We start from the raw sequence: 61,626 nt of genomic DNA on the forward strand, positions 1-61,626 counted from the left end.
ATGGTAGCAGACTGTTAAAATACATCACTTGTCTTACATGACCTAGGTTTAAGCCTGGCCACCACCACATTGAAGGAAGCTTTGGTTCTCTGTCTGTCTGTCTGTCTGTCTATCTATCTATCTATCTATCTCACTCTCTATGTTCCCAGTATACCTTATTTTTTTCAACTCCAATGTTACCTATTGAGGAAATGCTGAGTTAATGGATTTTGTTGCCACAAGGATACGTCTCTGCATTTCTCCACTTTTCACTTTTTTTTTTTTTACCAGAGCCATCTAAATTTGTGATTCTCAAATGTCTTGCTCCTTCTCAAACTCCAGGTAGTAGAATTTCACTGCTCATACATAGCTAAGAGTCATACACATCTTCAGACTTGATTCACCCTCTGCAAATTCCCCAGTACTCCAGGGTACCAGGTGTTACCCTGTACCAACGAATGGCTGCCCATGCAACATGACAAGCTAAAAGTCATAGTTGGAAAAGAAAGAAAGAAAGAGGCCCCTGAAATTCCACTTTTCATTATCTTATTTATATCTTATTTACTTATTTATTTAGGCCACCAGAGACAGAGGGAAAAATACCATAGCTCTAATGCTTCCTTCAATGGGTGGGGCTGGCCTTGGATCTCAGGTGCACACTTGGCAAATCAAGTGCACTATCCTGGTGAGCTATTTTTCTTGCCCTCCAAATACTCTTCTGATGACATGGTTTTGGTTTTGCTAGAAGAAAATCAAAGGCAGTTGTGCCCCTCTGATGCCTGAGAACTTTTTTTTCTTCCTGCACAAATGTCACTATCTCTTTCAGATATGTGTAACTATTGGACTTTAAAATGTATAAATATACTGGAAGCAGCAAGAATGAATTCTGACGCTCTTTAGTAGCGGTGCTTCAGATTGAACCCAGGACTTATAGATCCTCAGACATGACTATCTCATTTTCTCTGTCTCTGTCTCTCTCTCTCTTGTTCTGTGTGTGTGTGTGTGTGTGTGTGTGTGTGTGATTTAATAGTGATTTACAGGAGTACAAGATAATAGTCTTGTAATTCCACACCACTTCCACCACCAAAGTTCTGTGCCCCCTCATACTCCCTTCCAGCGGTAGCCACCATAATTCTCCTAAGATCATAGATATGGGTTGACTATATATAGTACAACTACCTCATTCTTTAAGGATATTTGTCATTGGATGTTGGGTCCATTTGGATAATCCTGGATGATTCTTTATTTCAAGATTTCTAATTATATCTGAAGACGCTTTAAAATCTTAAAACTTACAAACTTGTATATTTTAAGGGTGCATTTTACATCCCTTCATGATGTGTGTTATCACACCACACCTACCACCAAAGTGCCAACATCTCTCCACTGAAGGCTAGTGGACCCCCCCTTATCCCTTATGATTCTCACCCCCTCCCACTTTGGTGACCTCAGTTTTCTGGTCAGAGGACTTCTCCCCCCCCCCCCCACACACACCTCTCCTTCTCCTTCTCCTTCTCCAATAAAGTCCTATTTTTTTTTGTGAAGGAGAGAGAGAAAGAAAGAGAGAGATAGAAAGAGACCAGAGTATTATTCCACTCTGGTTTATGGCCATGCCAGGGATCAAACCTGGCCCCTCAGGCATGTGAGTCCTATGCTCTAATGCACTGAGCTGTCTCCCCAACTGCATAAGGACTCCCCCCCCCCCCGCCCTAAATAAGGAGGTATGCATAGTTCCCAAGGATTAGTATGTACACTCATCTTTGGAGAAAGGGATCCATCATTCATCCCACTACAAGCTCCAAACTACAAACAACCTAAATGCCAACTGTAGAATGAAAAAATAAACTGTGAGGGGCCCGGAGGTACTGCAGCAGGTTAAACGCACATGGTGCGAAGCGAAGCACAAGGACTGGTGTAAGGATCCCGGTTTGAGCTCTGGCTCCCCACCTGCAGGGGAGTTGCTTCACAAGCCGTGAAGCAGGTCTGCAGGTGTCTGTCTTTCTCTCCCCCTCTCTGTCTTCCCCTCTTCTCTCCATTTCTCTCTGTCCTATCCAACAACAACATCAATAACAACTACAATAATAACCACAACAATGATAAAACAACAAGGGCAACAAAAGGGAAAAAAATAAACTGTGATATATTCATAGTGTGGAAGACCACAAAGATGAACCAATTATTGTTACCTGAATTCCACTGGCAAATCTCATAAACATAATACTGAGAGAAAGGATCCAGGGTCCAGGTAAATACTTGATGTGTGATTCATTTAGAAAATGACCAAGAATAATAAGACTCATCTGAGGGAATAGTAGTTACCTTTGGAAAGGAGGGAACCTACTCACTGGGAGGAATTCAAGGGAGGTTTTGTAGGTGCTGATGCTACGTCTACTCCAGTTTTGCATCTGGGTGTGAAACTGCACCAAACTGTGCTCTTCTCTGAATATAATTGTGAGAAAAGGGCCCACTGTCTGTGAAGTCCAAGCCATTATTTCCATGAGAGTCTGAGCAAGTTGACCCCGAGCACTCTCCCTGAAGGGCGGTCGGCAGGTCTCCCTGACCTCATGAACTTATGATGGCTGGTTTTTTTCAGACTGGGAACTTTCCTGTACAAGCTCCCTCATTCCCTTTGAACAAAGGCCATGAATCACTATGTATAGTCAACCTAAATCCACCATAAATATTCTGGCTTTGCTCAACTGCTCCCTTTCCCCTTGCCCTGAGGTGCTTGCAATTTACCCTTAGAGGAAAAAAGCCTACCCTCATCACCAGGAACCCCCCCAGGGTCCCCAGGGGCCGCCCCGGTCTCTGCAACCAGTGGCCAGGGAGACAGAGAGATCCAGGACGACCTGCATATAATAATTATAAAGTTCCTGTGTATAAAATGTGTATACATTTTTTTCTTCTCATCTTTCTTTTACTACAGCTATACCATAATGCTATATAAAGTTTATTTTTTTAAGATTTTCTTTTTTATATAAGTTTTATTTATTTATTAATGAGAGGGATAGAAGAAGAGAGAGAAAGAACCAGACGTCACTCTGGTACATGTGCTGCTAGGGATTGAATTTAGGACCTCATAGCTTGAGAGTCCAACATTTTATCCACTGTGCCACCTCCAGGACCACAAGATTTTCTTTAGTGATCTGGGAGGTGGCACAATAGATAAAGCACTGTACTCTCAAGAATGAGGTCCCAAGCTCAATCCCCAGCAGCACATGTACCAGAATGATGTTTGGTTCTTTCTCTCTTTCCTCCTATCTTTCCCATTAATAAGTAAATAAAATATTTTTAAAATAAATAAATAAATAAACACTATCATTTAAAAATATATATTTTCTTTATCTGTGAGAGAAAGAGAATTAGTGCATCACTCTGGTATATATGATACTTGGATTTGGACTTTGACCTCATGCTTGCAAGACCAATGCTCTCATCACTACAAAATCACTTCCCAAGCCACTAAAGTGTTTTTTATGTAGATTTTATTTATCTATTTATTTATTAATGAGAAAGATAAGATAGAGAGAAAGAACCAGACATCACTCTGGCAGATGTGCTGCCTGGAATTGAACTCAGGTCCTCATGCTTGAGAGTCTAATACCTTGGCCACTGCGCCACCTCCCGGACCACCACTAAAGTTTTTTTAAAGTATACATTTATTTCAACTTTTATATATTATATGTCATGTGTTTATTAAAATTCTGAATGAGTATGACAATGTTTTCTTCCTCTTTTTAAAATATTTATTACTTTTTGTTGCCCTTGGTGTTTTTTATTGTTGTAGTTATTGTTGTTATTGATGTCGTCATTGTTGCATAGGACAGAGAGAAGTGGAGAGAGGAGGGGAAGACAGAGAAGGGGAGAGAAAGACAGACACCTGCAGACCTGCTTCACCGCTTGTGAAGCGACTCCACTGCAGGTGGGGAGCTGGGGCCTAGAACCCGGATCCTTATGCCAGTCCTTGTGCTTCTCACCACGTGCGCTTAACCTGCTGCACCACCGCCCAACTCCCATGTTTTCTTCTTTAAAAAAAATTTTATTTATAAAAAGGAAACACTGACAAAAACCATAGGTTAAGAAAGCTACAACTTCACACAATTTCTACCACGAGAACTCTGTATCTCACCCCCTCCCTTGATAGCTTTCCTATTCTTTATCCCTCTGGGAGTATGGACCCAGGGTCATTATGGGGTGCAGAAGGTGGAACGTCTGGCTTCTGTTATTGCTTCCCCACTGAAGATGGGCATTGGCAGGTCAATCCATACTCTCAGCCTGCCTCTCTCTTTCCCTAGTGGAACAGGGATCTGGGGAGGCGGGGCTCCAGGACACACTGGTGGGGTCGTCTGCCCAGGGAAGTCCAGTTGGCATCATGTTAGCATCTGGAACATGGTGGCTGAAAAAAAGAGTTAACATGTAGAGCCAAACAACTTCGCTAATCATGAACCTAAAGGCTGGAATAGTGCAGATGAAAAGTTGGGGGTGGGTCCTCCGTTTTGTAGATAGCTAGTAGGTGTATTTTAGTTACATTCCGCCCATGACTATACTAGTTTTTTTGTTGTTGTTGTTGTTGTTTTTCCTGAGCCTGACATCTGATATGCAGGTAGATCCTAGTTATTGTCTAGGGAGATGTCATGGCTGGAAAAAGGACCAGAAAGCTGGATCAGGGAAGAGAGTAGCTGCCTAATATGGGAAAGGTGTATAAATATTGTTGACTGTAAACCCCATCGATTTTATGTGATCTGGGGCCCATATTCAGCTTAGGAACCTATGTGACCGCTGCATCGCTGTAGATCTGAGCTCACATTCTGTGGTCATGAGTAGGAACATTCCAAGCTGCCCCAATATTAGGACCCATCTTCTTCAGGTGTAGCATAGAGTATGTTGTCTAGCCTCCCTTTTGACAATGGAACATTCTCTACCGTTGTTGATCCAAGTTGAGGGCAAGGTCCTGTAGGGGCCCACAAAGGGGCCTATTGTGTTGTTCTTGATAGAGATGACCAGTAACAATGGAGAGAGGGATCTATTTGAGATCTAGTCCCGTATGACAATATTTTCTTTCTCATTATGGGTTTAAGTGATGTCAGTACTATCTTTCAGGGCTATTTTGAGAACATATGTTTAGTCCAATAGGTTTTGTAGAATTGAGAGGACTTAGTTGAAAGCACTTGAATTAGAGGACCCAATCATAATTTTTATATAATTTACTTCCCCAATCATTCTTCTTAATTTAATTAAATTTTTAAAATTTATTTACTTTTACCAGAGTACTGCTCATTTATGGCCTATAGTGGTACCAGGGATTGAACCTGAGACCTCAAGGCCTCAGGCATGAAAGCTTTTTCTATAGAAACTATTCTATCTCCCTGACTCAATGCTGAAAGTTTCCTTTTTTTTTTTTTTTTTTTTGAGAGAAATTAAAAGAGAAAGAAAGACACCTGCAGCATTGCTTCTCTACTTGTGAAACTTCCCACCCCTGTAGGTAGGGACCAGGGACTTGAACCTGGATTCTTAAGCATGATAACCTGTGCCTTACCAGATGTACCACTCACTATGCTTATAGTATTTATTTATTTATTTATTTATTTATTTATTTATTTTGTCTTTTTTTTTTAATATTTTTATTTCTTTTTATATTTACTTATTTATTTTCTCTTCTGTTGCCCTTGTTGTTTTTTTTTAATATTTATTTTATTTATTTATTCCCTTTTGTTGCCCTTGTTGTTTTATTGTTGTAGTTATTATTGTTGTTGTCGTCGTTGTTGGATAGGACAGAGAGAAATAGAAAGAGGAGGGGAAGACAGAGAGGAGGAGAGAAAGATAGACACCTGCAGACCTGCTTCACCGCCTGTGAAGCGACTCCCCTGCAGGTGGGGAGCCGGGGTTCGAACCGGGATCCTTATGCCGGTCCTTGTGCTTTGCGCCACCTGCGCTTAACCCGCTGCACTACAGCCCGACTCCCTTATTTTGTCTTTGAACATTATTTTATTAAAAGTACTTTTAGAGCAATATCAAAACTCCAGGTGCCAAGCAGCTGGATATATATCCAAACTCCAGGTGCCACAGCTGATTGTGCTGTGGGTACTGGCTGGGGTATGGCGGGCATATCTGGCTTTCTACCTTTCTAGTGCTGAAGGTTTTTTAAAATTTTTATTAGTGATTTAAATATGATTAACAGGATTGTAAGATAATAGGGGTCCAATTCCATACAGTTCCCACTACCAGAATTTCATGTCCCATCCCCTCCACTGGAAGCTTCCTTATTCTTTATCCTTCTGGGAGTATGGACAAAAATTCTTTATGGGGTGCAGAAGCTGGGAGGTCTGGCTTCTGTAATTGCCTCTTCACTGGACATAGACATTGGCAGGTTGAGCTACACCCCATCCTCTTTTTTAAAAATTATTTATTTATTGGGTAAAGACAGCCAGAAATCAAGAGGGTAGGAGGAGATAGAGAAGAAGAGAGACAGAGAGACACCTGCAGCACTGCTTCACTACTTGCAAAGCTTTCCCCTTGCAGGTGGGGACCAGGGACTCAAACCTGGGTCCTTGCCCACTGTAATATGTGCACTCAACCAGGTGCATCACCACCCAGCTCCCACCCACCCACACCCTCTTTCTTTCTTTCCCTAGTGGGATAGGCCTCTGGAGAGGTGAGATTTCAAGACACATTGGTAAGGTTGTCTGTCCTGGGAAGTCGGGATGGCATCATAGTAGAGTCTGCAACTTGGTGGCTGAAAGGTGGTAAGAATAAAGCATGATAAATTGTTTAATAAACAGGAACCCAAAGGTAGGAATAGAGTAGATAAAATTAGGGGTGTTTGTGTAGGAAGAAGCTAGGAAGTCTATTTCAGATATATCCCATAAGGCCCATGAGTTTAGTAAATTTTGCCTGAGCCTGATAGATAACATGCAGGTGGGCTAAAAATATTGTTTGGGAAGATGATGTCAGAGTTGAGAATAGGGCTAGAAAGCTGGATTAGGGCAGAGAGTAACTCCCAAAAACAAGGAAAGTATATACATACTATAACTGTTTACCTCACTGAGTGGATCTAGGGCTCAGATCTATTCATATTTAGCACAGGAGCCTGTGTAACCTTTGAGTCCCTGTCATTGTGGGCTGTCAGTCCATGGTCACAGCTAGGAACATTCTAGGCTGCCCTCATTTCAGGATCAGTCTTCCTTGATTGGCAGAGTAGGCTGAACCCAGCCTCCCTTCAGAGTGGGGCAGCCCCTACCGTTGCTGCTGTACAGTGGGGACAAGGTCCTGGAGAGGCCCACAAGAGGGTTTATGATGATGTTCCTGATGGAAGTGACCAGTGATGGTGAAGAGAGGGATCTATTAGAAGACTAGGCCCATCATATCTATGTGAGAATGCAAGGATTTCCTGACTAGAGCCCCAGAGGACCTGCTAGTGAGCAAAAAGGCCATCATTAAAGTGATCCAGTCTCTTGCCTATATCCTGCTGAAGGAATTAACATCATTTAGTTCTCTTCTACTTAACTTGAACCGCTTTCTTTTTTTAAAAAAAATTTTAAAATCTTTATTGGTTTTGAATAGAGACAGAGAGAAATTGTGAGGGGAGGGGGAATAGTGCAGAAGAGAGACAGAGAGACACCTGCAGCCCTGCTTCACCACTCGTGAAGCTTTTCCCCTGCAGGTGGGGACCAGGGACTTGAACCTGGATCCTTGTGCACTGTAATGTGTGCACTTAACCAGGTGCACCACCTCCTGGCCCCTGAACTGGTTTCTATTTGCAAGGAATTAGGAAAGTTAGAAAAGAGTGAGGCAGATTTTTCTTCTGCCTTTGAGATGTTTACAAGTGAATAATGCAAGTGATGAGTTGCAGTACAAGAAATAAACAGCCATGCTTGAAGACTATGGTTCAATTTCTGAGACCCCACCTGTAGGAGAGAAGTTTCACAAGCAGTGGAGCAATTCTGCAGGTATCTCTCCTTCTCTCTGTCTCTCACCATCTGTCATTAAAAAAAAAAAAAAGGCAGCTGGGGTCATTTAGGCACTAAGTCTTAATGCCTTGGGGACAAGAGAAGAAACAAACAAACAAAGAAAGAAAATGAAGAAGGGAGAGGAAAACGAGAAAGTGAGCAAGCAATTCTAGGAACCAGGCAGTGGTGTACCTGGGAGAGAAGACATGTTACAATGTACAAGGATCCAGGTTCAAGCCCTTGGTTTTGGGGTATGGGGGGCTGTGAATCAGTGCTTCGGATGTCTCTCTTCCTCTCTATTTCCCCTTTCCTTCTCGACTTTCTCTGACTATCCAATAAAAATAAATAAATATTTAAAAAAATGAGAGGGGGGAAAATGTGATTGGGAGAGGTAAAACACCAGGCTTTGTGCATAGTGGAGAGGTGAGGAGTATATTCTCTATAGCCTTTCCATGTGACATTAAGGGACTTTTTCTGAATGGACTTACAAATGAGGGAATTTTTTTTTTTTTGCATTATCTATAACCCAAGTTTAGTTAAGCAAAATGATGCTCTAAGGGAGTCGGACAGTAGCGCAGCAGGTTAAGCGCAGGTGGCATAAAGCGCAAGGACTGGCATAAGGATCCTGGTTCAAGCCTCCGGCTCCCCACCTGCAGGGAAGTCGCTTCACAAGTGGTGAATCAGGTCTGCAGGTGTCTGTTTTTCTCTCCCCCTGTCTTCCCTCATCTCTCTCCATTTCTCTCTGTCCTATCTAACAGCGATGACATCAGTAACAACAACAATAATAACTACAACAATAAAACAAGGCCAATAAAAGGGAATAAATAAATAAATAATGCTCTGGACAAGGCTGTAGGGGAAGTGGTTAGCTATTTGCCCAGTCTGGCGGTACTCCGTATTGTCATAGCAGTGGAAAGAGAGCCTGACCTTAGGGGCTGGCCTCTGGAGTTCGCTGATTCCACCAGGCAGGAAGCTGGTGTTCCTGGCTTTAACACCTGGAATGTAGTCTCCATCAACTCAATGGGCAGGAGGCCGAGGCAGCTGGATGTGGAGAAGCCAGTAGGCTGTTTACCAAGCGTCCCCTCTGCATGAGTCACTGTGGGAACGTTTACCACCACACCCTAGTATAAGGCAAAAGATAAAGACAAGCAGTTATTACTTTTTGTTCCTTTCCACCTTGGGGTAGCACATTAGCCCACTCGGAGTCCCCAGAGACGATTTAGTTTTCTTGCATTAGGTGGGTACTGGGACACGGTTGGAGGCGTGATTGTAGTTAGATAGACAGCAGAGAAGTATCTACCTCTGCACCCCCTTCTCCCGCGTCGTTTGCATGATTCTACCCATCCTCTCTGGGGGGGAATCCTTTCCAACTGCATCTCAACGCAAATCTACGCCCTGGTGGAGAGACCCAGGGCCTGGTGGAGAGACCCAGGGCCCAGACCTCTCTGCTCTGCTTTTTCCTCTTGGAGGACAAAGGGCTCAACTGTCCAGTCTAACCTGCCCGGCTCCTAGTCCACGTGTTCAGAGCTGACTGAAACTCTTCCTCTTTCAGTCAGAGCTAGAGGCGGGGCCGGGAGAGAGGAAAAGCACTCATCTGGCCGCACCCCAGCAGTGGGAGGTGTTTACAAACACTCTGGGAATTCAATGAACCTGGGAAGGCTGGGTGGCCAGAGACAGCCCTGCCTTCGAGAGCAGTGGGCCGGGCTGCCCAGCCGGATTCCTCCTGCTGCAGGTGGGGCCGACCCTCCCCAGTGCGCCTGCGTACCACACTGCCCGCCTTGCGGGTCCTTAAGCGGTCATTGGGCAGGTGGGCGAGTTTGAGGGTCTGGCAATGAGGAGGAGGGAGAGAACCATCTGTACGTCTCGAGGGTTGTAAACCAGAGTCCAAGTTCTCCCGTGCGCCTGCTTCTGGTTTCTCTCTTTGCTGACAAATGTCAGCTGCAACCCCCAAGGACCCCCCACTCCTGTCCGAGTTAACCCCTGCACAACCGAATCCAGTATCTAGATTTAGAAGAATTTTGATTTCTCACGGGGAGGTGAGGCAGCCTTGCCCCTTCGCCCCCAGCTTTAACCACAGAATCTATTTGCTTCTGACAGATACCCAAACATATGAGGTCACAAGTTGCTCATACTTCTTTCTAGCTTGTCATGCTCCCCCCTTCCTTCCATGCCTTCTAATTCTTTCCATGCATGGAAGGAATGTTTCTGTTATGATCAGCTTGTGATCTCAGTCCTCGCTCTGTTTATTGTGGGAGCGGCACTAACCCTGTGAATTGGTGTGTGTCTGTGGATGAGGGGAGGGGTGTGGGGGAACACAACCATGACTATAAAACTCTATTCCTAGATTTAGTTCCGACACCACATCTCTGGCTTTGTCCAGTGAGCTTTAATGGAGCAGTGATCAGGTAGAACAGTCAAAAGTATATGTCTTATTTGCTTCAGTTCCAACTTAGAAATAAATAATAAAGATGGGTAAGAGGTGGGGGAGAATTGAGTCTGATGAAGACAGTCCACAGGGGAACATGGAGGAAAGTGTCTGGTTGTAACCTGCCATGTTAATGGCTACTGGGTTATGTCTACTCACACCATCATTTCAACCTGAAGTGCAGTCAGATCACACCATTGCTCAAACTGCTTGTCCTGGTATAACACTGGGATGTAATCTCCTTAGCCTAATGCTCATGATTTTACATGTCTTATCACCACTATCTACCTCCACCCTCAATTATAACATCAGGCCCAAAAGTAATATTCATAGCCCCTAAACATCCAGTGAACTCTCTGGCTCCTTTGCTTAGGCTGTCCTGCATTCTCCAGAAATATCCTTTACTTATGTTTCTTTCTTTGCCTGTCAAATCTGATCAGCCCATTAGTACCCAATTCACTGTTACTTCCTTCATAAAAATTATCCCATTTAAAGATATCATGCTTTCTAAAGCATTTTATTTTTAAATTTTGTAATATTTTATTTATTTATTTAGAGACCAGAGCACTGCTCAGCTCTGACTTGTGCTGGTGTTGGGGACTGAACCTGGAATCTTGGAGCTTTGGACAGGAAAAGCCTTTTTTAGCATAACCATTATGTCTTCCCTGCCCCCAAAGCATTATATTATTATTGAACTTCCTTTACAGCTTTTGTTATGATGTGTCATGAGACTGGGTGTCATGGGAGGACCCTTTTGTAATGTCTAGCACAGGCTGGGCACAAGGTAAATTCTTAGTACATCCAGCCATGAGATTTGATGAGGTTAACAGACCCTCACGAAGAGGAAGTGGTGGGTGGGGGAAGATTGCATTATAGGTATGCAAAGAAACTTTCATGACTGAGGCTTTAAAGTCCTAAGTTCAACATCTAACACCACCATAAACCAGAGGTGAGCATTGCTCTTATGAAAGAGAGAAAGAAAGAAAGAAAGAAGAGTAAAGAAAGAAGGATTAAAGATAATTCACAAGGCTGTGCGCCTTGCTGTGTGAATGTGTGAATATCCCAGGTTATAGCCCCAGCACCATGTGAGGGGGGCAAGGATGATAAAATTGTGCATACCCAAGGTCTAGGTTTTGGGGGGGGGGAGGAAAAAAAGGAGAGAAATGCCACAAAATGACAGTTCTGTTATTAGGTCACTTAAATGTCTGCTGCCTTTATTTCTTTTCCCTTCTCATTCATGTCAGGCATTTATTACTATTATTAACTTTATTATAATTAATTTATTTGATAGAGACAGAGAAACTGAGATGGGAGGGTATGATATATAAGGGAGAGAGAAAGAGAAACATATGCAGCACTGCTTCACCATTAGGGAAGCTTCCTTCCTACAGGTGGGGATCGGGAGCTTGAGCCCGAATCCTTTGCTTGGTAACATGTGCACTCAACTGGATGTGCCACCACCCAGCCCCCAGTCAGATATTTACAACATGCTAGACAAACCTTACCCACACTGGAGCCAAAATGTCTGTCTTCTTATCTCCTACATGGTATATGCAATGCTTTGTAGTTATGACTGGAATAGCCCGCAAATCTTTTAGTTCTTCAGTTCCTATGCTGAACCCAGGTTTCGGCGAGGAGCTGTGGTAGAGACAAATTAAATAGGCTACCACTTGGTCCTTGCCCTGAAGAAGGATATTATCATAAAACAAACTTGAGCAAAACCGTGCAGTGTAGGACTTGGGTAGGGTAGCTGTGGGGCAACCAGAGGAATAAAGGTCTAGAGGTGGGAAGATGATCTGAGCCATGGTTTGTTCAGGAGATAGAGGAGAATAAATTAGGGAAGGACCATAATAGGAATGCCTTGAAATCTCTGTTAAATCTGAAGTTAATGCAGATTAATGTAGCCCAGTGCAGTGTGGGTTGAGGGTGGGCATCCTAGAAGCCAGATGGGAAACTCATAACAACCAAAGAGAAGATTTGGGTCTCGATGGAGAATCTGGGAGAAGTGAGGGATTCAGTAAAAAAACACCAAATGGGAATTAGGATACCTAGTCCTAGTCCTAACTGTTACAGGACCTAGAATGAGTCACTTTTCTGTTCTGGACATTTCCTTAACTGCTAAATTTGGGAACCATCAAAGTGATCTTTTCTACCCTTGAACTAAGGTATTTGGGAGTAAAGAGAAATTGGTCAATCTAGTGAATATGTAGAATAAGGAGGTAGCAGGGGGGCCTAGTGACTAAGGGCAGGTAGAGATTGAGGAGGATCTAGGAGACAAAAATGGGGAACTGGGGATGAGGTGGGGGCAGGCCTCTGTTCCTGAGGTCTGATTAGGCAATCCCACTTTCAGTTCTTTCTTACTTCCCCTTTTCTAACTCAGTCTCACTTTATTTGGTGAGGGCAGGGCAAAATAGGTCCTCTTACACTACACTATGCCCCCTCCCATATACTTTATCTTCCCTTTTTCAGGCCCTAAAAGAGTCCTTCTCTTTCCTCACACACCTGGTGCCACCCCAGAACCCAGTCCATCTTTCTCCAGAGCAATGCACTCAACGAGAATAAATAAATAATAAAACCAGTGACTTTGGGATTTTGTTCATTATTATGCAATTATCATTGCTTATTGAGAACTTGTTAAGGGCCAGGTATTTATTTTACCAGAGTACTGCTCAGCTCTGGTTTATGGTGGTGTGGAGGATTGAACCTGGGACTTTTGTAGCCTCAGGCATTAGAATCCTTTTGCATAACCATTATGCTATCTACCCCTGGCCAGGCCACATATTTTTAAAAAAGATTTGTTTATATATATTATGAGAGAGGAGGAAGAGAAAGATAGCATCATTCTGGTGTATGAGATGCCAGGGACTGAACTAAGTAGCTCATGCCTGAGAGTCCCAAACTTTATCCACTATGTCACCTCCTGGGCTTGCGGGGGTGGGCGGCGGGCACAATTTTTAAAATGGCAATTCCATGAAGTGATTGCTATCTCATTTTACTGATGAAGAAACTGAGAATAAAAGATGTTGATTCATTTGTGGACGATCACACGGCTCTGTCAGTTGGCGATATCAGACTCTCAAGCCAGAGCTGTAGCCAACTCCAGTTGAACTATGCGACCTTTGGCATTTGGGGTCCTATATACCTCAGCGACCACCTCTGCAACAGGAATTCTCCAAGTCCCCTTCCCTGGCGGCCCCGCCCCCTGTGCCCGGGGCCCAGCCCTGGCAGAGCCGCCCCGCCCTCGGCGCCCGGGAGCTTCTAGGGCCGCCGGAGCGCGAAGGTCCTGCGGGCGAGGCAGGTGGGTCGGGAGGCGCGGAGGGGGGCGTGGTAAGAGCCTGGAGGGGGGCGGGACCTGGCGGGGGCGTGGCCGGAAGCCTTAAAGTGATCGGGGGCAGAGGGGCGGGGCGCGCCGAGGTTGCGAGTCCCGGAGATCTTTTGCTCTCTGTTACTCTCGCTCTCCGCGGCGCGATCATCATGTCCCTGGCAGCTTCGGCGGGCCGGGGCCCGGGGACCTTGTGGTCCCCGACGCATGTGCAAGTCACAGTATTGCAGGCCCGGGGCCTGCGGGCCAAGGGCCCCGGAGGCACGAGCGACGCGTATGCGGTGATCCAGGTGGGCAAGGAGAAGTACGCCACGTCGGTGTCGGAGCGCAGCCTGGGCGCGCCGGTATGGCGGGAAGAGGCCACCTTCGAGCTGCCGCCGCTGCTGTCCGCTGGGGCTGCGCCCGCCGCCGCCGCCACCCTGCAGCTCACCGTGCTGCACCGCTCACTGCTCGGGCTCGACAAGTTCCTGGGCCGCGCCGAGGTGGATCTGCGGGAGCTGCATCGGGACCAGGGCCGCAGGAAGACCCAGTGAGTGCGGGCAGGCGCAGAGGAACAGTGCGAGGGGGCGGGGGGAAGGTAGAACGGGTGCCTGGGCACTGAGATCCTTTGAGAGTGAGCGCACAGGCCCCAGGGGTCACGCACAGACCTTAGGAGAGGGGCCCAGTGGTGGGGCACCTGGTTAAGTGCATATGCTACAATGCACCAGGGTTCAAGCCCTCGGTCCCCACCTGCAGGGGAAGCTTCATAAGTGGTGAAACAGGATTGCAGGAGTCTATTTCCTTTTTATCTTGCCCCTCCTCCCAATTTTTGTCTCTACCCAGATAGATAGATAGATAGATAAGTAAATAAATAAATAAATAAATATTTTTGAAAAGAGAGAGAGAGGCCTTAGGAGAGGGAACCCCTTCATTGCTAATAGTATGAGCACCTAGCTGCTTCAAGTTCTTTCAGCTGTCCAGCCCTAGCGCTCCAGGTTCCTAGGTTCTTCCTTAGCAGGGGAGGTAGCCGGGGCTATACTGAATAGATAGGACGTGGCTCCGGCTTGGTGCTTAGTGAGCACTTGATGATTGATTGATTGACATATTTACTTTGATAAATTGGAAACCCAAGTGCGCTGGCAGAATACCTCCTGTTTCTGTGTACTTACCTTCGATGTGCGCGTTTGCTTATGTTGAAAATCTTCTGGGTGCTTCATTGAGTTGAGACTAGCCGGGCCAGAGCTCAGAGAGGAGTAACTGGGCACTAAAACCCAGATCCTGGCTAAAACCAAGAGTGCTGGCTCACCCAGGAACCGAGGAGTCGGGAGGGGCATTACACAGGGGAGGCGGTGGTAGTGAGGTTGGGGAATGTAAACTGTGTGTTTATCAGAGACAGAGAGAATGCAAACCGTGTGTGTGTGTGTGTGTGTGTGTGTGTGTGTGTGTTTGGGGAATGTAAACTGTGTGTTTATCAGAGACAGAGAGAATGCAAACCGTGTGTGTGTGTGTGTGTGTGTGTGTGTGTGGTTGGGGGAATGTAAGCTGTGTGTTTATCAGAGACAGAGAGAATGCAAACCGTGTGTGTGTGTGTGTGTGTGTGTGTGTGTGTGTGTGTGTGTGTGTGTGGTTGGGGAATGTAAGCTGTGTGTTTATCAGAGACAGAGAGAATGAAAACCGTGTGTGTGTGTGTGTGTGTGTGTGTGTGTGTGTATGTGTGTGTGTAAAAGGGTGAAAGGCGGGAGAGGGAGAGGAGACACGCCTGCCCTCCATCCCCACTTCCCAATCGCCTGAGGCTTGGTGGGTCTGGAGAGTTTACCCCTCCCCCCTCCTTCCCAAAGAATGCCTGGACTGTTTGGTCTTAACTTTCAGACTGAAGAATATTAACCCTGTTTGCCCTGGCCTCTAAAATAGTTAAGAATTGCCCAGGAATGATCAGAGTTAGGGTCTGCCCATGGCCAAGCCCAACTGGGAAGCAGACATTGCTGCTTTTTGAAGTTTATGACCCCTAGTCACACAAATGTGACTCTAAAGGGCCTCAGGAATACTAGAAACTTGGAATTAAGGATGTTTTTTTTTTTGTGTGTGTGTGTATTTTTTATTATATTTTTTCCTTTTATTGCCCTTGTTTTAACCGTTGTTGTGGTTATTATTATTGCTTTTGTTGTTGGATAGGACAGAGAGAAATCGAGAGAGGAGGAGAAGACAGGGGGAGAGAAAGATAGACACCTGCAGACCTGCTTCACTGCTTGCAAATCGACCCCCCTGCAGGTGGGGAGTGAGGGGGCCTCCAATCAGGATCCTTATGTTTCACACCATGTGTCCTTGTGTTTCACACCATGTGTGCTTAACCCTGTGAGCTACCCCCTGGCTTCCAGTATTGTTTTATTTTTAAAGGAAAACATCTCTACCATGTTAAGTGTATCAGATGCTTTCTGATACACTTAACATGGTTTATAAAATATATTATAATTGGAAAAGTAATATTTAAGGGATATAGAATTTAATTTAAGAAAATACTTAGCTTTACACTTTAATAAAGTTTTTGAAATGACTAGGGGAGCACAGTAGAATTAGTACTGTCAAGTACTTAGTGATGATTTGAATTTCCATGATGACCAACTGAGCCTTAGGAATGCAAATTTATTCTTGGGCTAAAATATCTAGGGTAACTTAATAGACATTGGTCTAGATAAAATTTAATGGTGCGGGAGCTGGGTGGTGGCACAGTGGGTTAAGTGCACATGGTGCAAAGCTCAAGGGCCAGTGTAAAGATCCTGGTTCGAGCCCCCAGCTCCCCACCTGCAGGAATTGCTTAACAGGTGGTGAAGCAGGTCTGCAGGTATCTATCTTTCTCTTCCCCTCTCTGTCTTCCCCTCCTTTCTCTATTTCTCTCTGTCCTATCCAACAACGACGACAGCAATAACAATAATAAATACAACAACAATAATAAACAAGGGCAACAAAAGGGGAAAAATTTAAAAAATTAAAAAAAAGAATTTAGTGGTGCATATTAATTAGAGAGAGAGAGAGAGAGAATATTTGTGTGCCCACCTGTTCTCTGAGGTGGATAGGATAGCTGCTTACCTGGAGCTCCCCAGTTAAGAGCTAAGAGTTCAGGTCTATAAAATAGCTCACCTTGATAGTGTTGCCATATGTGCCACCCAGTTTTGAGCCTGACCTCAACACACTGAAGGAAGCTTCCTGATGCTGTGACTCCTCCTCCCCTCCATCAAAAAAGCAAAGAGTTCTGGGTTTGGGTATCTCATTCCTGCAGGGAATGGAAGTTGGTGGGAAAAAAAATTCATGCATTCCTAGGCATTACTGGTTTATACTCTTTCACAGGTGTTTGGAGCAGAACACTGGTAATTCTTATCGCGTATGCCAAAAGCTAGTTTCACTTCATTTAATTGGCTACTTGGCTGAACCTTAAATATATAAACAGTCTTGTTGCCATGTAATTTCTACCACTTGTGAAGCACACAGATCTACTTTATGTGTTTTAGATATAAAGAGTACTTTAGCTTTCTCTGCTGAAAGAGGAAAACCCAGAGGGTTTGAAGTTACCGACTCCCTTTTCTATAGGGTTGGTACAATTTCAGCATGCATGCTTGCAAATGATAACCTTGTTGGCTTATCTGCTCAGAGATGAATAGGCATTTTTTAACTCAAATCAGATAAAACAGAGAGCCTTGAGGTGAGGATGGATGGAGTATCTCCTGGCATCAGTTTACAAGCCATAAGATGAGCAGTATCTTTGCTAAGAAGGGGCTGATGTAATGCTAATTTTCCATTTGAGTGAATGACATTGAGGCCTGAAGTTGACTTCTTTTCCGCTTCCATTTCACTTGGTTGTCCTGTCCTATCCCAAGATGTGTGGATATTAACTTAACCTCTCTGCCATCTGTTTTTTAAAAATATTTATTTATTTATTTATTCTCTTTTGTTGCCCTCACCATCTGTTTCTTATGTAAATTAAAAAAGTATTTTTCTTTTTTTCCAATAGTGCTATTGCTGGGCCTTGTATAATGATGTCATCACTCCTGGCGGTTATTTCTTTCTTTTTCTTATAGAGACAGGGAGGAATATAGGGGGAGGGAGAGAGGGAGGAAGAGAGAGAGAGAGAGGTGACATCTGTAGTATTTCTCCACTGCTCATAAGGCTCCCCCCAATTTGAAGCTTGGTCTTTATGGATGGCAATGTGTGTGCTTTATTGTACTACTACCCAGGCCTTCAGCTTTACAAATGTACAATTTTTTAAATAGCAGAGGGAGGGAGGGAGAGAGAGAGAACACCAGGTCATTACTGGTACATGGGATACCAGGGATGAACTCATGTTTGAGAGTCCAAAACTGTTCAGAGAATAAAGTTCAAGACTTTATTCACGTCCAGAGTCCAATTTACATAAACATTATTTCATTTCAGGTTTATTTTTTATTTTTTACCAGAGCATTGCTCAGCTCTGGCTTATGGTGGTGCGGGGGGACTGAACCTGGGACTTTGAAGCCTCAGGCGTAAGAGTCTCTTTGCATAACCATTATGCTATCTCCCCCACCCCAACATTATTTCATTTATTTTTTATTGCTACTAGGCTTGTCACTGGGGCTCAGTGCCTGCATGATGATTGTACTTAACTTCTATCAGCTCATCCTCCTTTCCATCCATCCATCCCTCCCTCCCCCTCTCTCCCTCCTTCCTTTCTTCCTTCTTTCCTTCCTTTCTCTCTCCCCCCCCCCTTTTTTCTGGGGAGTGGGAGACAGAAACTGAGGAGGGAGAGGGAGAGAAGAGAGAGACACCTGTAGCACTACTTTATGGCTCATGTAAGTTTCCACCCCACAGATGAGGACTGGTGGTTTGAACTGGGGTCCTTGCACATGGTGACATATGCTCTGTGCTGGGTGTACCACCACCTTTTTATTCCTTTGAAAGATAGATGGTGCCTCCTTGCCAAAGGGGAGATTCCAGTCTGGTGCCCACTGGAGTCCTGACTCATTATTATTCAGGCTGCTGTAAATAATCAAGTTTCCATTTGTAGATAGAGATTGTTGCTAGATTTAATTGATGTTTGTAAGATATTTCTGGGCTTCTGGATTAATGAATCTTGTGTATAGACACATAAGATTTAGAAACTTAATTAACCTCCTTTCCAGGAAAGGTCCAGTCCCTGCATCTTTATTTTCCTCATGCTTTCCAGTGTTACACTAAACCTAGATAATTTTTCCTGTCTCTGTTGTGTAAGCTTATTTGTGCTTATTTGATTTTGTTTTTAATAGCTACAATGGAAAGTTTCTTTGTTCCTCAGATGAGTAGGTGAAATTACAAACTTCCCACCTTCCATTTGCTGGGACTTTCCTAGGTGCTGGGGGAATCCAGTTAAACCAAGCCCTTGGCGTGTTACATGGGTGTTCATGATAGTTGAGATTTGGAGAATGAGATATATACTGAAGGGTGGAAGTTGAACAGAAAGAAACTGGTTGAGCTAGGAAAGTCATCTGAACTAATTATTAATGGTTTGACTCCACCTTAGACATTGTAAACAGAAATAAAGACTCAAAACTGTTGTATGTGTATGTGTGTGTGTGTGAGAGAGAGAGAGAGAAGAGAGAGAGAGGGAGAGGAGACATGAGGATAAGAATGAGAATCTCAGGAATTGGGCGGTAATGCAGAGGGTTAAGAGCACATTGTGCAAAGCGCAAGGACCAGCATAAGGATCCTGGTTCGAGCCCCCAGCTCCCCACCTGTGTGTGTGTGGGGGTTGCTTCACAGGCGGTGAAGCAGGTCTGCAGGTGTCTATCTTTCTCTCCCTCTCTCTGTCTACCCCTCCTCTCTCCCATTTCTCTCTGTCCTATCTAACAACAACAATGATAATCACAACAACATAAAACAACAAGGGCAACAAAAGGGGAAAAAATAGCCTCCAGGAGCGGTAGATTCATAGTGCAGGCACCAAGCCCCAGCAATAACCCTGGAGGCAAAAAAGAAAAAAAGAATGAGACTCTCCAGCAAAGAAGAGGTACTGCTCTAAGTATGACTTTACTCAAAGGTACATATGCAAAAGCTAAAACTTGTGGTATTGGGAGCCATCTGTTCAAATGTTTCCATTAGTTCTCTTGATACAGGTATGCTTTCTATAAGGACTTAGATTTTGTAAACCTCAAGTTGAGTGCGTGACTCATATTTTACAAACACCAGTAGGGAAGAATGAGTGATCCTTTTACTTAAGATGAAAGGCTGGGGAGATAGCATAATGGTTATGCAAAAGCACTTCCATGCTTGAAGTACCAAGGGTCCCACGTTCAATCTCCAGCCCGTCCATAAACCAGAGCTGAGAAGTGCTCTGGTAGTAAAATACAATAGAAGTTGAAATGAATTGATTTTTACAGGAGAAAGGGAAAGGATTAGAGAGAGAACCAAAGAATCACACTGGTATTTGTAATGCTGAGGATGGAATTCAGAACATCATGTTCTTAAGTCCAAAGCTCTAGTCACTGGAATACCTCCCAGATTTCAAATTCTATGGAATTTAATTCGCATTAATCTTCCAAATATGAAGAGTGAAAGTAGGTGCTAGAGAATTTTCTTATCTTTTGAAGATGCAAGAAAAAATTAATTGTGTATGCAAGGATTTGGATATTAATATAGGTTAGGTATTTTGAAGAGTCTGAAATGTTAAAAGATGCTGCAATCAGGGCCAGCAGAGATAGCTCAGTTGGGTGGTCCAAGAGGTGGTGCAGTGGATAAAGCATTGGGCTTTCAGGTATGAGGTCCCAAGTTCAATCCCCAGCAGCACATATACCAGAGTGATGTCTGGTTCTTTCTCTCTTCCTATCTTTCTCATTAGTAAATAAATAAATTCTTTAAAAAGAGAAAGAGAGAGATAGCTAAGTTGGGAAGATGCCATGGAGGCTGTTTTTTTTTTTTTTTTTTTTTTGCCATTCCTGTGACCCAGGTTCGAGTCTGGCCTCCATCACACTAAAGGAAGCTTACATGCTATGATGTCTCTCTATCTGAAAATGTCAGCCTGGAGTGGTGAAGCCCAAGAGACAACAACAACATAAACAAAACCGTAATTAGTTGGTGAAGAAATCATGAGTTATGGGGCCAGGCAGGCAGTGGTACACCTGGTAGAGCACATGTTACCATGCACTGCAGATATCTTTCTGACTCTTTTCCTCTCTAGTCCCTTCATTTTTCCATTTCTGTCTCTGTCATATTAAGAGAAGAAAGAAAGAAAGAAAGAAAGAAAGAAAGAAAGAAAGAAAGAAAGAAAGAAAACTCCCCTTCCTATCACCTTCCTTCTTCATTTCTATCTCTGTCAAATTAAACGAAGCAAAACAAAAAAAAAACCTGGGAGTCGGGCTGTAGCGCAGCAGGTTAAGCGCAGGTGGCGCAAAGCACAAGGACCGGCATAGGGATCCTGGTTCAAACCCCGGCTCCCCACCTGCAGGGGAGTCGCTTCACAGGCGGTGAAGCAGGTCTGCAGGTGTCTATCTTTCTCTCCTCCTCTCTGTCTTCCCCTCTTCTCTCCGTTTCTCTCTGTCCTATCCAACAACGACAACAACAATAATAACTACAACAATAAAACAACAAGGGGAACAAAAGGGAATAAATAAATAAAAAAAAAAAATAAAATAAAAAAAACCTAACTTGGTAGCAGAGGCTTCATTGTGCAGATACTGAATCCCAGCAATAACCCTGGTGGCAACACACACACACACACACACACACACACACACACACAGGGAGAGAGAGAGAGAGAGATTCCGAAGAAATCAAGTTTAGATAGTTTTTCTGGGAGAGCTGGATACAGAGAAGTAACTTAGCTACAAAGATCTGCAGTTCACAAGTTACAGTGTTTGTGCTTATACTTTAGGTTTCTTAACCAACTTTAGATTTCTTTTTCTTTTTTTTTTTTTTTTTTTTTTGGTAACAGGTTAGAAAATTCCATTAAAGTTGTTATTAACTAAGTTTTTCCTTTATTGCCATTCCCCTGAAAGATACTGTGAGCCTTATGGACCCTTCCTCTTCTTACCGATGGACAGTCCCCTCCCACCCCTGCGTAGAAACTGATAGCTCAGTACCCAGACCCAGTTCTTTGTTAACGCTGCAATAAATAACCCTAACCTGCTGAAAGCAATGGAATGAAATGACTAAGAAGGATGAATACTTCAAAGTCATTGCTCGGATGATGTGAGATTTATACCTATGTGTTTTCTCACTGTATTATTTGACTAGTATTTCACTTGTAAGATGTTCAGTTTGAAGGGGCAAAGTTCATAACTAGTTTTTTTCTTCTTTAAAATTCATGCTTTGGGCCCACAGTGCATGGTGGTACACCACTTGAGTATACCTGTCACTGTGCGTGAGGACCGAGGTGCAAAACCCTACTCCATACTTGCAAGGGGGAAGCTTCAAAACCTGTGAAGCAGGTCTGCAGTTTATCTTTCTCCCTTACTGTCCCCACTTGCCTCTTAATATCTCTTTGTCCTGTCAAATAAAATAGAAAGGAAAAAAAAAAAAAGACTACTGGGAATGGTGGATTTGTTGTGCAGGCACGGTGCCCCAGCAATAATGCTGGTGGCAATAAAAATAAATTTAAGGGGCCGGGTGGTGGCGCACCTGGTTGAGTGCGCAAGGACCTGGATTCAAGCCCCCAGTTCCCACCTGCGGAGGGAAAGCTTCACAAGTGGTGAAGCAGTGCTGTAAGTATCTCTCTTTCTTCCTCTCTGTCTTCCCCTTTCTCTTAATTTCTGGCTGTCTATATCCAATAAGTAAAGATAATAAAAAAAATTTTAAAATATAAATACATTTAAAATCATTCATGCTCTAGTAAACATGTTTTTTTTTTTTTTTTTTTTTAAACTAGGTACTCTGTGTTGGATACTGGGAATACACTGTAAGCAACTTTGATCAAAATAGACAGGAGTCCTGCTTTCAGGAAACTCTGAGCCTTGTGGGAGGGGAGAGGAAGAGATGTTAAATAGATAAACATATAAATAAATGGTCATGTATTGTGAGGAGTGCCTGGGAGGCAGAGGATGGGGTGTCAGGTGAGAAATTGCAGGAAAGATGAACTTTAAAGGAGACTGCAAAAGTCGTCTGAAGAATAAAGATGAAAATTTCCAAGAGAAAATAGAGGAAGGGAGTCTGATAGAGAACAACCTGGGCAAACACCCAACCCCTGAGGAGCTAGAGTGATTGTGAGAGACTCAGGAGGAAAGCAGAAGAGAAATGTGAGAAGAGTAATAAGAAGTCACCAATGAGTGTGAAAAGCGGGGGATGATGTGATTCAGTTTTGTCGAAATATCCCTTTGGCTATTGGAATTTGAAGAAGTTCTAGGCTAGAATCAGAGGAAAATGGGAAGCTTTTTGCAGTAATCCCAGTGCCCAGCAGACTAGAGTGGATTCTAGGTGTGGATTAGAGTACTGGTTGTGGGGATGAACAGAAGGGTATAGATTTCACAGCTCTGTTGAAGGTTGGGCAGTTTTGAATGAGAGGACATGATAAGAAAGACAAATAAAATAAAAGAACTTAACAGTTAGAAGTGAATCAGGAAGTGGTGGCTGCCTTCTTTTCCCAACAGTCACTGTGATACTGGAGTGAGATCACCATTACAAAGACTGCTGTGGGCAGTGATACCTGTGGAGGGAATATGTAGGCAAAGTCATTGAAACCAGGGTGTGTACGTGTGTGTGTGTCCAACTTGCACACAGGACAAGCCTTTGTTCTGTAAGAGTGTGACTAATGTAATCTTTAAAACAGTACCTGCTTCCAGGAATGTAGGTCTAAGAAAAAGAAAAGTAGAGGCAGAGCAAATGAGCATAATGGCTATGTAAAAAAAAGACTTTCATGCCTGCGGCTCCAAAGTCCCCAAATTCAATTCCCAGCACCACCATAAGCCAGAGCTGTGCTGTGGTGAAAAAAAAAAAAAAAGAGAGAGAGAAGTGGAATCATAAATGGAAAATAAAAGTGTGGAGACAAGTAAGTCACCGTTTGAATATAAATGTAGTAGAAACATTTTCATTTTGCTGAAACTTCCTTTTGGCTACAAAGACTTCTATATCTGTCATCAGAAGAAAGTTTTTATAAATAGTATCTGACATGCCATTTTGATTATAGTTATTAACAAAAAATGTCTTAATTACATGAAATGTAATGCAGGTGCTTATTAAAATGTCAACTACTCTGGCATACATGCTGACATCACTCTCCTACTTAACAATAATTTTAGATATCCATTTAAATGCCACAGTTTTAATTGCCTTGAAAATGATGTTTCTCTCTCTGTTTTTTTCCTCCCACCAGTTATTTCTCTGGGGTTCAGTGTCTGCATGACTCCACTGTTCTAGGCAGCCATATTTCCCTTCCTTTCTTTTTTTTTTTTTTTTTTTTGTCTCCAGGGTTATCACTGAGACTCACTCGGTGCCTGCACTATGAATCCACTGCTCCTGGAGGCCATTTTTTCCTATTTTGTTGCCCTCCTTGTCATTATTTTTACTGTTGCCATTGATGTTGCTATTGGATAGGACAGAGAGAAATGGAGAGAGGGGGGGAGACAGAAAGAGAGGAAGAGAAAGACACCTGCAGACCAGTTTTACCACCTGTGAAGCAACACCACCCTGCAGGTGGGGAGACGGGGCTCAAACCAGGATCCTTTCTCCGGTTTTGCGCTTTACGCTTAACCCGCTGTGCTACCTTCTGACCCCCTCTTTCTTTCTTTCTTTCTTCCTTCTTTTTTTTAATAGAGACAAGGATAAATATGGAGAAAGAGAAACAGAGAGGAAAGATACCTGCAGATCTGTTTCACTTCTTAAGAAGCTTCCCTGCTGCAGGGGGACCAGGGGCTTAAACCTGGGTCTTCAAACATTAGAGAATGTGTATGCTTTACTGAGTGTGCCCCTGCTCAGCCTCATCTTCCTTTTGGAGGGATACTAGCTCTGGCTTTGTGCCAGAAGGATTAAGAAATCCTGGGGCAGGAGTCAGGTAGTAACGCAGCGGGTTAAGTGCAAATGGCGCGAAGCACAAGGACAGGCTTAAGGACCCCGGTTCGAGCCCCCGGCTCCCCACCTGCAGGGGAGTCACTTCACAGGCGGTGAAGCAGGTCTATAGGTTTCTGTCTTTCTCTCCCCTTCTCTGTCTTCCCCTCCTCTCAACATTTCTCTCTGTCCTATTTAACAACGACGACATCAACAACAACAACGATAAAAACTTCAACAACAATAAAAAACAAGGGCGGGAGTCGGGCGGTAGGGCAGCGGGTTGAGCGCAGGTGGCACAAAGCACAAGGACTGGCAGAAGGATCCTGGTTCGAGCCACCGGCTCCCCATCTATAGGGGAGGGGAGTCGCTTCACAGGCGGTGAAGCAGGTCTGCAGGTGTCTGTCTTTCTCTCCCCTTCTCAGTCTTCCCCTCCTCTCTCCAGTTCTCTCTGTCCTATCCGACAATGACATCAATAACAACAACAATAACTACAACAATAAGAGCAACAAAAGGGAAAATAAATAAATATTTAAAAATTGTAAGAAAGAAAGAAATCCTGGGGCAAATGGAAAGTATGATAGGCTAGTTCAAGTCCTTATCTTCATCACAGTAGTTCCCTGGGTCACCCTGCTTCTAGGTCTGCTGTAATTCTCTAAATTTCAGAGGTCTTTGAATGTCAGTGGAATTAACATCCAGTCCTTTGGCTCAATTGTTGAAGAAAATCTGGATCTGTTGTGTTGGGAGTAAATTTGACAAATAGGTTTTGCTGTCTTTTTTTGAAAATCATTTTATTTAATCCTTTTAAGAGCCTTATGAGGTAAGTATTACAATGATGCTCATTTTCTGTTGCTCCTCTTTTTTTTCTAAGAGACTTTTTAAAACTTTATTTAATTTGATAGGACAGAGAGAAATCAAGAGGGAAGGGGAGAGGAATAGAGAGACAGAGAGACATTTGCAGCACTGCTTCACTGCTTGTGAAGCTTTCCCCTGCAAGTGGGGATTTGGAGCTTAAACCTGGGTTCTTGTGCATGGTAACATGTGCACTTAACTAGGTGTACTACTGCCCAGCCTCCTAGTTTGCTGCTTCTTCTCATTCTCCTTCTCCTCCTTCTCTTTCTTCTTCTTTGATATTTTTATTTTAATGAGTGATATACAGAGAGAATGATACAAACAGAGAGAGACTAGAACACTACTCAGCTCTGGCTTATGGTGGTGCTGGGGATTGAACCTGGGGCCTCAGAGCCTCATGCACAAAAGTCTTTTGCATAACCGTTCTGCTATCTCCCCAGCCAGTGTTCTGCTTCTCTTAATGTGACATTGGTTGGATCTCATGTACCCCTTAGTTGACTAAGGGGACACAACCTTTGACTGCTCTTCCTTTGATCAGGGACCACTTCAGTCATATTCTTTGCTGTATGAACCCAACACTGACTCTTGGCGGCCTGTGTGACTGACTCAGTGGTTGCAATTTCTTTGGACATAGGACCAGCAACGGAGTACAGCTTCTTCTTACATTTAACCCAAGTGGATTAAACACTAGGGTTGGAGGAACCTTGAAGTCAAAGCCCAGGTGTTTTGTTTGCTTGTTTCTTCACAGCTTCCTTGTTTTGAGTACATCTTGCTTGCCAATGCCCTTCCTGGATACTGAAGAAATAAGTTAGGGCTGGGGAGACAGCATAATGGTCATTGCAAAAAAAAATTTCATATTTTCAAGTTCAAATCCCAGTACCACCATAAACCAGGCCTGAACAGAGTTCTGGTTAGAAAAAAAAGAAAGAAAGAGAGAAAGGAAACATAGAGAAAAAAAACAAGTTACCTTCTATAGCTTGGGTGGCTAATGATGTGTTTGGCAAGGGAGCTATGTGCAGCCACTAATGAGATGAAATTCCTTTCTTACAGGGAGAAGTCTGTAGATAATTGACTGGAGAAAAATCCAGGACTTTAGTCTCCAGGGTGTCCCTGGAGGACACATTTAGGAATGTGCCCAGTGGAGAAAAAAAAAAAAAGGCAGTGTAATTAAGTGTCTTTTCCTGAATGCTGGCCTTTGAATGGAGTTGGAGGAAGACATTTAGATGTTTATAACAAGCCCCAGAAAAATATTTCTAGAGGTGTGGCTGTAGCACACTTTTAATTCCTGTCTGTCTCTCCCTTTTTCTCTCAATGAAAAGACTGTGGCTGACTTAAGTAAAACAATTACAGCTTCCTAAAAGTGTAGTATGAAAAGGCTTCTTGTGGGGGCTGGGGGTAGCACAGCGGTTTAAGTGCACATGGAGTGAAGCGCAAGGACTGGTGTAAGGATCCTAGTTCGAGCCCCTGGCTCTTCACCTGCAGGGCGGTCACTTCACAAGCGGTGAAGCAGGTCTGCAGGGGTCTTTCTTTCCTCACCCCCCCTTTCTGTCTTCCTTTCCTCTCTCGATTTCTCTTTGTCCTATCTGACAACAACAACAGAGGTAACAACAACAATAGCAACAAGGGCAACAAAATTAGGAAAAAAATGGCCCCCAGGAGCAGTGGATTCATAGTGCCGGCACATAGCCCCAGCAATAACCCTGGAGGCAAAAAAACAAAACAAAATTTCTATTTTTGGTAATCATTTTTCCTTTCTTTTTCTCTTTTTCTCACTTGCATAACTTTTATACTGTCTCCCCAGCCCAATCATTTGTCTTTTTTTTAAAAAAAATATTTTTATTTTATTTATTTACTCCCTTTTGTTGCCCTTGTTGTTTTATTGTTGTAGTTTTTTTTATTGTTGTAGTTATTATTATTGTTATTGATGCTGTCGATGTTGGATAGGACAGAGAGAAATGGAGAGAGGAGGGGAAGACAGAGAGGGAGAGAGAGAGAGATACCTGCAGACCTGCTTCGCCACCTGTGAAGCATTGCCCCTGCAGGTGGGGAGCCAGGGCCTAGAACCAGGATCCTTACGCTGGTCCTTGTGCTTTGCACCACTTGCACTTAACCCTCTGAGCTATTGCCCTCTTTTTTTTTCTTCAAGATTTTATTTATGAGAAAGTAGGAGGAGAGAGAGAAAGAACCAGATATCACTCCAGTAGATGTGCTGCCAGGGATTGAACTCAGGACCTAACTCTTGAGAGTTCAGTGCTTTACCCATTGTGCCACCTCCTGGACCATGCAATCATTTGTCTTTAAAGCTGAATATTCACTTTTTGATGTGAGATTTCCCTCGCCCCAACTCCCCATTGGACTTACTTTGATTATAAGATAAATCATGAAAATTCTGCTGCTTTGCCAGGAACTCTTCTAGAAGGTGTGTGTGTGTGTGTGTGTGTGTGTGTAGGGTGGATTGAATATCTTGATGCCTGTCATGTTTGTTTGTCTTGTGTTCAAGAGATGATGAGGTAAACCATTGCCTTTTCTTCTATCATTAAAGTCTATTTGCAAGAATGGTATAGGACCTTTCGGTTACCTGGAGATTCTGCTTAGGTAGAGCAAATAGAATGAAACTATCAGTGCTGTTTACATTTGAGCCTGAGGGAAAATACCTGATCTCATGAGAGAATATTAACACATGTAGCTGGTTTAGACATGGTCCAGTAAATGAAATGCTAAGTAGATGATTATAGAAGTGGTAGACTTGGGGACTGGGTGGTAGCACAGCGGGTTAAGCGCATATGGAAGGGAGCTCAAGGACCAGAGTAAGAATCCTGGTTTGAGCCCCAGCTCCCCACCTTCAGGGGGGTCGCTTCACAAGCTGTGAAGCAGGTCTGCAGGTGTCTCTCTTTCTCTCCCCTCCTCTGTCTTCCCATCCTCTCTCCATTTCTCTCTGTCCTATCAAACAACAACATCAATGGCAACAATAAGGGCAACAACAAGGGCAACAAAATGGAAAAAAAAAAAGAAGTGGTAGACTTAGTATTTACAATTGCATTAGTTTTTTCGAATTCTAAGAGATCTTAAGCTACTGATGCTGGCTATATTTTCTTTCATCTTTGTTTACAAGGAGTTTAGGGTTGTTCTTGACTCAGGAAGCATGTATCCTTATAGTAATTATTTTGACATAGCTCTGAAATAGTTTGGAAATCCTTTTTATTTTTGTTCAAACACACTTAGAAACCTTGAAGAATTCTGAGGAGCACCTAGTCTCTCAATAGGTTATAGAAATATTACTGATTATGGCATTTTAAAAATTATTAAATGCCTTTTAATTTTGGAAATAGTGCAGTGCAAGTTAATTTTGTAAATAGATATTAACCTATTCCTTTCAAAATGGAGATCGTTTTATATGTATTTGATGGGAAAGTCTGGTTACCTAAGAATACAATTTGTTGGCTTAGTAGGTGGCGCAGTGACGAGAGCTTTGCATGTCAAAGCATGAGGTCCTGAATTCGGTCTCTGGCATCACATGTGCCAGAGTGATGCTTTGGTTCTCTCTGTCATTAGTAAAGTAAATCTACAAAAAAAGAAAAAAGTCTGTTAGGACTGTTGATGCCTTAAATTTCTTTTGAAAGCCATAACCTGGGAGGTGTTCAGTGGGGTAGACCATCATACTTGCATGCATGAAGTCGTGAGTTCTAGCTTGTGCTCTGTTTCTCCCTAGTAAGTTATTTATTTATTTTTACCAGAGCACTACTCAGTTCTGCTTATGGTGGTGCTGAGGATTGAGATTGAGGCCTCAGATCCTCAGGCATGAAAGACTTTGCATAACCATTATGCTATCTCTCCTGCCTAAATTTTTTTTTTTTTTTAAGAAAAACATCTAGCTGGTGCGTTAACTCTGGTATCAGTTCACTTACAAACTATATTATACATTCCTTAAAAAATGAGTATCAAGATGATAAGAATGGCTATCTTAGGGATTCTGGGAAAAAAAAAAGCCATTTGCTGTGTTTTGTGACTTACCAGTTCTTCCAAAGAGTTAACGTTGGACAGAGGGACGGAGCCACCTGGGTTGGCAAGATTGGCTAATTGGTAATTCTGTATTCTGAGTTGGGTAATGGCGACCAACTACCTTGGTCAATAGTAAAACTTGTCGAACTACTTAGCTGTTATAGGCTACACCCCACAAATGCTTTGTAGGTCATAAACATTTCTGCCCCTGTTTGCTATGCATTGTTTCTTAGCTAGCAAGCTAAGAATATGACATTTTACTTTTTTTCAAAACTCTCTCAGATGTTCTCAGCTGACAACCCCACATGATTCTCAATCTTATTTTGTATTCCCCAGGGGAAGACACTTACTGAACTGCTTTAAAAAATTTTTTTTTCATCTAAGTAAGTTGAACTCCATTTTTTTAAAAAAAATTTTCTTATTTATTTACTCCCTTTTGTTGCCCTTGTTATTTTATTGCTGTAGTTACTGATGTCGTTGTTGTTGGATAGGACAGAGAGAAATGGAGAGAGGAGGGGAAGACAGGGAGGGGGAGAGAAAGACAGACACCTGCAGACCTGCTTCACCGCCTGTGAAGCGACTCCCCTGCAGATGGGGTGCCGGGGGCTTGAACCAGGATCCTTACTCCAGTCCTTGCGCTTTGCGCCACGTGCACTTAACCCACTGTGCTACCACCCGGCTCCCCTGAACTCCATTTTAAACATGTCTGAGTGCAGCTTTTTCACCTGAGGCGATAGTCCCTAGTGCCCTGGTGCTTAGTTACTATGGAGGTGACTTCTGCTGTAAGACCTGCTTGATGTTTTGCAGAAGAGTGAAAAGGCAGTTTTCCCTGACCCTTCACTTTAAACTGAACCCACAAAGGATCATTTGAAAATCTTATTACTGTTATTTTTTTATTTGACAGGAGAGAGAGAGATGGAGAGGGAAAGGAGAGATAGAGAGGGAGAAAGAATCAGAGACAACTATAGCATTGCGTTACCTCTCATGAAGCATCCTCCCTGCAGGTGGGTACCAGGGGTTTGAACCCAGGTCCTTGTGTGTGATAACACTCACACTCAACCAGGTGCACCACCAGGCCCCTGAAACTAACACACATTGAAATGATAAAATAACACTTAGAGCAGTGGTCTAACTTTGCCATCCCTTTCCTAGAGCCTGGTGTCAAATCCAAGAGTGCCACATTAATTCACTTTGTGGGTTGTGTCCACCCCCATCCCTGACCTCAGCTTGCTTGCTCTTTTAGCACCTTGGGATTTAAATGTACTGAAAATCTTATTTGTGTATGAGTATCCTTATGTGTAATGAAATTGAATGCTTCAGTGAGAGTTGCTTTTCATGTTATTTTCTCATCCTTGGAAGTGAAGAAAAAAAACAAAACTGCACCTGTTGTTCCATTGTCTCAAGTGATTTGCGATGTGTGGTCAATCTGTTCTCTAGTTTACCAAAGGCTAGTTTTTTAGGGCAGGGTCTGGTCATTCTCTTTTCCTCACTGCCTGGCAGGTAAAAATGTCTGAACCCAATCTTGGAAACCATTGTTTCCCTTTGTCTGCCCACTGGAAAGGTAAAAGAATCACTTATTTGCTTCTGCTGCTTGAAAGAATTATCGTTGTTAACATTGCCAGCAGAGTGTTGAAAGATCATTATTATTTTTTTAAAATATACTTTAATTTATCTTAATGAGAGGGAGAAAGAGATACAGAGACAGAATGACTAGAGAACTGCTCAGCTCTGATTGGTGGTGGTGCTAGGGACTGAATCTGGGACCTCAGGGCTTCAAGGTTTTGCATAGCCATCATGCTTTCTCTTCAGCCCAAAAGATTATTTTTGAGACACAGTTTTTGGTCAGTCCTTCACAAGTGTGATCTTAAATGTCTGCAGCAAGGCACTGTTGAGATTTCTCATTTTCTGAGAGCAGGAAGTACAGGGCCCTTGCCCTGTTACATTCCAGTGTAGGGCCTCTGGGATTAGCTTTCCTTGTATTTGAGAAATGGTATATTTCTGAGGCAGATTGGCCCTGAGAATTGGGTACAGTTGAATGGCTTTAGCTGATCTCAAAATGACTCTTTGAAAGCCCAGGAAACTTGGCAATGGGGATCCAGGGACTGCTTGGAAAGCAGAGCTCATTCCTGAATGTCATCCTCCCTCTACCCACTCTGTTCTCTTTTACATTCTTTTACTGTTCTTAGTAAGACATCTTTTTAAGCATGTAGACGATTTAAATGACATTTTCTCTATAGCTATTGCCTTGGCTTGTGTTTGACCAACATTGTACACAGAACAAAAACTAAATCCAACAAATAAACAAAATCCCAAAGAATATTTGTTTAAAGAATGTCTATTTTTGCTTGTATCCCCCTAGACTGTAATGCTGGAACACACCTGCATTGCCATCACATGCTGCATGGCCTTTTGAGGGCTGAATTATTTATTACTTATGAGCTACTTCCATGAGGTGCTGGAATCAAGTGAACTAAAAAAAAAAAAAAAAAAAAAAAAGCAAATATACAGAAACACCCAAAAGAAGTTGAACCAGTGTTTTAATGTTAAGACCCCACTGGGGTATTTTCATAATAGATCATTTAAAATGTATTTTATTTTATTTAATTAATTAATTTATTTATTTTATTGGGTAGAGACAGAGAAATCAAGAGGGCAAGGGAGAGACTTGAGAGAGAGAAAGAGGGATGCCTGCAAGACGGTGGGGGAACATAACAAAAGGAGTCTGGTGCCAGGTGGTGGCATACCTGGTTAAGTGCATGTTACAATGCACAAGAGCCCGGCTTTGAGCCCTTGTTCCAACCTGCAGAGGGAAAGCTTTGCAAGTGGTGAAGCATTCTTGCAGGTGTCTCTCTTCTTCTCTATCACCCCCTTCCCTCTTGATTTCTGGCTGTCTCTGTCCAATAAATAAATAAAGATAATAAAAAAATTTAAAAAAAGGAGACTCCTGCCGCACTGCTTCATTGCTTGAGAAGCTTCCCCCTGCAGGTGGGGACTGGAGGCTTGAGCCCAGGTTCTTGCTCACCGTAACATGCGTTCAACTGGGTATGCTACTGCTTAGCTCTCAAGACCTTTTTTGTTTTTAATATTTATTTATTTATTTATTCATTCCCTTTTGTTGCCCTTGTTGTTTTATTGTTGTAGTTATTGTTGTTTTTATTGATGTCATTGTTGGATAGGACAGAGAGAAATGGAGAGGAGAGGGGGAGAGAAAGATATATATACATCTGCAGACCTGCTTCACGGCCTGTGAAGTGACTCCCCTGCAGGTGAGGAGCCTGGGCTCGAACTGGGATTATTATGCCAGTTCTTAGACTGGTCCTTGCGTTTTGCGCCATCTGCACTTAACCTGCTGCGCTACTGCCCGACTCCCTTCAAAGCCATTTTTAAATATTTTTTATGATTTGAATTTTTACCCTGTCCTAGTTATTCCTGGGTTGTCAGAAAAATTATGATGCATTTTTCCACAGAAAATAAAGTTATGGTTTTTCCAACAACCATATACTTAAACATCTGGGTAACATAAGTTCTCTGTCATTTTCTGTGTGTTCAGCGTTGCTCTTGCTACTTCAAAAAATACTATTTTAATTAGTGACACGTTGAAGAGGTGAGGTTACTGCTGAACTCTGACTTACAGTGCTGTCAGCCAGGGGTTGAATTGAACCCAGGACCTCAGAGACTCAGGCCTGAAAAACTTTTGCATGATTATTATGCTTTCTCCTTGACCCCCCCCCCTTTTTTTTTTAAAGAGACAGAGAAGCAGGAAAAGACACCATAACACTGAAGTTTCTTTCAGTGTGTTGGGAGCCAAGCTGAAACCTGGATCCTGCATGGGGCAAAGCAGCACACTTTCCTAGAGAGCTGTTTCGCCAGCCCTCCCTACTTTTAATTTTCAGAAGACTAAGTTTTCATTATACATTAAAAAATGATTATTTGTAGAAGAGATCATTTTTGATAGCCCCTCACCCTTGAATTTAGGCTTAAAAATAAACTTGCTATACAGGGACTATTGTTTACTGTGTTCTGCCCTTTGGACTAGAAAAATGAGCCCAGCCCTTACTGCTGAGATAATTAAGCATTCTGTAATGCTGAAGCACACCTGCATCGCTATCACATGCTGCATGGCCTTTTGAGGGCTGAATTATTTATGAGCGACTTCCATGAGGTGCTAGAATCAAATGAACTTAAAAAGAAAGCAAATATACGGAAACACCCAAAAGTTGAACCAGTGCTTAAATGTTAAGACCCCACAAATATGTTCTGCTTTGGAGTTTCTTGGAGTGAGGAATTATTGGATCATGGCTTTTGCTCTTGCTACCAAATTGCACTTAAGTCAAGACTCCTTTTGTTAAACTGTTCTTGAAATTAATGAGTGTAATATTGAGATTAGATTAAATGATTTCTATCATCTCTTCCAACTTTAGTAAATATAGTACTGATTCAAGAAAATATTTCTTTTTATAAATATTTATATGAGAGAGATAACATTGCTTTGACACATGCAGTGCTGGGGATTAAACTTTTTAAATATTTTTTTTCCCTTTTGTTGTGCTTGTTTTTTATTGTTGTAATTATTATTGTTGTTGTTGTTGGATAGGACAGAGAGAAATGGAGAGAGGAGGGAAAGACAGAGGGGGACAGAAAGATAGACACCTGCAGGCCTGCTTCACTGCTTGTGAAGCGACTACCTTGCAGGTGGAGAGCTGGGGGCTCGAACTGGGATCCTTCAGCCAGTCCTTGAGATTTGTGCCAGGTGCGCTGAACTGCTGCACTACTGCCCAACCCCCTAGGGGGATTGAACTTGATTCCTGAAAGTCACACCTCCTGGATTTATTTATTTATTTATTTATTGCCTCCAGGGTTACTGCTGGTGCTTGGTGCCTGCACTACGAATCCACTGCTCCTAGAGGCCATTTTTCTCATTTTGTTGCCCTTGTTGTTGCCATTATTATTATTGTTTTCATTGTTGTTGTTGTTGTTAGATAGGATAGAGAGAAATTGAGAGAGGAGGGGTAGACGGGGAGAGAAAGATAGACACGTGTAGACCTGCTTCATCACCCATGGAGCCTTACACCGGTCCATGCGCTTCGCACCATGTGTGCATAACCTGCTGCGCTACCACCTGATCCCGTTTATTTATTTTTTAATGAGAGGAGAGAGAGAAAACAGGGCCACTCTGACATTTACAGTACTGAGGACTGAACCTGGGGCCTCATGTTTGTAAGTTCTGTACTCTACCACTGAGCCACTAATGATTATCAACATAGATCTTATTTTCATTATTATTATGTTTAACTGGAGCACTGCTCAGCTCTGGCTTTTTGGTGGTGCTAGAGATTGAACCTGGGACCACCACTCCTCAAGCATGAACATATTTTTCTCCCCAATGATGAGCACCCTCAAGGGAAGCTTACGTCTTAATAAACTCACTTGGTCTGTTTTCTGGCCTCTTTTAGTTACCTTGTGACTGATCTTAGCTGCCTGGTGTTTGGTTTAGATTTGCTTATGAAAATAAGTGGCAGTTGAGGGGGTGGGGATTAGTTCCACCTCCTAGTGGTGGTGGAAGTTTCCAAGGCCAGTGCTACTTTTAGAGCCCAGGGGTTGAACTTATATATTCAATAATAGATCCTGGGGGATAAGGTGGGGTGAGTGGGGCTTGGTTGATTGTAGTTTCAGGATGGCAGAGGACCTAGTGGGGGTTGTATTGTGTGGAAAACTGAGAAATGTTATGTATGTACAAACTATTGTATTTACTGTCTACTGTAAAACATAAAAAAATAAAAGAAAAATGAGCAAAAAGATAGATGATAGGTAAACAAATAGATTTTTAAAAAGGTTGTAGTTTCACTCAAACCAATTTTGAATCCTTTTAGGAAGGGAAACCTGGTCCCCAGAATTGTCAAGAAGTGTTTTTTAGATGGTTTCACTCATAGGTGGAATCTAGAGAACTGATACACATGAACTTGTAAAAGAAAACAAAGAAACAGAAGCAAGCGAACTGTCTCTAGGACTCCTGGAGAACTGTCTTTGGGAGATGGACGGGTGGGGACACAGAATTTGATGGTGGGCGTGGTGTGAAGCTATACCCTGTAAAAACGTAATCTTGCAATCTACTATGAATCACAAATAAAAAACAAGAAGGGGGGAGAAGTGCTTTTTGAAGCTTGGCATCAGCTCTGTACCCCCTGGAAGAGCTTCCCTGGGTGGAGCAGTGGTGCCTGTTTCCTTGCACTCTTTAGCCGAGTCCTCTCCCAGCTTGTAGCTACTCCCCTTTCCAGGTGCTCACCTGCTGGCCATTTACTAAGAGCTAAGCCACCCCTTCAGAACCAAGGCTACCACTTAGCACATGACTTTCAGAAAAAATCCAAATAATCTTCTCAATATCTAAGTGAGAAGTTAGGCAGATCATTCCAGGGCTGGCCATGGAAACATGTACTTGAAAGACACTAGGCCTGGCAGGGGTGAGGTTGTCTCTGAAGATCCTGCACCTCTTGGTTCATACATATATATTTTTCCCTTTTGTTGCCCTTTTTTATTGTTGTAGTTATTATTGTTGTTATTGTTGTCATCATTGTTAGGTAGGACAGAGAAATGGAGAGGGGGGAGAGAAAGATAGACACCTGCAGACCTGCTTCACCACCTGTGAAGTGGCTCCCCTGCAGGTGGGGAGCCAGGGACTTGAACCGGGATCTTTACGCTGGTCCTTGCTCTTTGCACCTCTTGGTCTCTCTTTCTCTCTCTCCCCCACCCTTCTTTCTAAGAAGGTTTATTTATTTATGAGAAAGATAGGAGAAGAGAAAGAACCAGACATCACTTTGGTACATGTGCTGCTAGGGACTGAACTCAGGATCTCCTGCTTGAGAGTCCAATGCTTTACCCACTGCACCATCTCCCAGACTACAGATCTTGGTTTTCTAAGAACCATCAGTATGTCTGCTATAGGTCCCAAATCACTTCCTCTTATCTTAGCTGTGTTCTTGAAATTTGGTTTGAGTTCTTAATGAATTTGCATACTGAGCTTGATATAATCTCTTTTTTTATCATTATTGGGGGAGTATTACAGTACAGTACAGTTATAGACACCAGGTTACAATTTCTCATTTCCCCATAATAGGTGTCTGCAAAAACAGTCACCCTTTTTCCACCATCATGCACCAGGACCCCAGTGTTCTCCTCCTCCAACCTCCTCCCATCCCCAAACTTTTTGCAGTCTTGTGATTTGAATGTCTTTTTTTTTTTTTTTTTTTTACCAGAGCCCTGTTTAGCTCTGGCTTATGGTGGTGCAGGGGATTGAACCTGGGTCTTCAGAGCCTCAGGCATGAGAGTCTGTTTACATGACCATTATGCTATCTACCCCTCAGTCTTGTGATTTGAGATTGACAGTAAACTATCAATCTCCCCCCCCCTTTTTTTATTTAGAATGTTCCTCAAAAAAAGTTAAATTTTTATCCCCCTTCTCTGTTAAACAGCTTAACAATAAACCACACCTCTCAGACTAACTTCCCTTCTCTGTATGCTATAAAAGATGATCCATAAAAAATAAGGTAGGAGTGAAGAGTGGGTATTTTTTGAGTGAGAGAAACAACTGTGGACTTACAGAAATGTTGAGCTGACTCAGAGTGTTGGTTATACCTCCTAACAGTTGTATTAACTACTAACTTGTACTAATTACCTAACTTGTTTCAATTTCTTTATCTGTAAAACGGGTATAATATTCACATCATGTCCTTCTTGTGAGTCTATTTAAAATTTTTTTAATTTATTTTTATTTTTTCTTTATTTATGAAAAGGAAAGACTGAAAAAAACATAGGATAAGAGGAGTACAACTCCACACAATTCCCATCACCAGAACGCCATATCCCATCCCCTCCCTTGATAGCTTTCCTGTTCTTTAACCCTCTGGGAGTATGGACCCAGGGTCATTGTGGGATGCAGAAGGTGGAAGGTCTGGCTTCTGTAATTGGTTCCCCACTGAACATGGGCATTGACAGGTCGATCCATACTTCCAGCCTGCCTCTCTCTTTCTATAGTGGTGTGGGGTTCTGGGGAATCGGAACTCCAGAACACATTTGTGGGGTTGTCTGCCCAGAGAAGTCTGTTTGGCATCATGGTAGCATCTGGAACCTGGTGGCTGAAAAGAGAGTTAACATGTAAAGTCAAACGAGTTGTTGACTAATCATGAACCTAAAGGCTGGAATAGTGCAGATGAAGAGTGGGGGGGTGTCTCTGTTTTGTAGATAGCTAGTAGGCATATTTTAGTTATATTCCAAAGGGCCTGTGGCTATACTAGCTTTTTTTTTTTTTTTTTTTCCTGAGCCTGAAATCTGATATGCAGGTGGATCCTAGTTATTGTTTGGGGAGATGATGTCATGGCTGAAAAAAGAACCAGAAAGCTGGATCAGGGAAGAGAGTAGCTCCCAAATATGGGAAAGGTGTATAAATATTGTTGACTGTAAGCCCCATCAATTTGATCTCATCTGGGGCCCATATTCAGTTTAGAAGCCTATGTGACCTCTGCATCCCTGTAGATCCGACCTCACATTCTTTGGCCATCAGTAGGGACATTCCAAGCTGCCCCAATATTAGGATCCATCTTCCTCAGGGGTAGCATAGAGTATGTTGTCCAGCCTCCCTTCAGAGGATGGAAAGTTCTCTACTGTTGTTGATCCAAGTTGAGGGCAAGGTCCTATGGGGGTCCACAAAGGGATCTGTTTTTTTTTTTGTTGTTGTTCCTGATACAGATGACCGGTAACAATGGAGAGAGGGATTTATTTGAGGTATAGGCCCATCATGTTTATTTGGGAATCTCAGGACTCCCTGAGATTTCATCCAGCTGATGGGGTGGCCTGATAGTGACTAAAGAATCATTGTTAAAGTGTGCCAGTCTCTTGCCCTTATTCACCTTTGGAAGACCTTGCTCTTGTGAGTCTTAATGAAGGAAGTGTCTAAATGTGCACAGCATCGGGTATGTTGTAGCTGCTACACAAGTGCTGGGTTTCTACTTCTTTCTGTTCCTTTCCTTGAAGTACAGAATGAGCTAAGCTAGCCGGGCACAGTGATCTGCCCTATGAGCAAGATAGACTGCAGGTGAAGGAGGAAATGGTGCTTACTTGGGCAAAATCATCATTTCCTTAAAGCCTATACATGGCCCACTGCTATTAAATAGGTCACTTGTAAGAACATAAGAATGTGGTTCTTACTTGGTGAGGGTGACACTGGGGATGGCTTTCTGTAGACCATGCATTTGGGGCTGTTTGCCCTGGAGTAGTCATGTGGCTAATCAGGTCCACATTCTTGCCATTCACCAGATAGCAAATGCCAAGGGCAGATTTCTTCTCTTTTGTTTTCTTTCTTTTTTCTGAAGTTTATCTTTCAGTGGGGTTGGACTGATATCACCTACCATATCTTGAAGTCGTGTGCAAGTGACCAAGTGAAATGCTTGAATAGTTTGAAGTGTTCCTTTTCCTGATTATTATGTTAGAGAAGAATACTTCCATTCAGTTTCTCAGGTTTTTTTAAAATATTTATTTATTTATTCCCTTTTGTTGCCCTTGTTGTAGTTATTATTGTTGCTGTTGTTGTTGTCAGATAGGACAGAGAGAAATGGAGAGAGGAGGGGAAGACAGGGAGGGGGAGAGAAAGATAGACACCTGCAGACCTGCTTCACCGCCTGTGAAGCGACTCCCCTGCAGGTGGGGAGCCGGGGGCTCGAACTGGGATCCTTATGCTGGTCCCTGCGCTTTGCGCCACGTGCTCTTAACCTGCTGCGCTACCGCCCGACTCCCAGTTTCTCAGGTTTTAAAGATGTATCTAATAAGAGAGAGAGAGGGAGAGAGAGAGAGAGAAATGTCAAGACTAGATCATCACTCTGGTTATATTTGGTACTGGGGATCAAATAGAAGGCCTCAGATTTGCAAAATATAAACTCTACTGGGGCCAGGCAGTGGTATACCTAGTTAAGCACAAATGCTACAGTGCGCAAGGATCCAGGTTCAAGCCCCTGGTCCCCACCTGCAGGGGGAAAGCATCATTAGTGTTAAAGCAGGGCTGCAGGTGTCTCTCTGTCTCTCTTCCTCTCTATCTCTCCCTCCCATTTCAATTTCTCTCTCTCCAATATTAAATAAATAAATTTAAAATTAATAATAATAGGGGCCAGGCAGTGGTACACCTGGTTAAGTGCTCACGTTACAGTGCACAAGGACCCAGGTTCAAGCCCGTGGTCCCCACCTGAAGGGGTGAGCTTCACGAGTGGTGAAGCAGGGTTACATCTGTCTCTCTGTCTCTCTTCCTATCTATCTCTTCCTCCTTTCTCAATTCTCTCTGTTTCTGTCCAGTAACAAATAAATAAATTCTACCTACTGAGCCACCTCCATAGTCTCTCATTTCTCATATTTACAAATGTGGCAACTGGGGAAATTGTTCAATTAGATAGATTCTCATGCTTGAGATTCCTAGTTTGATCCCCAACACCACATGTACTGGAGTGATGCTCTGTCTTGTCTATCTCTTCTTCTCTCTGCCTCATGTAAAACTCTCTTTCTATTAAGAAAAATATAGAGAGTATATCTTTTATTTATTTGTTTATTTATTTATTGGCTAGAAATAGAGAAATCAAGAGGGAAGGGGGAGGTAGAGAGGGAGAAAGAGTACACTTCTAGTACTGCTTCACTGCTCGTGATGCTTTCCCCTTGCAGGTGGGGACTGGGGGTTTGAATCTGAGACCCTGAACATTGTAACATGTGTGCTTAACCATGTTGAGCAGGTATATCACCACTTGGCCCCCAAAATTCTTTCATATGTCATAAGATTTCTAGAAATTGTGGTAAAACATATATAATAAAGTTTACCATTTGAAGTTTCATGGTATTAATTACATTTGATGTTTACACAACCATGACCATTGTACATCTCCAAAACATTTTTTTACACACTTTCCCAGCTGAAACTCTGTACCCATTAGTTACTTCCAATTCACTACTTCCTACAACCCCAGCAACCATCACTCTACGATCTGTGTGTGTGAATTGGACTACTACTGTATCTGCCTTCTATAAGTGAAGTCAATAATTGCCATTTTGTGATGATTCATTTCACTCTTTTAAAATAAATTATATACATGTATCTGTCTACTTATATTTTTCATTCCCCTCTGACATGATCTGTCCCATAGACTGTTGATTTTCTCTGAGATTTATGTGTATATGTGAACTTTAACCTCTAATTTGTTTATATATGATCTTTGCATTTTTATACCATAGAAGGAAAATACTAGTCACAGGAAATGATTTAATAGGATCTTTATTTTATCTTTATAAATAGTCCTTTATTGAGTCAAGGTTTACGATGACTATACACTAAGTACAGAATGAAACTTTTATCTTTGCTTGGAGGGTATTTTCCCCACAGTAAAATGACAAGTTCTGCTGTAATTCTCCCACCACCACCACTGGGGGGGAGGAAGGGGGGAGAGGAACGTAGAATGTGCATAAGAGGTTGGCAATAGCAGAGAGGAGAGATCAGTTAACAGGGATTAGGGGGAGTCGGATGATAGCGCAGTAGGATAAGCACACATGGCACAAAGTGCAAGGACCAGCATGAGGATTCCAGTTCAAGCCTCCAGCTCCCCTGCAGGGGAGTCGCTTCACAGAAAGTGAAGCAGGTCTGCAGGTGTCTTATCTTTCTCTCCCCCCCTCTGTCTTCCCCTCCTTTCTCCATTTCTCTCTGTCCTAACAACAACGACATCAATAACAACAACAATAAAACAACAAGGGCAACAAAAGGGAAAATAAATATGGAAAAAAATTAAAAAAAAACAGGGATTAGGAAGATTGTTTTAGGCTCTTCAATTCAAAGGTAACCTCTTCATCTTTCTCCTTGTAGGTGGTATACTTTGAAATCCAAACCAGGAAAGAAGGAGAAAGAACGAGGAGAAATTGAAGTTGACATCCAGTTTATGAGGAACAACATGACTGCTAGTATGTTCGACCTTTCCATGAAAGACAAGTCCCGGAATCCATTTGGGAAGCTGAAGGACAAGATCAAGGGGAAGAATAAGGATTCTGCATCGGATACAGCTTCTGCCATTGTGCCCAGCACAACCCCCTCTGTGGACAGCGATGATGAGTCTCCTTCAAAAGGGAAGAAGAAAAAGTCAAAGATTAAGACCTTGTTTTCCAAGTCAAATTTGCAGAAGACACCACTTTCCCAGTCAATGTCTGTCCTACCTACTTCAAAATCAGACAAAGTGCTTCTTCGTCCTGGGGACTTTCCGTCCCGATGGGGGGATGATGATGATGAAAATGAAGATGAGTCCTCTTCTGCCTCAGATGGTGAGTTTCTTCCTCCTCCTCCTCCTCCTCCTTCTTCTCACTTAGTTTTTCTTCCTGTAAGCCTAGAGTGCTTTGAGTTTTCGAAAAGACATAACGAATCTTATGAAAAAGATTTTCATTCAGTTCTTTAGTCATCAGAATGACAATAGAGGTGGCACATGCAGGGTTTCTTTCATTAAAGATAAAACCATGGAAGTTTAAAAAAAATCGTTATTCTTATTTATGTTTTAGTGATTAGTAGTGGTTTACAAGACTGTGAGATTACAGGGTTTAGTTCCACACTTCACCCACCACCAAAGCTATGTGCCCCCATCCTCCCAAAGAAAACCACCATAGTTCTCAGAGTCTTAGAGACAGTTTTAAAACCACAGGACTTTACAGTCATCTTGCTACTTTATGCAACTCATCTAGTATTTATTGAGCTCCTAGTAATGCACTTAACCCTAATGGGAAAACATCACTCTGGTCCATGTGCTGCTGGAGTTTGAACTTGGGACCTCATGCTTGAGAATCCAGTGCCTTATCCACTGTACCACCTCCCAGACCACAGTGCCTAAGTCTTTATTATTTTTTTCCCCAACCAGAGCACTGCTTAGCTCTGACCTCTGGTGGTACCTGGGATTGAGCTTGGGATCTTTGGTGCCTCGAGCATAAAAATCTGTTACATAACCATTATATTATTTCCCCAACCCTGAATCCCCACTGTTGACCAGATTCTGCTACTCTACCAAAAGCACTGCCCTTTTCTTGGTTTCATGCCAATTTTCCCAATATTTCCTTCTGTTGTTTGGGCTGGATAATTCTTCATTGTGGGTGGGAGCTTCCCTGTGTTTTGTGTGATTTTGGGCAGCATTTACCTATTAAATACTTTCATGCAGAAGTATATTCTGACAGGGACATATGCCCTTTCAGTTGCAAAATCACTCAGTTAATTTATTAAAGACATTAAAAAAAAAATCAGAGATAGAGAAGCAGAGAGGGAGAGACAAAGTGAAAAAGACCACAGCACAGAAACTTAACTTTAGTGGAGTGGGGATGCAACTTGGACCTGGGTCATGCACATGGCAAAGCAGTGTACTGTTTCCAAGAGAGCTGTCTCACCAGGCCTCACTTAATTTCTCTTTTCTTGATAGTATTCATTTATTTTACCAGAGCAATTTTCTGCTCTGGCTTATGGTGGTGTACGGGGTTGAACCTGGAACTTTGGAGGTCAGGCACCAAAGTCTTTTTGCATAACCATTATGTTATCTTCCCCCAACCCCTCACTTGAATGTCTTACTCCTTTTCTGTTCTTTGTTTCTCCCCATAGTCATGTCTCACAAGAGAACAGCAAGTGCAGATCCCAAGCAGCTCAGCCAGATGAACTTCACCCTTCCCAGAAAGGATGGACTCTCCTTTCTTGGTGGCCTTCGATCTAAGAATGATGTTCTTTCCCGCTCTAATGTCTGTATCAATGGCAACCATGTTTACATGGAGCAACCGGAAGCCAAGAGTGAGACCAAGGACAGCTCCCCTTCCTCCTCCCCCTCCCCCTCCCCCCAGGGTTTCAGGAAGAAGCATTTGTTCTCATCTACAGAAAACCTGGCTGCTCGGTCTTGGAAGGAACCTGGGGAAGGAGGTACAATTTCTTCTGACAAGCGACCCTCCGAGTCTTCCACACAGGATTCTCTGAAATCCACATCTCTGCCATCCCACTGGCCACCGGTCAGCAGTGATTTGCGGGAAAGCACAGCTATGTCCAACTTGGAGACTGTAAAAGAAACCAAAGAGAGCAAGAAGCCAGAGAGCAAGAAGTCCTCTTTGCTTTCTCTGGTAACAGGAAAGAAGGACACATCTAAGGGTGGTGAAGGCGAAAGTCCTCCTTCCCTCTTGGGGAAGGAGAAGGAAGTCAAACCAAGGGAGGACAGGCCTGTTGAAGATGTTGTAAGAAGACACGAGCAAGATCCCACGGCAGTGGTCTCCAGACAGGGTAGATCCCTGAATCCCTTTGAAGAAGTGCAGACCAGAGAACCAGAAGTGAGCCCAGAGTCCAAGTTAGAACCTGCGCTGCCTGTGGCTTCTGCAAGGGCTCTCCAGACCAAGGCTGTCAAACCTCGGTGAGTCTGGGCCCTTCTTATACAGGGGCCTTTCTCCTTCACCGTTCGTGGCTACCAATAAGGCCTACTATTAGAGCAAAATCCCCCTTGCTATTCCTATTTGCACAAAAAGTTGATTAGTCTAATTTATGTCTTTTAACTAGCTTCCTATTGCCTACCTGGACCATCCTTCATGAATCACAGTGATGTGTCCCAGCCCAAGCCTACTGCCAGCAAGCCTGGTCTGTCCCTGTCAGTAAGATAATCTGACCCCAGTGGAATGTCAATATTTGTAGTAGATTCTAAGTATTATAAGTCGAGAATGCTAGATTTTGTCTATGGTATGTGCCAAACAAGCACTTTTTTAAGTGCTTATCACACATTTCCCTTTGAGGCAGATCCTATCTATTCCTCTTTGTACTTTGACACTGGTTTAGTGGCATAAGAGACCCTTGATCCTCTCTTGAGTGTGCCTGTGGCAGTTCTCTGTGTCTTTACTCTATACCTTGTTGCCAGGGCCTGAGTGAGTCTGGGGAGTTTCTCTTTTTCAGCATGACTCATATTCACACTAACAACATTTCTGTGGTGTGGGGTGGGAGACTTTTTTTTTGAGATTCTGTTCACTTTGATTACATACACACACACACACACACACACACACACACACACACACACACACACCCCCAAAACTTTTGTCCTTTGCCTTGTGGCACATCTTTTCCTGCTTTAAACATCTTGAATTATTTTCCTTATCACTGAAGGAAACTGCAGGCTGTCGTCTTATCTGCCCTCTTTCTGTTTCTGTTGCCTCAGCCTTTTGTGTGGCAGATGTACTTGATGATAAAAGCATCTCTTGTATGTTAAGTGTTAGTGTTCTTTCTTTAGCTTCTTTTTAAAAATATTTTATTTATTTATTTATTTATTCCCTTTTGTTGCCCTTGATGTTTCATTGTTGTAGTTATTATTGTTGTTGTTATTGATGTCATCATTGTTGGATTGGACGGAGAGAAATGGAGAGAGGAAGGGAGGCAGAGAGGGGGAGAGAAAGTTAGACACCTGCAGACCTGCTTCACCGCGACTTCCCGCAGGTGGGAAGCCAGGGGCTCGAACAAGAACCTTACACCGGTCCTTGTGCTTTGCACCACCTGTGCTTAACCCGCTGCGCTACTGCCCGACTCCCTTTCTTTAGCTTCTTAAGATACTGCCCCAAATAGAAGAAAGATTTCCCCCTATTTTTAACAACTTTATTTGGACTTTTTTTTTTTTTTCTCCTGCCTCTCACCATGCGTCTGCAACTGACCTGCAGATTTTATTTTGTCCCTTTTGCAGACTGGAAGTGTCTCCAGAGGCTCAACCCACAGCCAGGCTTCTATCTCCCCCTGACTTGCCTCTCTTTTTCTCAGCTTTGTCTTCCAGTTCTGGTCAGACACCTGTCCTTTCTAAACTGGGGCAAGATCCAGAGACACCGTCCTCTGAATGTCCCTCTGTCTTTTCCTCTTTCCCCTCTCCCATAGCAGCTCCCATTTCTACATCCACTCCAATCGAAGCCTGGCCTTCCACAGACAAAGACCAGGCCAGTTCTGAAGAACCCTCTTTGCTTCTCAAGGCAGAATTGCAAAAGGAGAGTTTGCCACAAGCTCCATGTACCATTTCTCGTGCTTTGGGTTCCTTTTCCAAAGACTCATCCACTCCCATGTGTGATGGGGTGGAAGATTCTCCAGTGAAGAAGGCTGGTGAGATAAAAACAGAGAAGAGCACTGGCAGCGACTCAGAAAAACCTCTTCTGGATCAACCTGAAGTGGAACAGAAAAAAGAACTGCTGGAGTTGCCTCTCAAAAAGAAAAAGTACACTCCTTCATCTGTAGAAGTCCAAGAAATAGCATCTTCCCTTTCAGTCAGAAATGGTGGACATATGAATTCATCTGGGAAGCATGTGCTGGGGAATGACACAGAGAGGAAGTCGAGCTCTTTTGTAGAGAACAGCAATAGGTCTGGCGAGTTGGCTGCTATAACTGAAGAAGTGACACCCCCTCTCCTGGTAAGAGAAGCAGCCCCCCCACTTGACACTGTGACTCAGAAACATGAAGAGGCAGGTCTGAATGTCAGTGAGGTCCAAAAGAAAACAAAAAAACGTGTGTCGTTTTCTGAACAGCTCTTTACCGAAGAGGAGGTAGAGAAGCTCCCTGGATTGGACAAGGAGGACAAAAGTAACCAAGAGGACAGAGGCACTGTTACCAGAAACGTATCTGAGGAAGAGTCTTCTGAGTGTCTCCACACACGAGTCTCAGAGAGAGAAGTAATGACTAAATCCACACCTGTGGTGGGTCTCCTTCCTTGTCCCTCTCATGAGGAAAGTCTGTCAGAAGGCCAAGAGAGTAGTGAGACCAGCTTAGGGAAAGATGGTCCACTCTTTAGTGTTGAAGGGGATGATGCCCGGATGGCCCAGAATCAGAGCAAGGCCAGTGACCATGAAGGCTTACTGTCTGACCCCTTGAGTGACCTCCAGTTGGCCTCTGATGTTATATCTCCAGGCATGGCTGATCTGGACTTAAGTCTCCCTTCTATTCCTGAAGTCCCATCCGATGATGAAAGAATAGATCAAGTTGAAGGTGACAGAGATGCAGCAGAGGTGGCCATTCCAGAAGCAGAGCTTTCTTCCCCTACTGTGTGTCCCGAGAAGGACAAGGAGTCAAGTGGCAAGGCAGATGGGCTGGTCATGCCCCCAGGGAGTCCCAGGGAATGCAGGCCAGAAGCACCCGAAACATCTTCTATGGCTTCTTCAGAAGTTCTGGGGACTCATAAAGCAGGCCTTGGCTTAGGCTCAAGTCTGGCTAAACAGCCACTAGGGCCCAACTACGGCAAGGAAGAAAAACTGCTGGGAAGCGGGAGGCCCAATCACCTTTCTGACCTGGTCCTGGATTCTACTGGATCTAATCTGTCCTTTTCTGAGCCCTTTTCTGCCACACATTCTTTCCCTCACTCTCCACATTCTGACACTCACCACACCCGCACAACAGAGTCTCAAAAAAAAGCGACAGCAGAGGGCTCCGCTGGTAAAGTGGAAAGTTCTGGGAAGAAGAAGCCACTTCTTCAGGCCTGGGTTTCACCCTCGGAGGCACATCCAGGCTCAGCTCAACCGAGCACTGGGTCAGCCAAGCACAGGTGAGAGATGGGGGGAGACGGTCTTCTTAACTGTGAGTGGTGCCACTGCCTTGCTTTTTACTCACAGGGGTTGTGACTCTGACTGCACAGGTGCTCTGATGGTATGACCCACTTGTTTTGCTGGTGAGACTTGATTTTTTAGGATTATCCTTCCCTGTGGGTTGAGTTCCTCAAGACACTTCTGAATGTGTAGCAAGATTATAGTAGTCATCTTCAAAAGAAGTTTTAGGGATTCTTCTGCTCAGTCAGATCTGGACCCCTCCAATTGCTCCAAGGTGATCAGTACCATAATGGACTCAGAAGTCCACTGAGATTGAGTAGTCAGGGACCTCATGGTGTTAAACCTCCTATTCAGTGTGAAGCTGCCATGTTTCTTCTGATGTCTATTGATTGATTGATTTTAATGAAAGAGTTATAGCGAGAAAGACACAGGAAGAGAGAGAGCAGAATATTGCTCAGCTCTGGTTTATGTTAATTCTGAGGATTGAACCTGGAATCTCAGGCATGAAAGTCTTTTGCATAACCACTATGCTCTCTCCCCAGTCCATGAATTCTGTCTTTACTGCTGAGGAACAGAAGGCTCTGCATGCTCTCCCAGGGTGGAGTCTTAGATTGTAAATGACACCGAGAGTAAGAGACTTCTCTTGAATGTTCTCCTGACATTCCTAATGAGAACAAGGGTTTGGTGAGATGATGAGGATGCCTGGCTGAGGGCGCGCTTTGGGACTGTGTGTGTGGTCTTTCACAGGGACTGTTGGTGTGAGCTGGACCCATGACATGAACAGAACATGCCCTCACTCTCTCTTATCTGTCTTGCTAGCTGTCATCTTTGAGATGTAGAGTTCATTGGTTCTGCCATAACAGAAAGGTCTAAGGATCCTTTTCCCTTTGTTTTCAGACTTCATCCTGTGAAGCCAATGAACACAACAGCCACGAAGATTGCCAACTCCAGTTTGGGAACAGCCACCATCATCAGTGAGAACTTGATCAATGAAGCCATAATGAAGGTATGTTTTCTTTTTTAAAATTTTTAAAAATATTTATTTATTTCCTTTTGTCAACCTTGTTTTATTGTAGTTATTGTTGTTATTGATGTCATCGTTGTTGGATAGGACAGAGAGAAGTGGAGAGAGGAGGGGAAGACAGAGAGGGGGAGAGAAAGACAGACACATGCAGACCTGCTTCACCACCTGTGAAGTGACTCCCCTGCAGGTGGGGAGCCGGGGGCTCGAACTGGGATCCTTATGTCGGTCCTTGCACTTTGCGCCACGTGCGCTTAACCCGCTGCGCTACCGCCCAACTCCCATGAAGGTATGTTTTCTTCAAGAAGTAGTCATGCTAGTTGGTGACCTATACAAAACTCATTTCCAAAGTCATAATATTTTTTTCTTATTTTTTTTTATCAGACCACTGTTAAAGTGTGGTTTATGGTGCTATGGGGGATTGAACCTTGGGCTTTAGAGACTCTGGCATGACAGTCTTTGCATCATCATAATGCTATCTTCCCCACCCAATGGGGGTGGGTGCTTTTTTTAAATTAGAAGAAGTCATACACACACACACACACACATACATACACACACGCACACACATCTGATACAATTGTATTCCCTGCCGATAAGAGGGACTACTGTATGTTTTATCCCAATATACCAGTGTTGACATTTGACCAGATTAGCTTTGTTGTTGCTGTTACTGGGGCTGCTTCCCTTCCCCAAGCCAACTATTTTTTCAGATGGAAGGACAGAGACGGGGGTGGGGTGGGGAAGATGCCACAGCATTGACGTTTCCTCCAGTGAGGTGGGGACCAGGCTCAAACCTGGGTCTTGTGTGTGACAAAGCAGACTTACTGTCTAGGTGAGCTATCGCTGGCCTAGACGCACTCTACCATTCTCACCCATCTTTTTCTCATCCTTCTCCTTGTTTATATATGTGCTTACATAACTTACAGAGAGAAGTGGAGAGAGGAGGGGAAGACAGAGAGGGGGAGAGAAAGACAGGCACATGCAGACCTGCTTCACCGCCTATGAAGTGACTCCCCTGCAGGTGGGGAGCTGTACCAGATACACCACCGCCCAACTCCCCACATGGATTTATTATTTTTATTTTTATTTTACTTTATTATTTTTACCAGAGCACTTATCAGCCCAGGTTTTTGTTGATGCTAGGAATTGAACCTGAGGCTTTGGAGCAACAAGCATGAGAGTCTTTTTGCATAACCGTTATGCTATCTCTCCTACCGGCGTAAGGATCCCGGTTCGAGCCCCCGGCTTCCCACCTGCAGGGGGGTCGCTTCGCAAGCTATGAAGCAGGTCTGCAGGTGTCTATCTTTCTCTCCCCATCTCTGTCTTCCCCTCCTCTCTCCATTTCTCTCTGTTCTAACAATGACGACATCAATAACAACAACAATAATAACTACAACAACAATAAAAAAACCAATAAGGGCAATAAGAGGGGAAAAAAGCAAATTAAAAAAATTTTAAAAAGAAGAAGAAGAGATTAAATCAGTTGCTTTGTAGGATTTTTCTTTGCCATTGCTTCATGACTCCTATGGTTTGGTTTGATTGAGGCTGTACCTTCTTCTTGGCAGGGATTTAATAATGTATCCTCTACAGAATGTTGTACAAAGAGGCCTATTATGTCAGTGTGTTCCATTAACAGGAGTGTTAACTCTGTTAACTTAATATAGTCCACTAGATTCTCCAGGATGAAGTTGCTATTTTTTCCATTACAACTAGTAAGAAACTTGTGGGGGGAGTTAATTTCTAATTATGTGACTACCTTGTTCCTCATCAACCTTCATAAGTATTGAAATCTACTTAGGGAATATAGTCGTTGCAAAATGATCTTCCAATTCCATCACCTGAGAAACATGAGAAACACTCTTAATTTTTTTAACGAGTATATCATAAGTGTTTTTGCATATTATTACTTAATTGTTCCTTGAAATGGTTATACTTTATATTTGCTTAGTGTTTCCTCTGTTAATTAGGTTGTGTTCTGTTCTGTATGAACGAATAACACTACAGTCAACACTCTCTTGCCTAGATTTCTTCTGTTTTTCTTTTTAAGATTGTAACTTAAAATTTTTTTTTAAATACCTTTATTTATTGGATAGAGACAGTCAGAAATCAAGACAAAAAAGAGTGATAGAGAGAGAGAGAGACAGAAAGATACCTGCAGCACTGCTTCACCACTCACAAAGCTTTCCCGCTGTAGGTGGGGACTGGGGGCTCGAACTCCAGTCCTTGCACATTGTAGCATGCACTCAACCAGGTACACACCACCTGGCCCCATCATGTTTTTCGGTTGCTTCCATAAGCTAAATTTCTAGGGAGAATGTTGCTGGATTAGAAGACCTATTTTCTTTAAAAAAAAAAAAAAAAAAAAAAACTCGGACTAATATTAAAAAACAAAAACCTGCCATACACAGAAAGAAAAAAAAAATATTCCCAGAAAGTATCTGTCATAGTAGTGTCATTTTCTTGCCCTTTCTGATTCTAAAACCAGAAGGATTTAAATCCTGCTTTGCAAGCCTTTGTTTTTTGACTCATTGTCACATGGAGGGGAGAGAATGGTTTAGTGAGTGACTGATGACCATTTGTAAGCAAGGATATATGGCGACCACATGGAGAGGCATTTCCTAACTGGGGACAATAGTTCCTGGAAAGTAAATTTATTGCTATTATTATTATGTCAGGAGATTCAAAGGTTTCATCAAGTCATGGACTTTACTGTCCCATGGACTCTAGGATATCAAGTTTTTGTGCCTTTAAAATGAAACTTTTGGGTTGGGGAGATAGCATAATGGATATGCAGACAGATTCTCATGCCAAGGTCCCAGGTCCTATCGCCCACACCACCATAAGCCAGAGCTGAGCAGTACATGGGTAAAACAAAACAAAACAAAACAAAACAAAACAAAACAAAACAAAACCCCCAAATAACTTTTTTTTTGGTGGGGGGAGGAGAATAATGTTTATGCAAAAGACTCTAAGGTTCCAGGTTCTATGCCCAGCACCATCTTCAGCCAGAGTTGAGCAGTGCGCTAGAATAAATAAATACTTTATTAAAAGAAAACTTTCTTTGTTTGTATTTCCTTCATTCATCCCTGTAAGCACTTCAAAAATATTATAGCCACTTTATTTTTTTTGCCACATGATTCTTTATTCAGATTGAAAACCACATGATCAAGAAGTGTAGTACTGAATCCTTATAAAACATTATAGTCAGTCATCCTGAAACATTTATTTTTAAAAAATTCTTTAAGTGCTTAGGTGATTGTTACCAACACTGGCCCCATTGCACCTATGGCACTGAAAGCAGGTCTGAAAGCGGGAGAGCTGAATTCTAGGATAAGAAACTGTGTAGGAATTGTTTTAAAAAATAATAATAATGTCTCCCAGCCCCCACCTGCTATCTCTTCCCTTGTAGAACTGCAACAGAGCAGGTAGCTTAAGTGTCATTCTCAAACTTACCAACCTTGTAACTGTGTACCTACTCTGTATGTAGCTGTTAAGGTTTTGGCCGAGCCAAAAACTGTGATGAGCTTGGGTTGACTGGCTACTGTGCTTGTCACAAGTGGAAGAGACAGCATTTATTTTTCTGAGGTTAACAGTTTTTACCAGAAACTGGGCAAAAGGAAAGAAAGGAAAAGAAGAGAAGAGAAGAGAAGAGAAGAGAAGAGAAGAGAAGAGAAGAGAAGAGAAGAGAAGAGAAGAGAAAAGAATGAAAGAGACAGTAATGAAAACTGGAGTTATTTAATGGCCTCTTGTCCTTTTTCCTTTTCCTGTAGAATGTAGCCTGGCTCCAAAGAACAACAAACACCTAACTTTCGGAAAGTGAGCAAGACCCCTGGCTACTGTTTTATTTGCTCAGTGGTTTCTCTCTTGGCACTGATTGAAAGAATAACTTGTATGGAAAAAAAAAAAAGGAAACTGTGATTTAAGAATTGTAAGCCTGATCTCTGCACCCCCTCCCTACCCAGCTGCCAGCAACAAAGCTCTTGATCCTGGACCATACCTAATAAATACTCTAAATAAATATGGGAAGCTTCCTGGAGACTGCTGTTGGCTTTCCATATAATAGACTCTTTGTACTAAGGCATAAAACAGTTTTTATTAAGAAAAATAACTACTCTTTGGAATGTTGCAAAGTAAGAGAGGTTAGAAGAAACTGTACAGCTGGAGTTACGAAAAATGAACTGGATCCTTATTATAATGCTTTTTAAATGGTTTTAGGGTCCCCATCCTTTATAAAGGACATAACTAGGAGTATATTATTTACCCAGGTGGCTTTGGCACTCCCATTTAAAAATAATGCAGGAAACTAGATCCCGAAATCATCTGTCATAGAAAGAACTAGACACAAATCTGGGCATACATTTACTATTGTTGCAAATATGTAAAAACAACAACAATAGTCAGATGGTGGCTCACCTGGTAAAACACATATATTACCATGTGTGAAGGTGTGGATTCAATCCCCAGGCCCCCAATTATATCGGGGAGGTTTCACGAGCTGTGCAAGTTTGTCAGATGTCTCCCATTCTCTCCGTCACTCTCTATCAAAAAGGGAAAAATGGCCACTGGGAATAGCAGAGGCTTCCAGGCACCTACCCCAGCTATAACCCTACTGATAATGTGAAAATAATGAGAGGAAATATATGGTAATGGACACTGTTATTCATGAATTGAGACATTTATTTATTTACTTACTTACTTATTGTACCAGAGCACTGAGCAGCTCTGGTTTATGGTGGTGTGGAGGATTGAACCTGGGACTTTGGAGCCTCAGGCATGTGTCTCTTAGCATAACCATGATGCTATCTACCCCCACCCTGAATGAATATTTTTAATATGTGTTTTATTTGCACCTCTCTCTGGATATTGCTCACTTTTTATAATACTGGTTTGCTTCATATTTGTTTTGTTTTGTTTTTTTTGCCTCCAGGCTGGGGCTCAGTGCCTGCACCATTGCTCCTAGAGGCCATTTTTTCCCCTTTTGTTACCCTTATTGTTGTGCCTTGTTGTGGTTATTATTGTTATTGTTGATGTTGTTTGTTGTTGGATAGACAACAACGATTTCTCTCTGTAGAACAGAGAGAAATCGAGTGAGGAGGGAAAGACAGAGAGGGGGAAAGACACCTGCAGACCCAATTTTTTTTTTTTTTTTGCCTCCAGGGTTATTGCTGGGGCTTGGTACTAGCACTAAAAATCCACTGCTCTTGGCGAGTCATTTTTCCCATTTTATTGGATAAGAAAGAGAGAATTTGAGAGGGGAGGGGGGAGATAGAGAGGGAGAGAAACAGACACCTACAGACCTGCTTCAACACTTGTCAAGCATATCCCCCTGCAGGTGGGAAGCCAGGGGGCTTGAACCAGGATCCGTGCTCAGGTCCTTGCACTTAGTACAGTGTGCATTTCACTGGATGTGCCACCGTCCAGCTCCCATAAAATATCTTTTAAAATAAAATAATTTATAAATCTCTTGTGCCACAGAGCTCAAGAAAAGTTGAGTTTTCCCCACCTCTTATACTTTTTTTTAATAGGACAGAGAGAAATTGGGATGGGGTGATAGAGACCACCCCCCCAACCCCACCCCCCACCTCTCCTCTTAACACTTTTACTTTTGATTTCAGTCTTACCTTGTAGGTCAGGCTGCATCAGGTGGTAATTAGACTCCATGACCCCAGATCTTAAGTGCTGATGAAGTACTCTTATGTGTCCTCTCAGGGAGTAGGGTGTCACTCAGCCCTAGCACAGTCCGCTGTGTATTTGTAGAGGGTGTGGCACTTAGTGTGAGAAGTGTGGGGTAGTGGCACTTAGCTTTGCCCCTACATATTTGTTTGATTGTGAAATGACTTGAAGTGGAGTCTTGAGTGGACAGTGAACCAATCTTGTCACCAGGTATGCAGCTCGAGGTCACTGCAGGTGGTCAGGTGTAACAGGTGATCTGCTGTGTTGGAAGGAGAAAGTCATATTTTGAACTTTCTGTCACTGGGTTTCTTCATGGCTTGGAGCTCAGCTTAAAGTTAGCACCAATCTTTGGCTGTGCCTATTGCTAATGTTCATAGAAGTCCTCCTACAATAATATTTCCCAAGCCCCAAACCCAGAGTCTATTCAGGGGCCTTCAGACTGTGAGCTAGTTATGGCTTTTATACTTGTAGCAGCTCACAAACAACAACAAAGAATGCGTAACAAAGACCATCAGTGGCCTGCAAATGCTAAAATATCTACTATCTGGCCTTTTATAGAAAAATTCAATAGTCAATAACTTGTTTTCTACTTAAAAACATTGGGGGGGCGATAGTGCAGTAGGTTAGGTGCACATGGTGTGAAGTACAAGGACTGTCATAAGGATCCTGTTTGGAGCTTTTAGCTCCCCACCTGCAGGGAGTCGTTTCATGGGCAGTGAAGCAGGTCTGCAGGTGTCTGTCTTTCTCTCACCCTCTCTGTCTTCCCTTCCTCTCTCCATTTCTCTCTGGCCTATCCAACAACAATAACAATAATGATAAACAACAAGAGCAACAAAAGGGAAAAAATGACCTCCAGGAGCAGTGGATTTGTAGTGCAGGCACCAAGCCCCAGAGATAATCCTGGAGGCACAAAAGAAAAAGAAAAAGAAAAAAACAGGCTCCTAGGAGATTCAGATCACTAATATTTTCTGTTTTTTGTATTAAAAACAACAACAACAAACCTATGCATGTTTTAATCCCCAGCACCATTATAGTCCAGAACTGAGTGGTGCTCTAGTAAGAAAAAGAAAGGAAAAAAATATATATTTATTATGAAAGAGAGAAGGTGAGCGAACCAGAGTATCACCGTGGCCAGACTGGAAACTGAATTCAGGACTTGCTTGCCTATGAGCCCAACACCTTATCCACTGTGCCACTCCCCCTGGCTATTGAATTCCTTCTTTAAAAAATACTTGATTCTGGGAGTTGGGTGGTAGCGCAGCGGGTTAAGCACAGGTGGTGCAAAGCACAAGGACTGGCGTAAGGATCCCGGTTTGAGCCCCTGGCTCCCCACCTGCAGGGGAGTCGCTTCACAAGCGATGAAGCAGGTCTGCAGGTGACTATCTTTCTCTCCTCATCTCTGTCTTCCCCTCCTCTCTCTATTTCTCTCTGTCCTATCCAACAATGATGACAACAATAATAACTACAAGAATAAAACAAGGACAACAAAAGAGAATAAATAAATATTTAAAAACACATATTTGATTTTGTGGGCTGGGTGGTTGTACACCCAGATGAGCACACATGTTCCATATGCAAGGTCCAGATTCAAGCTTCTGGTCCCCTCTTGCAGGGAGGAAGCTTCACATGCTATAAAGCATTGGTGCAGGTCTCTTTCTCTCTTATCTTCACCATCCCTCTCAATTTTTCTCTGTCCTATCAATATATATATATATATATATTTTTTTTAAATATATTTGATTCCTGTGCTAACTTTGCCTTTTTTTTTCTCTCTCTCTCCTTCTCTCTTCTTGTTCTCCAAAGAAATACAACCCCTCGGACCCTGCTTTTGCTTATGCACAACTCACCCATGATGAGCTGATCCAGCTGGTCCTGAAACAGAAGGAAACAATAAGCAAGAAAGAGTTTCAAGTTCGTGAGCTGGAAGACTACATTGACAACCTACTAGTCAGAGTTATGGAAGAAACCCCCAACATCCTCCGAGTCCCAGCACAGGTTGGCAAAAAAGCAGGAAAAATGTGAACTGCCAGCACAGGACACTGAGATGTCTTTGTGATTTTGTTTCCACCAGCTCCTAAAGTCAAGGACTCCATATGCCTGATAACTGGCTCCAAATCACCGTCTCCCTTGCATGTTATCTGGAGAGAGTCAGTTCTACCTACGGAAGCCAGGTTAATTATTACAATGAATCTTTTACTGTACATTCCCAGGGTTATATTTGTAAACTCCACTGTGCCTTTGACTGTGTTGTAAATATTTAATTCTCTGACACAGAGACCAGACTATAGGATCTGATCTTGGTTCAGAGATTCAGATGGCACTGGAAGCATAGAAGAACTTTAATATTGGGGCTTTCTTGCTTTGATATTGAGATGTTAAGATATGATAGCCCCCTCCCCCAAGGTCATTCACATTTGGGGGGAAATGAGAAGGGCCACCCAACTGGTGCTGTATCACACATATGATCTTAACTTTTTAGTAATTCATCCAAATCTTTGTGGCTGCAGAGGCTCAGTTTTGATACCATGTAAACCGACTGGGCATCTTGGATTCCATCTTGTTGCTTCCACTGGAGCAAAGGAGTTTCGAGAAAGCTACTGAGTTTGTCTTTGATAGCTGGAACGAACTCCCTTTCCTAAACATCTGTTCCCACAACTATGCAGCCTTATAGTGTGCTCTGTAGTGAGCCTTGTAGCCATGTATAGAGCTGTGGAAAGTGTAACAGGAATTTGAATCACTTTGCACTCTATTTAGGTGGTACAGGTCAAAATTCCTCTTGTGGTGGCAGGGTTCTCAACTGTACCTTGCTTAGGGGCTTGAGTGACTCAGGCTCTCACTAACATGACTCTCTACCAAGTATGAAGTAACTTCAGTGGGGTTACTTTGGCCTTCTCCCCATGCCTTTACTTGACTCCCTGATTTCTGTGGCAGCACTGCCAGATTTTACTCCCTTGTTAGAAAATTGAGAAGAGAAAAATGATACCTATTTTTTGGATTCACTGTCTTTTTTAAAGTTGAGATGATACACATTTTTTTTAACTAGGATACTTGCCTCCTTCATGACTTCTAGTACCAGTTCCAATTCATTCCAGTTACTTTAATGTTCGTGTCTTAATAGTTGATCTAGAATATTTTTACATTGCTCATTTATTTCTCCTGTGTGTGACAGAATCTCATCTAATCTTGACATCTCTCCAGGGGTAAGAATAGCACAGGCCAATAGGGTGGACAGGGGCTGAGAGAAATAGCAGTTCTTGTTGGAAATCTCATCTGTGTTTGTTCTCAACATGTTAAAATTAAATGGGAAGATTGTTGTCAGTGCAATCCCTTTTCTGGATAGTGTTGGTTGCAACATTAATTATACAAGAGCACTTTAATTTGAAAGATGATATCTTAACTCACCTAATTTGCTTTTAATTCACTAAAACTATTTTATTTAATATTCTGCTGTACTGCGGGCCACTTTAAACTTCTCAGATGACTTCTATTTTTGTAGTGCTATGAAATTTATTTACATACCTATAAAGAACTGTATGCTCACTTGAACTCTGAAGATGTACATGTATATATTTGTTCTGTAATATTTTTTTTACTTGACATAAGTGTATTTTGACTGTGATAACCCAAGTGTACTGGGGGCAATGTGCTTTGAATGGTTTCTCCTTTGAAGAGCTGGTGTGGAGACGTGCTTTGTTTGTGGGAGTAACTGGTTTGTAGATAAGCAGCTGCTAGGACCTTGGACATGTAACTTGGTCAGTATTTGAGAGGGTCAGTGTTTGAGAGCGATGACTAGATGGGTGTGCTCCATTCCCATGCTCTGAAATGTCACTTGGGAACTCTAGAGAATGAAGGACCATTTACTTCCAGGGTGTCTGGCTTCTATCACTGTTGGGAAAAGAAGGAAAAAAAAAATCAGTCTTAGAGCATTCCTGAACCTCACCAAATAGATAACCTGGAGGTCATTACTTTAAAAGCATTCCTGAGGACCCCACTTTGGGGAGTAATCCAAAACACCAAAGAAAAGCTTTAAGCTACTTGGGTCATTAACAGAGGCTGGGGACTTGGGTGCTAGGCCCACACTAAGTGGTGCATGTCTGAGGGCATGCACCCACCTGCACTAGGAGACCTGGGATTTGCCACTTATTGCTGTGCACTTGAACTTAACTGGTAGCCCCTGGGAAGAGGCTGTGTTTGGGAGAAGCTGGAGTAGCCCTTTTTTTCTTTTTTTTTTTTTTGTCTTGCCTGATGGATGGCCTCCAGAAAAAAATACTTGCTACTAAGGGACCATTCAATTTACTAGTGAACACCTTGAAATGAATTGCAACTGGAGATTATTTGCGGGGGGGGGGGGGATTAAGCCTTTGATTAGTTGCTTCATATCATCTCGTTCCTTGGTCTCTGACAGATCTCCTTCTCTCCCCTTATATTTCTTCTGCATGTCAGCCTCATTAGGATGACAGCATACGGGAAAGCACAAAGTCTATCCTTTATCAAGGCTGGGCAGCCATTAAACCTGAATGGAGAGGTGTCTGTGCCTGTGCTTACATGTGCCCACATAAGTGAGCTACCCACATGTGGTTTCCAGTGTTGCCAATAGCAGGAACTTAAAAGGGCACATCCTGGCTAAGCCACAATGCTTAGACACATGCTGTATTGAAGACCAGCAGCTTTTAATGCTACATTATACAAGACGTTTCCTCTATGGGCCCTTTCTCCCAGTCAGGCTCCCCCTAACCCCTGCCTTCTTACTTAACAATATTATTTATTATCCTTCAGGACTGAAAGGGTAATTGATTGCCTGGGGTGGAGAACTTAAGCCAGTGTCCACACCAACCTAAAACTTTGGTGTTTCAACATCTGTTATGTGAGCGCCTAACTTGACCTCTTTCTCCTCACAGTTGAAGGATTGCTCAGCAGTTATTTTGTTGTTGTTGGTTTTGTTTTGGATTGTAAACTTATTTCTTATTTTGTTACTTTGGGAACTCTGAATTTCTTTGGTTTTGCTTTTAAGAGGTAACCTAAGATCTCCTACAACACTAAATAAAGTGGTTCTACCTTTCAAAGAGCTGTGTCTGTTGTTTTGTATGGGTACAATGCAAACTTCTTCTGTCTTCTTGAAAAACCTCTCTGGAGATTGGTAGTGTTTTTCTGTCTCACTGGGATTCCTGCTACTGCCTCGATGCCTAATGCCCTTCTGCAGGAGGTGGAACATTTCTGATTTCTTCCTGGTGACACCCTTGCAGAGCTGAGCAGATAGCACCAGTGGTAATGCAACAGCCTGATTCAACAGCTAGGTTCAATTGCTGGCACCACCATAAGCCAGTGCTGAGCAGCGCTTTGGATTAAAAAACAAAAACAATGAACAAAACAAACCAGCAAACAAAATGGGCCTATGACACATCCTTGCACCTGCAGGGAAGTTTTTAACCACATAAATAGCACTAGGGTTTTCTGCCCCCAGAGTACTTTTTGCTTGGTAGTGGGTGTCTTTAGCTGAACATATGTACTATCTTTGATTTTTCTCTTCTCATTACCATTTATTTTACAAAAGAGAAATCTTCATGGTGTGTGTGTGGAGGGGCATGATTTGAATCTAGACTGGGTTCAGTACCATCAGAAAACTGGGAGCAGGCCTGGTTCTATCAACAGAGTTCTATTGTTTCTGAGTAGAAGGTATTGTTGAGGGTGGCACAATAAATTTCTTCTGTGCTCATCTCTCAGTTTCTGAGCCTTCCCTGATAAGAAGATAAGCTACCTGGCTCAAAACCATAGTCCATGTTCCTCAGGCCCTGGCATCTGAAAAGGGAGGAGATACTTTATTTCTGAACTTTAAGTTGATGGTTTGTTGGTTTTTTTTTAAGTTTTAAAAAACTCCCTTTTGTTGCCCTTGTTTACTCCCTTTTGTTGCCCTTGTTTTTTATTGTTGTAGTTATTATTTACTCCCTTTTGTTGCCCTTGTTTTTTATTGTTGTAGTTATTATTGTTGTTGCTATTGATGACATCGTTGTTGGATAGGACAGAGAGAAATGGAGAGAGGAGGGGAAGACAGAGGGAGGAAGAAAGACAGACACCTGCAGACCTGCTTCACTGCTTGTGAAGTGACTCCCCTGCAGGTGGGAAGCCTGGGGCTGGAACCAGGATCCTTACACCGGTCCTTGTGCTGTCGCCACATGCGCTTAACCACCCGACTCCCAAGTTGATGGTTTTAACAAACTGTGTGGTGTCCTCATCCCTACTTTTACATTTTTAATGAATACAATGAATTTTTTAAATTTATGGTTCATGGAAATTAAATTAAATTAAATTCCATTATTCTTTTTAATTATTTTTAATGATAGAAATAGAGACAGAAACTAGAGAATTGCTCAGTTTACTTATGGTGGTGATGGGGGTTGAACCTGGGACCTCAGAGTCTCAGACATGAAAGTCATTTGCATACTGCTCTCACCCTAGTTCTTCCCCCCCCTTTTGGAACTGGGGCCTCATGTGAACACTGCTCCTGGAACACTTTTTTCATTCAGATCGAAAGAGGGAGAGACACCACAGCACCAGATTTGCCTTTAGTGCCCTAACACTTTCTTGTTCTGGGTCTAGAATCTAGGCCAAGCACATGACAAAGCAGGTACTGTACTTGGTGAGCTATTCCACCAGCCTGAGAATTCAATTTTAGTGCCCACAGGTTTGGAATATAGCCACGCCCATTTGTTTACTTAGCTGTCTGGCAGTTCTTACACTGTAGCAGCAGACTTGAGTAACTGTAACAGGGACGTATGGCCTTTTACAGAAATGTTGGCCAACCCATAGTCTAGGATCACTTTGTGGGCCAAGGAGATAGTGTTCTAATTCAGGAAGGATTGGAACAAGGAGAGAAGATGATAGAGCTCAAACCCCACCACACCCTACTCTTAAGAGAAGATTAGATAAACCACAGCCTCCTAGAGTCGGGAGTTCTAGCAAGCTGACTGACATTCATGTGCTTAATCTATGTCAGGAATGGCGCCTCCGCCCACCTTCTTGGGAGTCATAAGAAGGTTTTGTTCTGAAGAATTAAAAAACAAAACAATTGAATATATCAGTCCATAGCCCAAGAAAGGGGAAGTGAGCTTGGGGAAGCAGCATAAAGAATGTAAAAGGGGAAGGGGAATGCAGTCAGTTCTCACTTTTAACCTAGTCATCACCAGGTTCATGGAAACAGACATTGAAATAACACATAACGAAACCAGGCCCTTGAGTAACGTCATATACGTCACTGCAGGCTGGGGTTTTTTACATTTTTGCTCTCATCAACATTATCAAGAGGGCTAGGGAGAAAACGAAGTGGTTATGCCAAAAGATTTTCAGGTCTGAGGCACCAAAGGTTCTCAGCACCACCATAAGGCAGAGCTGAGCAGTTCTCTGGTAAAAAAAAAAAAAAAACCTAAAAATTATTAAGAAATAGAATGAGTGGTGTATTGCACCAAAGTAAAGGTCTCTGGCATGGGGGTGGGGTGGGTAATGTTCAGGCCATGGAACATGGCAGAGGAGGACCTAGGTGGGGGGTTAAAATGTTATGTGAAAAACTGAGAATCTTAACATGTACAAACTACTATATTTTACTGTTGACTATAAACCATTAATTTCACCCAATAAAGGGAAAAAAAGAAACAAAATGAATTATGATCCAGGTTTGAACCTGATCCTTGATCTTCATTGCACTGAAGGAAACTTCAGTGCTGTGGTGCACACTCTCTCTCTCTCTCAAATATATTATTTAGGTAAAAATGGAATTGCCTCATAATCCAACAATGCCACTCTTAGGAATTTATTCAAAAGATACAAACACTGATCCAAAGGTTCATATGCACCCATATAATCATAGCTGCATTATTCAAGATAACCAAAGAGTGGA

General features: G+C 42.8%; 1 protein-coding gene across 3 annotated transcripts; it reads left to right on the forward strand.

Moving 5' to 3' along the window:
- Nucleotides 1–13,733: 13,733 nt before the first annotated feature.
- On the forward strand, nt 13,734–58,801 carry RAB11FIP1 (RAB11 family interacting protein 1). 3 transcript variants are annotated; one of them, XM_007516695.3, is made up of 6 exons: nt 13,734–14,201; nt 41,355–41,803; nt 43,113–43,899; nt 45,208–47,040; nt 47,939–48,047; nt 55,542–58,801. In XM_007516695.3, the coding sequence occupies exons 1-6, from the start codon at nt 13,825–13,827 to the stop codon at nt 55,758–55,760; spliced, it is 3,774 nt and encodes a 1,257-aa protein (XP_007516757.2). In that variant the 5' UTR covers nt 13,734–13,824; the 3' UTR covers nt 55,761–58,801. The 3 variants fall into 3 exon arrangements, with proteins under 3 accessions (XP_007516757.2, XP_060038705.1, XP_007516758.2); XM_007516696.3 differs by lacking the exon at nt 45,208–47,040 and having other exon boundaries at nt 13,737–14,201; XM_060182722.1 differs by lacking the exons at nt 47,939–48,047; nt 55,542–58,801 and having other exon boundaries at nt 45,208–47,044.
- Nucleotides 58,802–61,626: the final 2,825 nt, after the last annotated feature.

This window comes from Erinaceus europaeus, chromosome 2 (genome assembly GCF_950295315.1).
Source record: "Erinaceus europaeus chromosome 2, mEriEur2.1, whole genome shotgun sequence".
Taxonomy (NCBI): domain Eukaryota; kingdom Metazoa; phylum Chordata; class Mammalia; order Eulipotyphla; family Erinaceidae; genus Erinaceus; species Erinaceus europaeus.

Coding starts and splice junctions, on each gene's coding strand:
- RAB11FIP1 (XM_007516695.3), top strand. CDS start 13,825: ATGTCCCTGGCAGCTTCGGCGGGCCGGGGCCCGGGGACCTTGTGGTCC. Junction 14,202..41,354: donor CAGGGCCGCAGGAAGACCCA/GTGAGTGCGGGC, acceptor TTCTCCTTGTAG/GTGGTATACTTTGAAATCCA. Junction 43,900..45,207: donor ACCAAGGCTGTCAAACCTCG/GTGAGTCTGGGC, acceptor TCCCTTTTGCAG/ACTGGAAGTGTCTCCAGAGG.